This window comes from Acinonyx jubatus, chromosome E2, assembly GCF_027475565.1.
Source record: "Acinonyx jubatus isolate Ajub_Pintada_27869175 chromosome E2, VMU_Ajub_asm_v1.0, whole genome shotgun sequence".
Lineage (NCBI taxonomy): Eukaryota > Metazoa > Chordata > Mammalia > Carnivora > Felidae > Acinonyx > Acinonyx jubatus.
In genome coordinates, this window is record NC_069396.1 from 10,636,873 (window position 1) to 10,708,961 (window position 72,089).

The 72,089-nt window shown below is 40.6% G+C and overlaps 1 long non-coding RNA gene across 2 annotated transcripts; it reads right to left on the bottom strand.

Moving 5' to 3' along the window:
- Positions 1-1,128: 1,128 nt before the first annotated feature.
- On the bottom strand, positions 1,129-21,172 carry LOC113604425 (uncharacterized). Of its 2 annotated transcripts, none has more exons than XR_008293496.1 (6): positions 20,845-21,172; positions 14,678-14,798; positions 13,975-14,107; positions 4,570-9,163; positions 3,924-3,999; positions 1,129-2,821 (listed from the first exon to the last, which is right to left on the bottom strand). It is a non-coding gene; the product is annotated as an uncharacterized LOC113604425 (long non-coding RNA). The 2 variants fall into 2 exon arrangements; XR_003426371.2 differs by lacking the exon at positions 20,845-21,172 and adding an exon at positions 15,076-15,911.
- Between the last annotated feature and the right edge of the window lie 50,917 nt (positions 21,173-72,089).

Consider the following 72,089-nt stretch of genomic DNA (forward strand, 5'->3'; position numbering starts at 1 on the left):
GAGATGATCCAGTTGGAAAACTATTTTCGAAAAGGTTGAAATGACCATTAGGTAGTATTTCATATTTCTGAACTAGAATTTTCTACATTACAGAAGAGATTATTTGACAACCCGGAGAGATGAATCTCTAACTGCTAAAGTGGCATCTGAAATATTTTTAGACAAAGGGGAGGGAGGTCATCAGCCTCTGGAGTAAAGTCAATGGAGGCAGCCAGATACTTCTAGCAATAATAATAAAAGGCTCATCTTTGTTCAACACCTACCATGTGCCAGGAACTGTGCAAAGCACTTTATATTGGTAAATTTACTTAATATTCACAACAATCGTGAAGTAATGCATATTAAATCTGTTTTACAGAAAAGTATACAGAGGTCCAGAGTTTAATTAATTTGCTCAAGGTCATATAATCAGGAAAATGTGATTTAAAAAATGTATATAGACTGCACAGAACTAACAATATGGTGCTTGATGTCAGCATCGTTAGGGCCTTATGAATCCAGATGAAAAGTAATTGTCCCTTTGGGCCTGGGACTCATGTACGAAGAACATCTCATTACTGGAACACTGGAAAAAGTGGATCTGGAAAACAGTTTTAGCTGTGTTACTCTGAGTAAGGATGAGCAGAAGTTCTTAAGGGAGCATTGTAATATACCTAGGCTGCCGTTAGCAGAGTGTTTTAGACTAGGACCAGCCTGCTGGCTCCAGGTCGCATGGCCTTCTGCACAGCGGAGTAGTCAAGTCACACATCTTGGCTTCTTGGAGCAGCCAGCTTAATCTGTCTTCGATTTCCTCCACCGGCAAAGCACATCCAGCCTGACGTACTTCTCTGGTGTGTAACTTGATGTTCAGGAATTTTGTGGAACACGTCAGCACCCGTGGGACAGAGTAAGCTTTGTCGGGGGTGTGGCGTCCTGTGCCTAGAAAACCACCTCTCGGCTCACTTGGCCATGTCCTGACACTCACTGCGGTTGTTAGGATTCTTGGTACAAAGTAAAAGAACCCAGCTCCAGACAGCTCATTAAAAAGGTGGCTATGGAATAAATTTAAATATACCTCATAGTACATAGAATGGAAAGCGGCTAGACTTCAGGTTGAGATTAGAAACTGGAAAGATCCTGAGATCCTGTCCCCACCTATACTTCTCTGTACATCTTCATTATTCTTGGTTTTAGCCCTGAACTTTTCCTGCTGCTTAGTAAAAATCCTGGCCATCCACGGCTCTGAAATCCCCATGGTATGTGTTCTGCCACACAAGAAAATCTGACTTCCAAGTTTCTCACAAAAATATATGATTCTGAGACATTCTGGGACAATATTGTGCAAAGACCTTAATTCTTCTGGCTCAGGCCGTAACAGGCTTTAGAAGCTTTTTGCTTTGCTTTTCCATCATGATGGGGGCTGTTCTTGCTCACTTTCAGATAAGGCTGTATCAGCTCTGCTCATATAACCTGTTAATTTCAAAGGACTTTGTAAATTGGCTGTGATTCAGATTCTCAGAATTGGGAAAATCTGTGTCTTTTGAGATAGGAGAGTTCTTTTCTTTCTGCTTTTAACTTTTGTTTTTTCCCCTAAAATATCAGAATGCAATTTTTCCAGGTGCCACGTGGCTCCTCCACAACATACAGACTGCGGTAGTTGTTTTTAACGAACGTTATCACCAGCCGTTCAGCCGTGGCAACTTTTGTTTCAGTGTTGTTGTTGTTGTTGCTTTTAACTTTGGGAGGTGACAGAGAACTCCTTGTAAGATGCACACACCGAATGTCACCGTCTGCATCACTGATATTCTCCCTGGTACCAGGAACTCGGCACTGCAGAGGGCGCCAGCACTCATCCTGACTCTAAGTGTGCACACACAGGGAAAGCCTTAGGTAAGACTGGCAAGTGTCAACAGGCGTCACTATGTTTGGACCCCAGTTCTCTCCTGTGTTGTCCCCTTTCCCTGGCAAGACCACCGTGGTGTGATGAGATGTGGGTATGTGGAACTTGTCTGGTTGCCTAAGAATTGCTAAATGGGATCCAAAGCTGAAGGAAGAGGCATCAGAGCTCAAACAACTAGGGGCCGATCCCAGATCCCAAGAGAAGTCTCCAAGCTGTCTTTGCTGCCTCAGTGTCATCCCTCACCCTTTCCTGCCAAGCTTATACAAACAGAAGATTTGGAAGAGGAGGGTGGGCTGTACTGTGGCTCTTCCCACCATGATTTTCCACCTATGTTCTAGCCTTTTAGAGATTCTCCAAGACCATCCTTTATGAAGGACACAGGCCTTGGGAAGACAGATAAGCATTCTTTTTCCCCAGCTCGGTATGTCTGCACATACAGGAAGATGGCCTGTGTCAACAGGGAGCAGGAAGGAAAGAAGACAGAGTGCAGTGGAACCCAGTTATCTTGGAGGGTCAAGGTCATGAGAGTGACCCAGGGGTCAAGAAGAGTCTACTAAAGGTCTTGACCTTAAAACCAATAGTTATTATGAATTCTTTCTCATGCCACAGGCAAAAGTCAGTTTCAGGTAGATTACAGATCTAAATATGAGAGAGAAAACAATGATGATTCCCATCTATGATTTACAACATCCCCATGACCCCGTGGCCGGCAACAATTTCTTCCACCGGACACACTCACATGTACTGTAGCAATGCTATTTAGTGCCACGTGTTTTATAAAGTTTATGTTCTACTCACACAATTCTGTGAGGTAGGAGTAACTTTCCACTTCTGTCTGGGAAAACACAATTCCACATCTGACTGGTTGCAAACTTGACAGGCATGTGTTGAGAAGTCTGCTTGGAGTTCTCATCTGAGCGCTCATCTCAGCCCACAAGTTGGCTGCAATGACATTTCTAGTTAAATCAGGACTCCTTTTCATACAGAAGTGTTAGATATTGCAAATTGAGAGAAAAAAAATCTAATATTCATTAAACACCTATCATGTCAAGGACTAAACTAGCTCATTTATATGCTTATTTTGCTCAATCCTTACAACAGCCCTCTGAGGCAAATATAATTATGCCCATTTTTATAGTTAATAGAACTGATTGAGAAGTCAAACATCCTCCCCCCAGGTCACAAAGCTAGAAACCTGGATAGGAGCCAGGACTGGATCAAGATAGTCATCTACATTTACTACCCATGAAATGAAAAGGGTAGGGGTTATCTGGCTTAGAAACTTTTCAGAGCATATGCTATTCACCTTTGGCCTCCACTATGGGATACTCTTCGTTTTCTTTCCATGGAACCAAAGGGATTCCATGTTCTTCCTTTTCAACAGCCAGTCAAGGGGTTATTTTCCAATTATACTGAAAGATCTTTGGGGCTAGATTCACTTGGATTTTGGAAATTTGTCCTTAATGATTTTAAATGGCAAGTTCAGTTATATAGGACCATGGATGTTCTATGCTTGATATTTCAGGGCAGTGATCCATGCTTCCTTTAAAAACTTAAAGAGATTTAAATTTTCAATTTTATCAGATTCATAGAATGGGAAAAAATATATGGAAAGGTACTATGGGGCACAGAATTTTGTTGTTGTTGTTGTTGTTGTTTCAGGAAAGTTTTCTTTATTGTCCAAAAGTTCGTTTTTAAATAAAAGTTCAGAAGCAGAGACACTATCACTGATGAAGATCATTTATCTCACTCTTTGATTCAAACCTTTGTATTTCTGGCCTTCCCCTATTTTTCTCCAAGATTATAAGCTTTTCCTGTGAAATCTGTTTTCCACTCAGCTCTCCTCCAACCTCCCCACACTCCCTACCCGGTAAGCACTGGAGACTCAAGAAACAGATGGTAAACTTGGCCTGAAGATGGAGGGGGCCGTGTGAAAGTTGCGAGAAGGAAATGCGTTTGTCCCTTCTCGCCCTCCTGTCATCAGGAATTGGGCAGTGACTGCCATGTCTGTGGAAAAGTCTCACATATGGTATCACAAACTAACCTCAGCATGATGCTGGAACAGTAGGTGGAACCAGAAATGCCCATCCTTCGAGGTGATAAAGCCGTCCGTGACTTTCCTAGGAAATAATCATATGTGATAGTTGGATAAACCCATCCTTGACATTTTTAGGAAATAACCATATAACCTTATCTTGTATTTCAAATTACTTTAGGTATTTGGTAAAAAAATCATGAGTTTGTGCCACTCCTGTGAGAAGCGGGTTTATCCTGGTTGGAGAGTCAGAGAATAATAAGGTTACGTAGTTGCCAAAATAATTTACTTAGAAGGACAGCATCTGGTCATGAGAAGTTTAGAAACTTGGATTGAAGGTTTGGGGATGGCGGTAACCTGTAGAAGGAGTAAGGTTCTTTCAACTTTAGCTTAGCTCAGGGAGAAACACGGCAGGACAGACCTAGCAGCAAAGTTATGTTCAGATCGTACTTGGAAGGAAGGCAGCTGGTGACTGACAGAATGCCTGAAGGGGACAGTGGCCCTGGATGGAGAAACTCCACAGAGCAGGACCAGGCAGAATATGCCAAGTCTGTGGTGTCTGTACCATAGAGGACAATGGCTTCCTAACACCAGACACTTTATTCTGATGAGTTGAGAACTGGAGTTAAATTTTAAAAAGTAGTACCTAACATACCACTTGTTGATTTAGGGTACGTCTCCTTGAGGAAGGGTCTGTCTCTTTAACTCTTGTTTCATGTTATTTAAGGGTTAACCTAAAAACAAAGTTATGTTTGGTTAAACAGCTTTACTTTTTAACTAAACTGCATTTTATTAAATGGCAAAAACAACAGCAAAGAAACGGGAAGATGTGGGGAGCCTGGGTGGCTCAGGTGGTTAAACATCTGACTCTTGGTTTTGGCTCAGGTCATGATCTCACAGTTCGTGAGTTTGAGCCCAAGTCGGGCTCTGCGCTGACAGCGCGGAGCCTGCTTGAGACTCTCTCTTTCTCTGCCCCTCCCCCACTCACAAGCGCACACTGTCCCTCTCAGAATAAACATAAAACAAAAGCAAAAAAAGAAACAGGAAGATCTGATGGAATTAACTATGGTTTGAAGTCAGACATTGCTGGTCTTCGAAATCTTGACCTGCCACTTCTTAGCTGGGTGACTGTAGTTAGAGCACCTACTTAGTTTTCAGCATTCTTGTTTTTTAAACCTGGGATAATGGTATCTAACTTTTAGGGTTGCTGCGAAAAACAAGTCAAATAATAAATGCAAAACCCTAGTTTAGTGCTTGAAACTTAGTATGCAACTGATAAACAATTCTGGTAAAAGAACATTATGTCAGTCTCTTCGTTACACACACCAAAGGAGCTATATTTACCCCTAAACCCTTCTTCCCTAGCTGGCACCAACCTTTCTAACAAAAATGGAAAATACAGGTATAGGGTTTACAAAGAAACAATTTCTTGACAACTTATTTTGCAAATGCAAGGTATTTTAGTAATGGCAAATCCAGGGCTCACAGCTGCAAAACTTACATGAAGTTTCTCCTCTTCCCATCATAAAATGCTCCAGAGATTTGCACTGGGTGACTTAGAATTAAGGAAAGACCATGACCAAGTCTTTAAAACCCCCAAATAAGAGGACAATTGGGTACACTTTGGGAAGAAAGGAAGCATTCCTTTACCCTGGTTAAGTAGATGAAGCCACCAGTACTCTACCTGAATGACAAACATAGTTGAAGTCGCACATGCAGGTCATGAGGAAATAGTTGCTCCCCAGCGGTTAAAATCTAGCAGGTATTTAAAGAACATTTGGAGATGTGTAGCTTTCGGCCCAACTTCAAAATGGTTTCACAGGGGACAGCTTGAGCCAGAAGTGACGATAGTAGTGTTTAAAAAGTGAAAGGATCGGGGAGATCCAGGCCTTCTCATTCCTTTCAACTCCCATTTCCCAGAGCTCAGCAGCCCCCAGCATGAAGGTGAGGTCTGCAAGAACTAGTGGGAATCAGCTTCATGATCAACGGAGCCAGCCAAGGAACAGCACAATGGTGGTTTTGTACGAAGACAAAGCGGATGGCTGTGTTTCAACCAATTTACCTCTTTATTCCATCCTATTAATATTTGCAGCCAGGGATAAAGGTTCTCAAATACTTTTTGCAGCATTTCACTGTTTTGCTGAATTAGAATAACAACATAGAGGGCTGTGGCTGCAAGGAATGGAAAATGATTCTGCGCAGCTTAAATGCAAAAGGAAGTTATTTCAAGTCTTATTGGGTAGCTCATCAGATTGACAGAAGAATTGAAAATCAATCAGCACAGTATCAAGGTAGGTCTAAGAACCCCGTAACAGGAGTGATCAGTCAGTCTCTGTGGAGACTGATATACAAATGGCTTAGATCTACCTCCACTCCCATGGTAGGTCATTCTTCTTGAGACTCAAGTCCTGGGAAAGGGAGTTGAATTATCCTGAATGTCCAGTGGGGAGGGGAAGAGTACAGGGCACTGTGATTGATACAACCAAAGATGTTGATCAGTTTTGCAAAGAAAAACCAAAATAGTATTACTTAAAGAACTCTGGAAGTATTCTGGGCAGGCAAAGCCTGTCTCTACAAGACACATCATTCTGGCAGGTAATGATTTTACCTGGAGTAAAGCTTTCCCAGTAAATCAGGTGCTAATGATGAGTGAAGTATAACAGGAGCTAATTATCTGACCGACACCTCACTCCTATTAGAGCTCAGGAATGGCAGGCACTTTGGCATAGATGATTTTACAATAAGTAAGAGGGAAGAGAAAGAAAGAAGAGGAAGGGGGGGAAGGGAAGAAGGAGAAAGACCCAGTGGCTCACATCAAAGCCATGATAACCCAATGAGGGCTTGGGGGTGGTGGTGGAATAAATATCTTCAGCCCTTCCATCTTCCCTGTGTGCAACATGCTTCACATAGTTCTGTCATCATGTCACAAGGCACCTGAAGAAAGGGCAGGTAGAGCCTATTCCCAGAAAGAAAATCTTTCTCCTAGATCAGCACTGCCTACAAGAAATATGCCAAGCACGTAAGTAATTTTAAATTTTTTAGTAAGGCACACTACAGGTAAAAATTAACAGGTGAAATTACTTTTAATAATATATTTTGATTCATTATATACAAAATATTATCATGCCAACATATAATCAATGAAAAAAATGAATGAGATATGTGACCTTCTTTTCACACTAAATCTTTGAAATCCAGGGTGTAGTTTATTTATGCTGACAGCACATCTCAGCTGGGACTGGCCACCCTCCAACAGCCACATGTGGTCAGTGGCTACCATATTGGACAATGGATGCTTAGAAAATTCTGGCATTCTGGCTTTGCTTTGCAACATCGAAGTAACTGAACAATTATTGTATGATTATACAATTGTATCTGGGGTATGTGTGAGGGTGGGGTGTTTTGGTTTTCTTTCATTTTAAGCAAAAGTAAAGGGAAACACACTTTATTTCCATTCCATGTTTCCCAAGCTAGGACATTGTTTCTGTTCAGATTCACAGTTGCCATTTTTTTTCCTAATCCTGTTCTGGGAGGAAGCCAATGTTCTGTGAAACTTCAACAACGGTTTCTTGGGAGACAAAAGAGAAGACTCCCATACAGATGAGGAACATGAGGCCAAGGGAGACCAAATAACTTGCCCAAAGATTGCAGGCTGCATGGTTGCAGAGCTGGGATCGGAGCCCCCATGCACGGTGCTCCCATCCGTGGGTGCAGAGCTGCCTCCTCCGCGGTGTGTCCCTGACCTTTGTCCTGCATCAGACCCACTGGTGTCTGGCCCAGCAACTTCTCCAAGTCCTCATTCCTGTGCTATCGCCTTTGGTGTGTGGCTTACTGCTCCCTGATTTTCCAGGTGAGGATGGAGGTGGTCAGAAGGATAAGTGCCCTGCTCTGTGAGGGTGAGGAATGGACTACGGGGAAGAGAAAGCCGCTGAGTCCTTCCTGTTCAGAACACTTATTCTACGCTCTACAAAGGCAGACTCAGTGGTCTAATGGCTCCGTGTATGATGATGCACACTTTTAAAGCTTCATTCTTTTGGGTACAGGGAGGCCATTTGAAGGGCACAGGAGGGCTTGGAGAATGACTGTTGTCACTGGACTCACTTGGCTCCATTAGTAGCACTCTTCCAAGTCATAGGCTGGTGTGGGTCACTTGTAGTTTTTTTAAATTGTAGCTTTTTTCTGATTACGACAATAGTACATGATTAGTGGAGAAAATGTGGGGAAAAATAGGTCTGCATCAAAACACAAGTAAATAAAAATCACCTGTATTCCTAGAAGGCGGGGAAAGAAAGGCTCAAAATGTTGAATTCTGATGTTTCCTTCTGATATTTTTCAAAAATATGAATATGACATGTATACAGTTTGCAGTTTTAGCGAGATTGCACCGTACGATTTGTTTTTTAACCTAGTTTTGCCCTTTGCTTCACTGAGGCCTGTGGGTAGATTGCGGTTTCTAGTCATTTTCCTGGGCTGCCACAATTGCTTTATACAAGTCCTTTCTCACTGGCCTTATGACCTAGCTGAGGCAGGACCCAGTTCCCCAGGTCTCTATGGATGGAAAGCTTTGATCAGCTACTCTGACTCCTGCTGGATTCCAAGGACTGAGGATTCCAATAGGTTAATTTCTCAAAATATACAAAAACTTGCTTTGGCCTGCTGGACAGCTCCAAATATAGCTGGAAGTGTGTCGAAGACTTCCGTGGGTTTGGAAGAAGGGTGTTTACCAGCTTGGGGCTTGGAAAGGTGTGTGGAAAGGGATACAATACAATAAGTAGAACACAGGGGAATAAATGTGAATTCTCAGCCCGGTCTGTGATGGGCAGGCATGGTTACATGAAACCTAGGAGGCTGCCACGTGGCCAGCTCATGCTTGGTTCCCTCCACCCCAACACACACCTGAGCAGTCCCAAGGGAAGGCTTAGCTTTTCCCTATTTGGGGATGTAGGACCTAGATGGGCCCTGAGAAGAGGAGATGGTTGTCTAGGTGGTACGTGTGAAGGCAGGGGACCAGCGATGCTGATGTGTGTCTGCCCCATGACTTCATGTTCCCGTTCATCAGGTACATTTGGCTAGAACGATGGGCTCCTCTTCCGTTGAGGGAGTGAATTTTTGTTTCCTTTTCCTAAGAATCAGGAAGCAATCGATTATCTTTTTCACAGTAACAAGCAGCAAGAAGCAGTCAAAATTTCTTTTCCTAGTTTTTTCATGGATACATTTGTTGATCAACTCCCTGAATTCATCATAACGTGCTGATAACTGCATGAGAAAAGCAAGGAGAGAGAGATTTTTCCACCTGTGAACATATGAATAATGGCATTTGTTTTTCCTTTACTTAAAAAAATAAAACGTACTGTCTACAAATACTGAAGATGACAGGAGTATATGCACAGATAATTATATGAATTTAGCGATCCATTTGTCTAGGGAAATCAGCTTTGTTTCAAAGAAGATTAAAGAACAGTGCTCTCTCAGAGTACTTTTCTCTGCTGATCACCTTCTGATTGTTGACAGGGAGGTTTGCCAATTTCTTTTTCCCAGAAACTTTGTGCTCATGTCAGGATTCTCTCCAGCAGTGTTCCTGCAGAGGTATTGATTGTTCTTTCCCTGAGTAAAAGAACAGCCAAGCCCACCTTCAGCGAGGCCACTCTGGCTCTAGAATGATCAAACATTCTGCCATTTACACACTATGTAGCTCTGGGCAAGTCACACCAGCTTCAGGAGCCAGGCTCCTCACCTGCGAGACAGGGATGAGGCTGTCTCCCTCACTGGGGTGTGGTGTGGACACAAGGAGGCGTGACTGAATGCTGAGAAAATGCACGGCTGATAAAAGCAACAGTGTTATTGTCCTCCTCTCCCTCAGAACCGAAGGACAATGCCAATCCCTGCCATTTACTGAGCACGTGAGTGTAGCGGGTATCTAACCCGTATGTTCTTGTTTAATCCTTGGGACATCGAAACAATGTGATGAAGTGAGTATTACAAACTCACTTTGCAGATGAGAAAAATGATTGATTTAGGGATTCTTTTCATTATAAAGGAAAGAGCCAGAATGTGAGGCCAGAGGAGTGAAACTTCAGAAGGGATCATCGCCAGCACTTACCAGGGTTCTTCCTTACAGGGATCTTGCTGCCTGATACATCCCCAACAAGCTGGCGTGTGTGTGTTTGTGTGTGTGCGTATCTTACCACGTGGGAATAAACTAGGAGTAAATGTTAGGCACTCAAAAATACTCTTTCCCCAGAAGGAGACACTGCCCGTTTCTCTCATGTCTGGACTCCTGAGTGGGTGGAAACCAAGCACTGTCCCAGGTCCCTTTGGCATGGGGGAAGGCTCCCGTTCAGAGCACCCTTGGCCACGCAGAGGCAACCGACCACTCAGTCCCTCGATACAGACTCGGAAGCTTTACTGGAGAGGCTGCGTCACCCCTGCAAGCAGCATCTACCCCTGTGCGCACCTAGAGGGGCGGTGAGCTAGGCCTGGGAGACAGTCCTTCTCCACCTTCCCAACATATGCTACCAGTCAGCTGCCCTGCTTCTGAAAAGAGCCTATTTATTTTCATTACTAATATATGGCTCTCCCCCCTGCCACAACATTGCTCTGTGAACCTTCCCTCTGAATCCCCGAATTCCTTCTTGGGCTATGTTCTGTGCTAGAAGCTTGGCAATTCAGCGGTGACCGGGACAGGCTATGTGAGGAGTGTCATACTCTCTGATCAGGACAACAGACATCAGGCAAAATATCCTGAATTAGTATTTGCAGGAGATCCATGTGCAGGTACAAGAAGTACAGAATGCTTTGCAAACATAAGACTGGGGGCCTCTGAAATCCTCAGTCTCAGGTCCTCATCATTAAAATTGGTAGTAAAATTTCTTCTCATGCTGATAATAGCAGATTTTCTGAGAGTCGAATTATAAAGTACTTTGTAACTTTTAAACGTCTTATGTTATTTTTCTGCTTTTTAATAGGAATGATTATGAGGATACCTAAATTATGAGGAAGCATATTACCATTACTGATTATAAAATAATCTTCATCACATTTGATATTTTTCCTACCTTCTCTACAGACGAAGTAATTCCACTTCCCAAACCTTCTTTGAGATAACATATTCTCATCCTTTGTACAGATGTGGATAGAGCCCTTCCTGGACAAAATTGCTAGCTGTGGGGGTCATAGGCAATGAGGGCCAAAGGGGATAGGAGATCGCTCAAGAGAACATGCCTTGAATGTCTACCATCTGTGAGCATCTCACAACTGCTTTACAAGATGGGTGTTCTTTTTCCAGTTTTCTGAGAAGGAAGCAGTTTTTAGGGTTTTCATTGAACTTGTCAAGGCCACTCAGCAGGTGGGTGGTGCAGTCATCAGCATCTGAAGCCTGTGCTCTCCCATCAAGCCAACAAGCATCCCAGGAACATTAACTTTGTAGCCTTTTTGCCCCCTTGGAGGTGCTTACTGAGCCGGCGCTTTTCTGGTTTAAAAAAAGGAAGTGGATGGACATTCACTGAAAGTGTTTTTGACTTAGCTGTGAGCTCCCCATCCCAGTGCTGAGTTCCTGGAAAATGGAAACTCCTTTTGTGTTTGGTTTTTGATACTCTGAAGCTTCTAGAAGGTATGCAATACAAAAATTTAAACTGAACCAAATGACCCCTTTCAATGTCATTTCTATTATAAAAAATGACTCAGAAATGGCACTGGCTCCCTTTGGCAGTAGTTCAGATGGAGCGAAAAGTCTAGAGAAGCAATTAATGGTGTGCATTCTCCAGTCTATGGGGGCACCCTCAGATCTGGCTCCCCACTCCACTGACTCATAATTCTTGCTGAGGCTTGAGTTCTTTTCTGGAAGGCACTTCTCCAAGTTCTACATCTGGCCCTGCTCTAATTCTTGGTGAGCACAATGAGGCCCGTGCTCTGTAGCCTGCCAGGGTACAGGGTAATATTTCCCATTTGCTTTCTCTCCTCAGAAAAACTATTCAATGCAGAGAATTAAAACATGTGGCAGACACAAGCATTTTTTTTTTTTTCTTAGCAGCAAAGTCTGGGATATATGCCCTTCAACAGCAATTAGGTTTCTTGTTCACTTCAATCTCCTGTATTATCTTACACCTTGGCATGATTTCTGATGTGACATTTTCCTGTATAGACGCAAGGTAAGACACTGACACTCACTTTGCATTTGACAGGAAGTTGTTGAGGCAGCACTCACAGTTTGGAAGATATAGGAAAATAAGTCATCTTTGCATGACTTATTCCCAAAGCCCATTATAACAAAAAGCCCCTGATAATTCCAGTTCATATTAAATTTTTGCCATTCAGAGAAAGAACAATTTGGGCAAATAAGTGCTCATTAAAATTTATTTAGAGGGAATATTTTCCATTAGGGTATTTCATTATTTAAGAAGAAAATAGAAGTCTACGTAGTAATGCATAACTCTCACACCAACATGGCATTTCAGATAAATTACATTTGGATAAAGATGAACGTGTTTGGGTTTGGAAGGCTGATTGATTCTAGCAGGTACTGTAGTTGCATAATTATAAGCCATGTTGAAAGAAGTTACTAAAAAACAAGGATGAACCCAAAGAAATCCACCAACAAGCCAATACAAAATTATTCCATGCTGGCCTAATTTTTGTTCCTTTGGGAACTGAGGTTTGGGGCCCCCATACAGAAGGAGCAGGCCCGTGTGCATTCCTGAGACTGGGTGGTTAAAGGGATAGAGAGGCAGTTTAAGGAGTCAACAGGGAATAGTAGGCCGTCTCAAGAATACAGACCCTACCTCATGGCATCACATTTCATTTTTTTTTAAGGCGAAGGAAAGATGACTTGGCCAGATCTGGGGTTGGGCTCACCAGGGAGCAACCGTGAAATTTAGGTAATCACATATCTGTCTTAAAGAGCTGCATTTTCCATTCATAACTGGCTTAGTAACTTTTTTAACACAGACTCACAGCAAGTTCTCAGGATGCCACTTTTTGCCTCAAGGCCCTCTGCCCAGACACCTCGGATGATTAAGCTTTCTCTCTAAATAGGTTCTAGTACCAATTCCAATGTGTGTATGTGGTGGGGGCGGGGGGGCGCTTCCCACACCAACAAGAAATTCTCAGGATACCAGCAGATTGTCCTACAATTCAACTCAATTCCGACACCATCTACCTGGAGACGGCATCAGATTCCACAGGTTAGAGGCTCAGTCCTACAAGACTGTCCCCAGCCCCCACCCCAGCCCCCACCCCAGCCCCATTTAGATGCCAGTTGCAAGCCCAGGCTATTATTTGTACTTCTCACTGATTGGCTATACACTGGAAGTTCCCAAGAACCTCTACAGTTGATTAATTTGTTAGAGTGGCTCAAAGAACTCAGGAGAAACATTTTACTTCCTGGATTACTGGTTTATTATAAAAATATAGAGCTAATAAGGAATAGCCAGACAGAAGACATGCAGAGGGTGAGGGGTGGGAACCGGGTAGGGAGCTGCAATGCCCTTTCCAGGGGCGCCACCCTCCAGCACCTCCACGTATTCACCCCCCTGGAAGCAACGTGAACCCTGTTGTGCTGGGTTTTTATGGAGGCTTCATTCCATAGGCATGACAGATTAAAATCGCTGGCCAATGGCGATTGATTCAAACCCTGGCCCCTCTCTTCGCCTTGGAGGTTGGGGGCGCCAGGTCCTGAAAGTTTCAACCCTCAAATCATGTGGTTGGTTCTCCTGGCAACCAGCTCCCCATCCTCAGGTTACCTAAGGACATTCCAAAAGTCACCTTGGTAACAAAATGAAAGACACCTCTGTCACCCTCTGCACAAGAAATTCCAAGGGTTTTAACAGCTGTGAGCCAGGAATAGGCTGATAACCAAATATATTTCTTACTGTCCATCACAATATCACACTCTCCATCTCCTACCCAGGTTTTCTTCAATGAGCCCCCTTTCTGCCTCCACATCTTCCTCAAGTGGCATCCTCTGCACATAGTTGCCATGGTTACTTGTCTTTCTGTTGTTCCCACTACTGGAATCCAACAAGTTTCACAAACCCTCACCTCACCTCTCAGAGGGTACATTTACTTTACTTACCAGTTCCAACTTGTACCCCTTCCTCACTCCTCAGCCTGAATGACTACATCCTGCTGAGCCAGAAGAGTGAGCGAGCACAGCACAGGTACAGAGAGCTCCGCATGATCACCCACGGCTTTGGTACCTGGGCCAAGGAAGGCCATTACCTACTTTAAGCCTCAATTTCAACATTTAAGAAATGGGCATAAAACATCCATTTCAGGGAAATTCTGGAGATAAAATGAGATAATGTATAGGAAAAGGCAAGCAGGTTGTTACTGATTCAACAAACATTCATTAATCAAGCAACATTTTATGTGCTGTGAGCTACACAGCGTTTCCTGGTCCTTGTTTTCATGATCCTCATCGTCTGCTGTCTGGAATGTGGTTGGCAGTCAATTAATAACTGAGAGTAACACTACCAAAAAAACAAACATTTTCTTTATTCTAGGTTATTAAATTAAATGCTTAACTTCTGCTTTACTCAGCCCTGTATATGATCAACATTTATTTAATATTCTAAGCAGGTTGCCTGCCACAGCTTAGAACTTTTGAATGCCAAGGGCCAAATCAGATTCTTATCTCATACAAAGAAGCACTTGGTAAATCTTCTGATGGATTTCAACCTTCTGTCATTTAGCATATATTAGGAGTCTCATACATCCCATTCATCAAGTGATGTCCAACATGATTAAGATGTGAAATATGTGCTTACCCAACTGAAAGAGACAGTTGCTAGTAAGTTAAAAATCGGTATCATTCTTCTCCATGTTTCCCAAACTCAGTAATTGCTGGCTAACTTGAACTTCAAGGATAATTGCCAGGAATTAGAAGACCTGTAAGGTAAAATGAATTTTAGTTCTAGACAGACCACCAGTATCTTCCTTTTTCTTGTCCTACATTTTAAAAAATATCATTTATCATGTTTACTTGAGCAGCTCTGATTCCTCAGGGAAACAAAACTGATAGTAAGCTATAGAGATACAGTTTCCAGAAGTATCAAAATAAAGCAGGAAAGAGGAAATCAAGATATTTAATTTTTCCCAAGATATTTCTGGAAAACCTGGAGCTCTAAATCCCATGCTCTTAGTTGATTATTCTTCGTATACGTACATTGCCATCCTAGCGAGGGCCCACTTTGCATTCTCATGTTCTTTCACTGGTGTCAGACTCGAGTGGGGATAGTGGGGATAATGCAGGACCTGTCTGGCAGTGAAGGTCAGGGACATGTTTTCAGTCATGGAACTAAGAAATGCTCGGACTTGCTGACATCTATATCTTCACGTACCTAAACTCTCCTAACCAATATATGTTTAGTTTTAATTTTAAAGCCTTAACTTCAGAACTCAGAGTTTTTAAAAATTTTTAAATTTACATATTTATTTTGAGAGAGAGAGTGCCTGCACGAGTCGGGGAGGGGCATAAAGACAGGGAGAGAGAGAATCTCAAGCAGACTCTGTGCTGTCAGTGCACGACCCGACATGGAGATCAATCCCACAAACTGTGAGATGAGAACCTGAGCTGAAATCAAAAGACACTTAACTAACTGAGCCACCCAGGTGTCCCTCAGACTGAGTTTTAGTCTCACATGAGATGCTCATTAAAGTCAAGAGTTATTTATTTATTTTATCCTTATGCAATGGTTATTATCAATTAAACGGCAGTGGTCAAGTTAAACAGCATTGTTCCCCTACCAACAATCGTGTATGCTTCAAGTTCGTTTACATAATGAATACAAAATTTAACTGTTTATAGTTTATAGGGGCCAGATAAAGAAAGAATATTATGATTACTATTTTTAAAGTACATGATCAACCAGGACATTCAGTTGAGATCCCATAAAGTCAATGCCATGTGGGCAAAGACATTATGCGTTAGGACAAAACTGTTGTACATCCAACCTAACGAAACCTAAAAGTGGGCCTCACCAGAAACAAAGTGATCTGTTGGTATTTTAACTGCGCTTAGGACAAAAGCCAACACTCTTTAGGAGAAGATAACATAATATGCAGTCTCAGTCACAGTGTCCAGCATGCAATAAAAAAGTAACCACACATGGTAAGAAGTGTCCAGTTATAAATAGAATAGTCAATAGAAACAGACCTAGAGGTGATCCCAAGTTGGCAGGCAAGGGCTTTAAAAAAGTGGGTAATGTATAAAAAATAAAATGAATGTAACATTGAATATTTCAATCAAAAATTGTGATCTATAAAAGTAATCAATGTCCTAGAAATGATAAAATACAGTATTTGAAGTAAGGAACTCTTTGAATGGATTTAACAGTAAAATGAACACAACAGAAGACGGGATTAATAAATCTGAAGAAATATCAAAGCAGAGGAAAATGTACATGAAGCATGAAGAATGAAGAAAAACAACAAAAAACACAGAAATAAACAAAATGTAGGACACTGTCAACAAGTCTAAAATATGTGTCATTGGAAAACCAGAAAGAGAGAAGATGTACAGAAATTATATTTCAATAAATAAGAGAGCCAAGACTTCCAAACCTGATGACAGACACTACTCCATTGACCAAGAACTTCAATTAACACTAAGCCAAAGAGCTACAGAGAACACCACACTCAGGTACACTACATTTAAACTGCCAAACACCAAAGATAAAGAGAAAACCTTAACGGTAGTTGAGCTATGTGTGCATTTTGTTGTTGCCATGGTAACCTTTAATAGCAGAGCTAGGTGTACATTTTTTTGTTGCTATGGTTACGTTTGTCCCATAGGGGAAGAGGAAATGGGTAGGGATTTATGCCTTTTGTACCACCCCATCCTCCATCTTTCTTGTAAGCACCCAGTGATGTCCACGAAGAATAACCTGTGAGTTGGTACAAAATCTCTTTGTGTCTGAGAACCGCAGGAGTTCTATACTCTCACACTTGCCCATGCTTGGTCTTTAGCAACTCATTAACATTTTTTTTGCTGAAATATGACCCAGTTGTGTGGCTTGGTGAAGAAATTAGGATGGTCTCCTTATTCGAGGCATAGTTGTATTTGTGTCAAGTTTTCTCTGACTGTGGGAAGCCCAACCTACGACGGGGGAAGGAATATTTGGTCAACCTTGTCCCTGGATTTAGTTCTATTGGTCTAAATTCACTTTCTGCATCCAGCCCAATGCATGGTAACTACTGCATTTGGATGGTTCCTTTTCTGGGAGCAAAGGGCTGTGGGTCCAAGCTGTTGATACATTTCTAAAACTATGTATTTATTTTGTGATTTATCAAATCTTATAGTCTTTGAGATCAAGTGTGATAATCTATTAATTCCCTTTGGAACTTCATAATCTGTGGATACATGAAGAGCAGAAGGAATATTCCTAGACCCTTGACAGACACGTGCTTTCAGCATGAACTGCTCACAACTACAACTCACACTGGCTGACGCATGACAACTGGACTTTCTGGTGGAAGTGCACTTGTAAGATTTGAGGTCCAAACTTTAGAATCATTAATTTAAAAAGATCGAAAAGGGGAAGGCACTGATTATGGGGGAGGAGGGATCCCTTTTACCATGATACTAGACTTGCTGGTGTCTTATTTAATAGCCATTACCCCCCATAGCTTTTTTTCCTTTTACGGTGAGGTTCTTCCTTAAGCCTGTCATGATACTAATTCCCTTGGTCAAGGGCTGGTTTAGGAAGAGACATGGGAAAAATTATGACCAGGTGATGTGTGTTTATGGGTATGGATGAGAAGAGTGCTTGGTGGTTTGCTAATTTTGTTGTTGTTGTTTGTTTGTTTTTGTGGAGACACTGTGAAAGTAGACCTTCTTCTTTCATTGGATTTTTTTTTTTTTATGACACCTGGGGTGGCAGCATCTAACTTATGTCCTAGTAGAGTAGAAAGAGAGAAAGAACATAACTCCTTGACAATGATGGTGAGACACTGAAATACAAATTAAGCAGTCATATAAAAATCTAAGCAATATACATAGATCGTGGAATGACAGTATTGATAACTTGAGAAGTATATACCAGCACTATAATTTTAATAAGTACCTTATTTTCTCTAATAACAAAATGAAAATACCTCCTTAGTGAAAAAAATAAATGTAATACAAAAGGGTATCAACTTAAACATGGACCTTTCTCTGTACCACATTCTCCCTCTCGGGGGCCGTCCAGCTCCTCAGAAGTAACCATGGCCTTTGTTCAATATCCTTCTCATTCCTTTACCTTGCATTTGAGCCCTAACAAAAGGCTTAGACATACACATACAGTTTCATTTCACAAAATGGAATCAAAGCACATGCATGTATCTTTATAGTGATTGTTTACTTATTAGGCTATATTTCTGATTCACCACATACATTGTATATTTATGTACATAAAAAAGCAATTCAGTAAGACTCTGGGAAGAGGATTTGCTGCACCAGTGGCTATGCCTATTTAAATTTTGGCTGATGCTACCGCACTGCTATCTAAACCAGTGTTAGCAGGTTACGCTCTCACCAGAAGCGTGGGAGAGAAAGCAATTTTATATTTTATGGAAAACTTTGGAGAACAGATGACAATCAAACAGAGAAGTTGTTTTCTGATAGGTATCAGATTTTTATTTTCTACACCCAATTCCCCTTCTAGAAATTAATCTTACAGAAATAATTACACAACAAGATCTGTCATAAGGATGGCAAATACAGTGATGCTTACATCTTGAATTGGAGACCACTAAATGTCTGGCAATAGGCAATTTGTTAAATAAATTATGATACGCAAGACTGTGTGCCTGAGAGATTTAATATGTCCCATAACCATCCAGCTCAGGGAATATTTTTTCTAAGAACATAAGCCCTAAAATCTAATGCTCTTAGTTCCAGCTGTCTGTGGACGCTTCCATGAACATTTAACCCACAGGTAAGGGTTAAGATCTAGCAAATGAAGCAGCAGAAAACAGGATTTCAAATTTATATTCCCAAATGTTTCCTCATATATTGTTTTAAAAAGACAAAAACCCTAAAAACTATTTGACCTCAGGATTTAAAAGGTGAGTATCAAAATCAACCAATAAAAACGAGGAAGATAAATGAACTCAGATCAAAGATATGAAAAGTTTTAGTAGAAGTGAAAGCAGAAATGTTTGGTAGTATATGTGACACTGTAACACACTTCCAGTTCTACTCAATATTCATTCCTGTCCTCTCATGCAGGGATAGAACTTTGTTGTTTTTTTTTTTGTTTGTTTGTTTGTTTGTTTTTTTATGAAAATCTACAAAGGCTGCATTCATAGCACTCCTTGCATCATGCCGTGGCTCTATGAAGAAGTTCTGGCAGACATATACACAAAAGTATGGTCAGCAACCTCTGGGAAGGCGAAGAAAGGGGGCTGAATCATTGGCAAAGTGATCCTCTTATCTGCCTGTCTTCTACTTGCTAATGTCCAGAAACGTGACTCTGATCATTAGAGCTCCAACAGTTATCGTGAATAATAAGGATCATAAGGATGGAAGCCAGGTGTTGGGAATGTGAGCATGAAGACAAGTCTGGGTCCTTGATGATACCAAGGTTCTGACACAATGGATCTCTTTTCCATGAAAGGAGAGTGAACTTTTAAGATACTGTTCCTTAACTTGTTGTAATATGCTACACGTTCTATGTTGCATGATACAAAATACACATTTTGTTCTTTAAGAATACAATAAAAAGGGGAATCCCTGGCAATCCTAACAGACAGACATAGAAAATGAATATACAAGGTTAAAAATAAGATACAGTCTTCAAATACAGTAAAGCTTAAAGATGTATATTAAAGCATTGGTACAAACTTACCATAATAAATACGGACAACCAAAGAGAAACAGGTAACTTGTTACCAAAACATAAAATGCCTCATTTGACCCAAAATGGGACAGAAAATTTGAACAGTCCAGGGGTGCCTGGGTTGCTCAGTCAGTTGAGCACTGGACTCCTGACTTCAGGTTTGGTTCAAGTCATGATCCAAAGATTGTGGGATTGCACGCCATGTCAATCCACTCCCAGTGTGGAGCCTGCTTGAGATTCTCTCTCTCTCTCTCTCTCTCTCTCACTTCCTCTCACCTCTCACTCCCTCTCTTTCTCAAAAATAAAAAAAAGATAATTTGAATAGTCCAATAATCCTAGCCAAATCTGGTGGCAAATCTAGGTGGTTTTACTGCCGAGTTGAATCTAAATTCACACATGATGTAATTCCTACGTTATTCTAAACAATTGTAGTCCACAGAGAAAGATTAAAGATCCCTAATTCATAGTTATCAAGTATTGTAAAGATAGCACACAAGAGAAAATAAGATGAATTCCAATTACAAACATAGAAGCAACTATTTCAAATAAATTATTAGAAGTCTGAATCCAGCTATTCATTTATAAAATTATGATATAAACAAATGGGATTAATTTCAGTAATGTAAGAACTTCAGAAATAGGAACTTTATCAACGTATTTCATTACAACAAACTAAAGGGTAACAATAGATGTTGAAAGCTATTTGATAAATTATAGAGCTACTGTGAATAACTACAGGGAGAGTAGAAGGAAACCACTTAAACAAATGCTATTTATTGAAAAGAGCAAACAATATTTTGAAGGGTATAATATTAAGACCACTTACCATTAAAAACTGGAATTAGTACTGACCACTTCTCGTATTCACTCACTGAATCTTCCCATTGGCCCTCTGAGGAGGACCATTAATGTCCCCAGTTTAAAGACAGACAAAGCGAGGCGTAAAGTGGTTAAGGTAACTTACTCAAGCCAGCTAGCAGTGAGGCAGGATCTGTACTCACGCATCTGGTTCCACAGTCCCCCCCCCCCCCCGCATTCAAGATGGTTTATTCCTTTTCCTGCCCACTCAGGCCCGCCTCCCCGGCCGCCGGCCATGGCTTCTGCGCCAGCACCTTCACTCCGGAGCCCGAGGAGTCACTGTGCCACCCACTGCACCACTACGTGGCGGCGGGTCTGCAGGCTTCTCCTCATTCCCGGCGTCCACGTGTCCTTCCGAATCAGCTTCCGCCCGCGCTCCAGGGTGAACCCTAGGCCCACTGCATTCTGCATGACGTCGGAGCACGCCGTCCCGCGCTACAGCTCTCAAGCGCTGACGGGCCACCGGCGCATGCGCAGCTCTCACAGCTCAGTGAGCCCTGCGTGGTGCATGGAGCCATTGAGCGGCGTGCGGAGCATGCACGTCAGGTCTGACATGCGCAGTGGTTTTCCTCCTTTACTCCTCCGCAGTCTGCGGAGGCTTCTCAGGCTCGAGGGCTGATGTGTTTGGGGGAGCAGTGACGGGACTCTGAAGCTGGGAAACGCGTTGTTCTTGTCCTTGCTTGGGGGTTGAGCATCATCTGGGCAGCTCCTGCAGGCGGGCTTCTGCAGGAAGGGGTTGGACGAAGGCTACCTCCCATCAGGGAAGCCGGCGCCTGCTCCCGTGTCGCAGGCCGTGCGGCAGCCCTTTCTGTTGCTCACAACGGGTTCCCCGCTGCTCTCGTGGGCCTGCAGCTGCCAGCGATCTCCTCCGGGCTGGTGCAGAATGTGCTCCAGGATAGCCTCGCGCTCGTGCAGGCAGCATTTGGCTCGACAACAGGGTCGTGGCAAGGTCGCAGAGTTGCAGCCGCAGTCGAAATTGTAGACTTCAGTCTGGCTCTGTTAGAAGGTCTGGGTCCCGAGGCTTGAGGCCGATGTGTCCCTCTCAAGGTAAGTATAGACGGGGCCTGCAAGGCCGTTTTTGCTGTGCGGGGCCATCCTCACGATTCCTTGTTTTTTTTTTCCCCCGGCTTCTTCACCTGTTCCCCTACAACGGAAAGGCACCAGAGAATTTTGTCTCCTATTAATTTAGCTAGCTTTCTTTGGATTGGCGTTTTCATACTGCATCTTGTTGCATCTTTTTACTTTTAACTTATCTGTTCTTTATACTGAAAGGTGGTATTTTGTGGATGACAAATAGTTCTTGCTTTTTCTCCTGTTTGACCATCTCTGTCTTTTGCTTGCAGTGCTTAGACAATTAACAGTTAATGTTACTATTAGTATGGGGGGATTTAAATTTCCCATCTTGCTACAAGTTTTCTGTTAGTTCCATCTGTTCTTGGATCCTTTCTCTCCGCCTTTTCTGCCTGCCTTTGGGCTAGTACAGTTGTTTTTTATTTTTATTTTTATTTATTTATTCATGTATTTATTTTTATCCCTGTGTTCTGATAAGCTCACCATGTATCCAGATGAGCAAAGCCTTGTCCTTATAAAATAATTGTTTTTCTATACATGCAAACTGTTTGCCTGGATAGAATGAATTGCAAGAATTTCCTAAAGATAATAGTGAAATATTGTTATTATTAATATAATTAATATGTTACTGTTAGGCTGCAGTCCTTTTGCGTGGGCCTCTCCTGGAGCAAATAGTTACATTTTGTTGACTCAGGTCACCTTCGGCTCTCAGCCCAAATAGCTAAGTTTAACATACCCACAGGGTAGGCAAATGGATAAAGTATGACATTGTTACACACTTGAGTATTATACAGGAGTGAAAATTAATGTAGCCTTATGAATTAACATGAAAATGATGAATCTCAAAAGCTGAAAAAAGCAAGTTGGTAATGAATCCATACAGTAAGAAATCACTGATGTGAATTCAAGAACACATAAGTGACAGAACTACAAATATAAACAGAGGAATGGTGAAAACAAAATTCAGAATAGTCCCTCACCCTTTCTTTTACAAGAGGAAGATGGCATCCGGAAGTGTCACAGTGAAAGCTTAAATATTATTGCCGTTTGTTGACATGAGAGGACTATTCATGGTTCTTCAATTAAAACTTGTTTAAACAAGTATAAAGTATATTTTTTTAATTTAAAAAATATAAACATAGGGGTTCCTTGTTGGCTAAGTCGGCTAAGCGTCCAACTTGAGCTCCGGTGATGATCTCATGGCTCGAGAGTTCGAGTCCTGCATCGGGCTCTGTGCTGACAGCTCAGAGCCTGGAGCCTGCTTCAGATTCTGTGTCTCCATCTCTCTCTGCCCCTCTCCTGCTGGCAATCTGTCTCTCTCTTTCTCAAAAATAAACATTAAAAAATTTAAAAATAAAAATATTCATTAATGTAAAAAGGCAAAATGCTAAATGTGTAAAGTGCTCAAAACATACTTCATTACCCTCTTCCCTTTTCCAATCAAGTATCACCTGGCATTCAGTCACCAGTAAATCAGGGCATTTCCAAATTGCCTTCACACCCAGTTTTGTCTCTGCAAAATAAGGAGAAACATTTTTTGATCACTAAAGTTCCTTACAGATTTTATAACTACATTTGTACCTGCCAAGAAAGTCCCCAAAACCAAAAAGCAAAAGTAGAGTCTATCAGTTACTTATTTTGATCTTTTTTTTTTTTTTTGAGCAGCAGTTAATGCAATACGAACAAGAAATATTTATGATAAACATTGGAGAAAAGAGTCATGATTATAAAATTTAAAAAAAAAACATGAAACTTAAGAAAAGAATTTGATAAAGTAATGAACAAAATATAGGAAGTATTAAGTGCTAAGAAGAAAAATGAGTAAGAGGTGTGTTAGAGATTGTCTGTGAAGAGGTTGCATAGTTTCAAGGTAATCAAAGAAGGTGTGTTTGAAGATATATTTTTGCAAGACCTTGAATGATTAATTCTGTCTTGAACCAGCGTTGGAGGATGAGTGTAGGATCCAAACTCCGAGGTACCCTTCTGGCCAGCTGTGCGTGGGTGCAGAGAAGGAGATGTTCGGTTTAAAGGACCTCAGAGACACGTAACTGTTGTCAGGGGAAGGTTAGAAAAACTGGCTTTCTCAGCTTCCAGCCGTTCTCCTGATGACGGTGCACTGACTGATGGTGAGCCAGGACAGGAGACGGGAATGGTCTTTGCAAATCTCAGATTTATCTTTAGTTTTGGAGAAGAACAAAGCCCCCTACATAAGCCTGCTGGTTTTGGATATGTCGGAAACGTCCTTTTCCTGCAAGTAAGATGAAACATTCCAACAGCCAGTGACCACAGGGGGCAAACGTTTTGTCCAGAAAAGTAGGTTTATTGACTTCATGCAATGAGGGAGGGTGTGCTAGGTGAGTCCTGAAGTGTGTCTTAGTAAGAAGGAGCAGGGAGAGAGTTTTATTTATTTATTTTTTATGAGGCTTGTGCTTGTGTGAAATGATTTTCAGGAAGGGTTAGCCCAAGCAGGAATCATCTCTGAATTGTTTGCTATTATAGAAGCTGCAAAGCTGGGCTGAGGACATCTTTTGTAAAAGAAAAAAAAAACCCAAAAACTTAGTAGCCCTCAAAGAAGAGGGTCATTATGATATTCTACAGCTGCAGCATGACCTTTGGAGAAATATTCTTTAATGTTAACTTTGCAGTTGGCTTTATTGTGTCTGTTATCACAATCTGTTTAATGGCAGGCCTGATATTTAGTGCCTTAGAGAAAAAGTGTAAAATGTCCCTGACATTTTTAGGAAATCAGGGCCGTGATCAATAGTGTTTTTTAGCCCCATTGTGCTTGAAGTCAGCAGAAGGAACCTACAGAATAGCCATAGGCTGGCTTAAGTTAGATTGACTGTCTTCCATCCAAGTCAGACTGACTCTAGAGTCTGACTTGGAATGGCCTGTTTTGCTGAACTGCAAATGGAATCTAAATACTTTTTTTTTTTTTAATTGAACTAAAATTTTTTTTTCAAAAACATTACCCAATGAAAAACAACAAATTAGTTCAAATGAAAATTTAACCAATCTAACTTCAAAAAATTTTTAATTTTTAGTTATTGTAAAAACATAACATTAAATTTACCATCTGAACCATTTTTAAGTGTGTAGTTCAGTCGTGTTAAGTGTATGTAGATTCACATCATAGTCCCAAAAAGTCTTTAGAACTTTTTCATTTTTCCACATTGAAACTTAATGTCCACTGAACGCTACCTCCCATTCCCTCTCTCCTCAGCCCTTGGTAACCACCTTTCAATTTTCTTTTTCTGTGATTTTGGCTATTTCGGGTATTCACATGCATAGAATTATATAGTGTTTGTCCTTGTGCCCTTGACTTACTTCATTTAGCATGAATGTTCTCAAGGTTAATCCATGTTCAAGTCTGACCAGATTTCCTTCCTTTTTAAGGCTGCATAGTACTCGCTTGTATGTAAAAACCACATGTTCTTTGTCTGTTTACCTGTCTCTGGATATTTGGGTTGCTGCCACCTCTTGGCTATTGTGCATAATACTGTGATGAATACGGCTGTATAGATATCTCTTCAAGATTCTGCTTTGAGTTCATTTGGGTATATACTAAGAGGTAGAATTTCTGGGTCAGATGGTAATTCCAGTTTTAATTTTCTGAGGCACCTTCATATTTTCCATAATGGCACACCATTCTGCATTCCCACCGACAGTGTACAAGGGTTCTAACTTCTCTGCATCCTGGCAAATACTTGTTTTCTGCTTTTTAGAAACTGGCACTCTTGATGGATGTCATTGTGGTTTTGATTCACATTCCCTAATATTAGTTACATTGAGCATCTTGTCATGTGCTTATTGATCATTTGCTTGTCTTTGGAGAAATATCTGTTCAAGTTCTTTGCCCATTTTTAATTAGGTTATTAACTTTTGTTGTTGAGTTGTAGAAGCTCCTTACATATTCAGTATATTAACCTCTATCAAATATATGACTAGCAATTATTTTCTCTCATAACACTCTGTTAATTGCTTATTTTGATATGAAGAAGTTTCTGAATTTGGTGTAGTCCAATTTGTCTAGTTTTTCTTTTGCTGCTTGTGCTTTTGGTATCATATCCAAGAAGTCATTACCCAATTCGATGTCCCGAAGCTCTTTTCCTGTGTTTTTCTTCTAGGAATTTAATAGTTTCAGGCCTTACATTTAGGTTTTTAATCCATTTGGAATAAATTTTTGTGTGTTATGTTATTGGTGACACAAATTACTTCTTTCTATATTGCATATATATTAACACAGATTTATAATGACTTCTTATGCTTTTAAAAAATACTCTGTACATATTGATGAAGGATTTACTCATCTACCCTACAACACCACAGGCTTCTCTATTTGTCTGTATGTTTATCCCTACAGGACCCTGACGAGAGAGTGGAAGGAGAGTGTTGTGAATTACCTACCTGCTGGGTTTTGATGTGGTCGGCTTCATGCTCACCTATGGTGCAGGAGCCTTTTAATTAGTTTCTGCATTTCACACTGAGGTATTTTGTTGGTTCGTTGCTGTTAAATCCGTGTTTCTGGATAAAGGAGAGTGGAGGGCTTCCTATTCCACCATCTTGCTGATGTTACTCCCCCCAAATCTGCTTTTTAAAACCAAAACCTACAAACACACTCCACTCGGTTTAGTTGAAGATCTTTAGCACAGAGTTTGTAGAAAATCTCTGGTTGGAAATGTCTGGAAGAGACTTAAAGAATGTATACCAAAATACATCCAAGTTTTTTAAGCAGACACAGAATGCTTGGTTCCTCCCTTCCTCCTTGTCGTCATAAATATAATGGAAGATATTTTCCAATTTCATGCCAAGTGCTGGGTAGAGGAAGAGGAATGGCACGATCCATATCCATACTTTACAGAATTATAAACCGAAATTCAAAAAATTTAAAGAAATTAACCGAGAAATACATCTGGTAATTGACCAAGCTAGAATTTCGATTCTTGCCTCTCCTTCAAGAAAACCTTTGTTGGAGAGAAACCAACACTTTTACCCAACTATTTAGGTATTTCCTGGGTTTTTTCCCCTCAGGCAATCCTCTTTCCTCTTTAAAGTTTGTTTTTTTCCTCTTTCTCTCCTCTGCACCTCTGTCTGATGGCCCATTCTCCGTTGTCACCCTCCTTCAGTTAGAAGCCCAACATGGATATGTATGAAGGAATGATGGATACAAGAAAGCTGTCCTTGGCTTGCTCTGGATTCTAAGGGAAAATTAGGCTTCAGGAAAGAACAGAGCATTGACTGAGCTGATGTATGATTTCCAGGAAAGTAGCTTATGTATTTTCTTGGTTCTGGACTTATATTCATGTTTATAAAGTGAAGGCTAGTGAGACTCCCCTCCCACTGAGAACATCTACCCTTGAGATTGATAAAAACCCAGTTGAGGCAGCACAATTTCAAAGAGCAGCATCATTGAGCATCCCTGCAGTTTTCAATTAGAAGGTTACTGGGAATGTAGCTATCACTGTAGAAAACAATCTTTGAACGTCCACTTGAGTACAGATGGCTAGCCTGGGAGACTAGTAGGGTATCGGGTAGTTATTATTGGAAGAAACGCCACCTATTATTTTCCTCTCCTAATAAGGTGTTTGAGCAGATAGATGAAATGAGAACTAGGTTCAGAGTGCTGCTTTTGAGGACCATCAACCAAGAAAAGGATAATCCTGTGTTTGCATCCAAACTGGAGAAAACAGTAATGTGGCAGGAAGCTTTTTTCTTTGCTTGCTTATTTTGTTTTTGTTTTGGTTCTGAGGTAAAATCTAATGAGGGAATAAAATGCAGGGGAGTGAAAAAATACTTGATTGAATATTTCCTTTTCCTCTTCCTTCCTGTAAGTGGCTGCTCACAGAGAGAGCACTTAATGAACTATGGCAACAGATGCCTGCTCTGTTATGCATTTCTCCAGTTTATAAAGATGAGCACACATGAGGAATGGATAATGTTTTTCTCTAGCCAATCCAGAATCGAGAGGACTTCAGCTGCCTTGAAGGAAGGGTGATTCTCTCTGGACAGGGATGATAGTCTGTGGGCAGATGAAGAAGATTTGGTATCAGAGAGGGTTGGCTTAAATTGGAGTGCACCTTGGAGAAAGAGAATGTCCTCGGGCATTGTTGGAAATAGAAATGAACAAGGAAGACCAATGCAACAGGTAGTCCGATGTTGTAATCCTGGATGGGGAAGGCAGTGGGAAGTGGATGAGCCAGAAATTTAAGAGGGAAATGTGGAAGTGAAAGGGCCCTGTGGACAACGATAAGCTCCACGTGTTCCTCGAAGTTTATACAGTTGTGTACATGCATAAGGCTGTGTATGCTTAGGGTTCACCAGGGAGGGTCCTAGCATTTTACTTGTTTCTGGCTGAACCCAATGCCTTGCGCGTGTGCAAAGGTGATATAGTAAGGCTCAGTACTTATAAATTACTTGAATTATTACTATATTTCTCAACCCAGGTACAGATGCATTGGCAAAGAGTAGAAGCTTTTACTGGCTCCATGTGTTTGAGCACAACCTGTAATGAATCATTGGCTGACTCCTAAGCACTGCTGACCCAGACATCTCTGGAAAGCCATTAAGAATAAAAACTGAAACCAATATTAGAAAAAAAAAAGTGAGCAGAGAACATTGTCCACACACTGCAGGTCAGACAGACTCTATGGGGTTAATCCTAAACAAAGACAAACAACAAACAACAAAAAAATCCATATCAGGACATCATAATCCAGATTTGTTATACAATATTATCTAAAAGTTACAGTTCTCAACAAAATTTGTGACACGTACAAATAAATAGGACAGTGTGACCTATACACAGGGAAGACAATTAGTCAGTAGAGTCTGTTTTTGAGGGATCCTGACATTGGACTTAGAAGCCAGACTTCAAAGTAGCTATTATAAATAAGCTCATAGAACTAATGGAAAGCATGTTTTAGTACATAAAGTAAAGTATAAGCACACTGATTCATCTGATAAATGATCCTAATGAGAAGACAGAAGTTATTTTAAAAGGAACCAAATGGATATTCTGAAATTGAAAAATACAGTAACTAAATGAAAAATTCACAGAAGGTGCTCGACAGCAGACCTAAGACAGCAGAAGAAAGAATAAGAAAACGTGAAGATACAGCAATAGAATTCATCCAAAGGGTGCCTAGTGGCTCAGTCAGTTGAGTGTCTGACTCTAGATTTCAGCTCAGGTCATGATGTCATGGGTCGTGGGCTCAAGCCCCACATTGGGCTTTGTGCTGACAGCACAGAGTCTGCTTGCGATCCTCTCTCTCTCTCTCTGCCCCTCTCCTGCTTGTGTGCTCTCTCAAGATAAATAAATAAACTTTAAAAAAGAGCTCCTTATGGGAAAAGATATTTGCAAATGACATATTGGACAAAGGGCTAGTATCTGCAAAGAGCTCACCAAACTCCACACCCGAAAAACAAATAATCCAGTGAAGAAATGGGCAGAAAACATGAATAGACACTTCTCTAAAGAAGACATCCGAATGGCCAACAGGCACATGAAAAGATGCTCAACGTCGCTCCTTATCAGGGAAATACAAATCAAAACCACACTCAGATATCACCTCACGCCAGTCAGAGTGGCCAAAATGAACAAATCAGGAGACTATAGATGCTGGAGAGGATGTGGAGAAACGGGAACCCTCTTGCACTGTTGGTGGGAATGCAAACTGGTGCAGCCGCGCTGGAAAACAGTGTGGAGGTTCCTCAAAAAATTAAAAATAGACCTACCCTATGATCCAGCAGTAGCACTACTAGGAATTTACCCAAGGGATACAGGAGTGCTGATGCATAGGGGCACTTGGACCCCAATGTTTATAGCAGCACTCTCAACAATAGCCAAATTATGGAAAGAGCCTAAATGTCCATCAACTGATGAATGGATAAAGAAATTGTGGTTTATATACACAATGGAGTACTACAGGGCAATGAGAAAGAATGAAATATGGCCATTTGTAGCACCATGGATGGAACTGGAGAGTGTTATGCTAAGTGAAATAAGTCATACGGAGAAAGACAGATACCATATGTTTTCACTCATATGTAGATTCTGAGAAACTTAACAGAAGTCCATGGGGGAGGAGAAGAAAAGAAAAAGAGGTTAGAGAGGGAGGGAGCCAAAGCATAAGAGACTCTTAAAAACTGAGAACAAACTGAGGGCTGATGGGAGGTGGGAGGGAGAGGAGGGTGGATGATGGGGATTGAGGAGGGCACCTTTTGGGATGAGCACTGGGTGTTGTATGGAAACCAATTTGACAATAAATTTCATATTAAAAAAAAGATAGAGGAAAAAAAATCCGCTGATCCCATAGTATAATAAATAAATGTGATTTCTTCAGAAAAAAAATAAAAATAAAAAAAAGAGCTCCTTAAAAAAATAGAATCCATCCAATCTGAATAAAGGAAAGAAAAAAATGCACAAGACCTGTGAGGCATGGCATCATCAGGCAACCAGTGTATGCATAAGGGGAATTCCAGAAAGAGAAAAAGGAGAGAGAGAGAAATGAGTCAAACATGTATTTGAATAAATAATGGCTGATATCTTCCCACCTTTGCTGAAAAAAAAAAAAATTACACCTACTTAGTAAACACTCGACAGGCTCTTAGAATCTTCACATGGAAATTACAAGATGGTCCAGTCATTTCATCTGTAGGAATCTACCCTAGAGAAGATGTATGTCCACACAAGGACTTTTATACCTTATTCATAAAAGCCTATGATGACTGTGGTGGAGAAACCCTGAGTTGTGCATGGCACAGTTTTCACATGAGGCTTTACCTCTGACAAGCAGTGGCTGTGGCAGAACCACAGAGGGGTTCCCTCCCAGCTCCTGCCTCAGACCCAACCATGGTGGGGGTTGGCGGGGGGAGACCTCAGGATCACCAGAGCAGATTTCAAATTAACACTTTTTATAGTGCTAACTTCCTCATCTTACGTGATAGAACAGATATTTGTACACCAGTGTTCACAGCAGCATTATTCGCTCTAGCCAAAAGGTGAAAACATTACTGAAATGTTTGTTGACAGGTGAATTGATAAAACAGAATGTGGTGTGTGTGTGTGCGCGTGTGCATGTGTATCCATCCTTTAAAGGGCATGAAGTTTTGACACATGCTATCATGTAGATGAACCTTGAGAACATTATGCTAAGTGAAATAAGCTAGACGCAAAAGGACAAATATTGTATGCTTCCACTTACTGAGACTCCTAGAAACAGAAAATAAGAGTGGTGGTGGTTGGTAGAGGCTGGAGGAAGAAAGGAAGGAATGGGGAGTTATTGTTTCATGGTTACACAGTTTCAGTTTGGGAAGATGAAAAAGTTCTGGAGATAGAAGGTGATGATGTTTGCACAACATGTAAAGGTACCTCAAGCATAGACTGTAGTTTACGCTTAAAAATAAAATGATACATTTTATGTATATTTTACCACAATAAAAAAAACCCCTAAAAAGTAAAAAGAAAGAAGGCAGTCCTTTCTCCCACCGTAATAAATTGCACGCAAAACCAACCCGCCCCACAAAAACAACAAAGTAATCACAAGGAGAAACTTGGTTTTGTTAGTATTGTGGACAAGTGTGGCCGAATAGTGTACTAGTGTTTTGAGGGATAAAAAGTTGCCAGGTGAAAAAAAAGTAACCAAATAATTTTGAGGAATCTGGAAATGTTTTGGGGGCAATAAGCATTGTAGGGATGAGGCAAAAATACATGTATGCTGTAAACACTAAAATAAGCAGCTATATATTTCCAGTGCTTTCTTTCCCTTCCTCACCCACGTGAGTTTTCAAGTGTCCATTAGCCACTGTGGGTCTGCATAAGGTTAGCCATCATCAAGGAGTGTTTAGAGCGACAAGTAGGGAGTGCTTTTGTCGATCCATTCCATTTACAACCCAAGAAAGGACAGGGAACTAACAAGAATATTTGTTACATAAAATATGTTACCTTGGAGTTGAATTTTACAGTTTTATTCCAGACACTCTACATGTTTCTCTTCTGTTTTAAAGTTTATTTATTTTTGAGAGAGAGAGAAAGAGGGAGGCAGGCATGAAGAGAGAGAGAGAGTAGGAGAGGGGCATAAAGAGAGTCCCAAACGGGAATTCTGTCAGCACGGAGCCCAATGCTGGCTTGAACTCATGAACTGTGAGATCGTGACCTGAGCTGAAATCAAGAGTCAGAGTCGGACGCTTAACAGACCAAGCCACCCAGGCACCCCTTCCCTTCCCTTTTAAAGGAATCAGATTTGTATGGTGGAAAGAACATGGATTTAAGAGCCATATAGTTGCCTCTCTATTAATGTGGTAATCTTGAACTTCTCAGTATCAGTTTCTTCATTTGTAAGTTGGTGGAAAGGACACTGACCTTTCAGGGTTTCTTTGAGGAGTAAATGAGATAAGGAAATTGCCGAACCCACGAGCCTGACACACAGCAACTATTGAGTAAATGCTAGTTTGTCTCCCGTCCTCTCCCTTCCCCTCTTCACGGTTGATCAAGATGTCAGGGGTGTGGGTGTTACTCTGGAAGGCGTAATGTGGAGTGCTGGGTAAAAATGTGAGTAATAATGAATGCCAGCTGTCAGAAATGGAGCCCCAGCTCAGCAATCTGCCAGCTGTGTAACCTCAGGCATGTTTCTCTAATCTCTCATTTTTCTCAGGAATATAATGCAGCGTATAAAATTATAAATGTACTCTACATTTTTTATGGAAACAGTGTGAACCAGAATTTATCAGAATTTCTGTGTTTGTAAGGCACTCTTCTGTAGTAGTGCTGCAAACAGAAGGTACATCTATAAGTGAAGTCGCATGTCTTATGAATACAAACTATCAAAACTAAACAAAAAAAATTCAGCCAGCCGTGCTAGAGGAAAGACTAAATTAACATTCTCTTCTCTCTAGAGAAAGTGAAATTACAAAATTGTTGCCATGTAAGAAAGCAATCAGAGTATACAGGTTACAAAAAGAGAAACAAGCCAAAAAATATTTTCTGGATGCGTTTTAGGCGCCCAATGAATACAAGTGTCATGTGTCTGCATGTTGTAATAACAGTGGTGTTTTTCAGATTTTTATAGATAATTTCTCTGTAATTTCTCATTCTAAATAAGCACACGCATTTGTCCACAGTTCCTTATTTGTCATCTTATATTCTTTTTCTTAAATTGGGCACCGTAATTTGCTCCTGGGATTGCCTCTTACCAGATTCTCATTCAAGCAAGTTGATGGAGTCAGAGCCCATACGAAAGCAGGTGGTTTGGGGCCATCCAAGGCGAGGAGAATCCTACCCACAGAATTCTCTTTTTCTAGAACTATCCCCAAAACCTCAGGTGATGAAAATAAACAAAAGAAAAATAATTCCATAACTGTTCTTTGAAGTTTTATTATTATTTTCACATTTTGAGACTTTTTTTTTATGCCTGGCACTGTGACCACTCCACATGCATTATCTCACCTAATAACCACAGCTCTATGGGGTACATGCTGTTATTATCTCAACATAATAAGTGAAGAAAATGAGGTTTTGGAAAGATAAGCCCCTGTGCACCGTCTCCAGGCTAGAGACCCCATTATCAGGTGTTTGGGAAGCAGGACAAGAGCAGAGATTATGACAAGTCAGGAGGGCGGTAGGCATTCCTGCCTGTTGAAGACACGTGTGGCCACTACTCGGCGAGTGGCTGCGTGCTGTTTTCCGCTTGTACTTGTGCTGTTGGTTGATGAGTGAGGAGATGTGGAGGCCGCTACTGAGACTTGGGAAGCGTAAATTTTTCTAATTGCTAAATAGGGATGTGGCACTTCCACAAGCTTCCATTTTTCGCAACTAAAGAGGGCTTGTTGGGGGAAGGGTTCAGGGTTTTTTAATGGTTTGTGATTTTAATATGAAAAAGTGCTTTCTGAAACTAGCATGTTTTTGTCGTGATTAAAATGATCTTTCTACCTTATTTAATTTTTTAAAAACTTTAAATGCAAAGGCTCAACTTCCTTGACATTTCTATTTGATTAAAATGATTTACAAACTAAATAAACAAAAAAGTGAATTAATCACACTGACTGCAATAATATTACCATTTTGTGACCCAGATTGAGGTCATTATATGTAAATGATGCAAAATGAAGAGAAGGGGGGTGCTGGTCCTCACATTTCTTTGGACAGTGAAAAATTATGTCACAAACCAGGCACTTTATTTTCTAAATTAATTTTTAGATTGTTTAGTCTTTGCATAATTTATATACACGGACACACTTTTATGATGGAGAGTCAATAGGAACTTTTGTATAAGTTAAATGGTATATTAAAAATGAAAGCATATATGTATAAAAGAGGTGTATTTGGTTGTATAAATAGTTTGGCGGAGTTCAAGACATGATTTACAGAGTGATAATTTTAAGTTTCAGAAATAGCATTTAGTAGTCTTAAACTCTTCACCGTTCCTTTTTCGGAACTCACACCAACTAGGGAAATAGTATTTTCAAAAATCCCCATACAATCAACATCCATATTCAGCAAGGATCAACCTTGCCTCCTTTTTTTTTTTTTTTTTTTTTGAAATCCCCTCATGTATTTTTACTGATGTATTTTAAAGTGGGTTCCATATATCCTGTCATTGGATCCATTATAAGTGGAGTTGATAACATGAAAGGCAAAGGTAATGCATTGATTCCTTAGATGACAGAGTTTAAAATCTGATTTAGGAGATTCTACTTTGTACCGCAGACCTTGAAGCCAGTATATGGTGCATCTTGGTTGATAGTCAATTTCCTAAAGCCCTGGCCTATGCTTTTCCTGGAAAGTAATAGAATAAAAACAATCACCATGGCTTGGAACATTGGAAGAAATGAATGGAGAAGTGTGTATGTGGGCAGGGAGGGTGCAGCAGCCCTGGATAGATTGGAGGGAGTTAAGAAGAGGACAGTGGATACACCTGAGACTTAGGAAAAGCTAATGGCATGGTGAAATGGTACCTAAGGAAGAGTAACGTGTATGTGTATGTATACGTGTATATATGTGTATGTGTATATATATGTATATATGCGTATGTGTACGTATATATATGTATATACATGTATGTGTATATATGTGTGTATATGTATACGTACGTATGTGTATATATATATGTATATATACGTATACATATATGATGAACCTGAGCGTAAATGGGATGATGGGGAACTTGGGTAGTCTTGCCGGTAGCGCAGGTGTGAGTTTATGCAAAATCAGAGTAGCAGTCGTGGGAATCAAGAGAAGGAGGAAAATCTTCAGCTATAATCAGTAAATACACATTTTTTTTCTGACCTGAAAATAAAGTCGTTCAATAAAATTCTAATAGTGGTTAATTGGACAATATAGAAAAGTATGGAAAAGAAAACCATGTTTTCATAGCCCAAAGATGATAATTCTTAACATTTTTCTTTGACTTTGTTTTTTTAATTAATAAGCCTTATTTTTAAGAGCAATTTTAGGTTCAAGGAAAAATTTAGCAGAAAGTAGAGAGTTGCCATACATGTATCCCTGTCCCCCCACCCTATAACGACCCCAGCGATCAACATCATATACCCGAGTGGTCCATGAGTCCAGGCATTGTCCATGAGGCTGCATTGATATATCATCATCTAAAGTCGATAGTTTACATTAGGCTTCCAGTCTTGATACACATTGTGGGTATATGTATAATGTATAACGTTTAATGACGTGTATCTACTACTTTAGTATCATATAGAATAGTATCACTGCCAGGAAGATCTTCTGTGTTCCACTTATTCATCCCTCCCTTCCCCTTAATTCCCGATTTAGTCATATATTTGGAATCATACTGTATGTATCCTTTTCACATTTTCTTCTTTCCTATAGTAATATGCATTTGTTTCTTCCATGTCTTTTTATGGCTTCATAGATCATTTTTTTTAACATTGAATAATATTCCATTGTCTGGATGTATCACAATTTATTTGCTCATTGACCTACTGAAAGACATCTTGGTTGCTTCCACGTTTTGGCATTTGTGAACGAAACCGCCGCAAATGTATGTGTGTAGACTTTTGTGTGGACAAAAGTTTTTAACTGCTTTGGGTAAATACTAAGGAGTATGATTTCTGGATTGTATGGTAGAGGTATGTTTAGTTTTCTAGGAAGCTATCAATTGTCTTCTAAAGTGTCTGTACTGTTTTACATTCCTGCTAGCAGTGGACGAGAGTTCCGGTTGCTCCACACCCTCGCAAACAGTTGGTTTTGTGTTCTGGATTTTAGCCATCCTGATAGATCTGCAGTGGTATCTTGTTTTCATTCCCATTTTGCTGATGACAAATGATGTGTGGAGCATCTTTTCACATGCTTATTTGCCATGTGGATTTCTTCTCTGGTGAGGTGTCCATTAAGACTTCTGCCCATTCCCCCCCCCCCCCAGCTTTATTGAGGTATGATTGACAGGTAAAAATTGTATATATTTAAGATATGCGGTATGAGTTTGATATATGTATACATTGTGAAATGATCATCACAATCAAGCTAATAAACCCATCACTTCATATAGTTGTGTGTGTGTGTGTGTGTGTGTGTGTGTATGTGTGTTGACAACACTTTAGATCTATACTCATAGCAAATTACAGGTATCCCATATGTCTTTATTAACTGTAGTCACCATGCTTTACGTTATATCTTTCAGAACTTATTCATCTTATAATTGAAAGTTTGTATCCTTTAACCACCATTCTTCCACTTTCCCTACTTCCCCAGACCCTGGCAACCACCATTCTGCTCTTTGTTTCTATGAGTTCATTTTATGGAGAGCAGGGATCATAGTTGGATAGGCAGCTAACATAGCCGATAGCAGACAAGAGGTCATGCTTTTGGACATTTTTTTTTTTAATATATGAAATTTATTGTCAAATTGGTTTCCATACAGCACCCAGTGCTCATCCCAACAGGTGCCCTCCTCAATGCCCATCACCCACTTTCCCTCCCTCCCGCCCCCCATCAACCCTCAGTTTATTCTCAGTTTTTAAGAGTCTCTTATGCTTTGGCTGTCTCCTACGCTAACCTCTCTCTTTTTTTTCCTTCCCCTCCCCCATGGGTTCCTGTTAAGTTTCTCAGGATCCACATGAGTGAACACATATGGTATCTGTCTTTCTCTGTATGGCTTCTTTCTTTTTTTTTTTTAATTTTTTAAATTTTTAAATTTTTTTAATGTTTTATTTATTTTTGAGACAGGGAGAGACAGAGCATGAACAGGGGAGGGTCAGAGAGAGGGAGACACAGAATCTGAAACAGGCTCCAGGCTCTGAGCTGTCAGCACAGAGCCCGACGCGGGGCTCGAACTCACGGACCACGAGATCATGACCTGAGCCGAAGTCGGCCGCTTAACCGACTGAGCCACCCAGGCACCCCTGTATGGCTTATTTCACTTAGCATAACACTGTCTAGTTCCATCCACATTGCTACAAAGGGCCATGTTTCCTTCTTTCTCATTGCCATGTAGTACTCCATTGTGTATATAAACCACAATTTCTTTATCCACTTATCAGTTGATGGACATTTAGGCTCTTTCCATAATTTGGCTATTGTTGAGAGTGCTGCTATAAACATTGGGGTCCAAGTGCCCCTATGCATCAGCACTCCTGTATCCCTTGGGTAAATTCCTAGCAGTGCTACTGCTGGGTCATAGGGTAGATCTATTTTTAATTTTTTGAGAAACCTCCACACTGTTTTCCAGAGCGGCTGCACCCGTTTGCATTCCCACCAACAGTGCAAGAGGGTTCCCGTTTCTCCACATCCTCTCCAGCATCTATAGTCTCCTGATTTGTTCATTTTGGCCACTCTGACTGGCGTGAGGTGGTATCTGAGTGTGGTATTGATTTGTATTTCCCTGATGAGGAGTGACGTTGAGCATCTTTTCATGTGCCTGTTGGCCATCATCCTTTTGGACATTTGATAACAGAACTACCTGTTATGTATCTTCCACTTAAACCTGCTCTTCAGCCATAGATTGAATATATAAATGAATGAATAAAATGCTTGGTCTTTGATAATTCATAGTATGGGCTGAAAATTAACTCAGTCCACTGATAGAAATAGAAAATCTGGAACTGTAGTGTGAGTACCTTGAAATTTTGTGTCCAGAGAAAATTTTCAGTTATAACTGAAGAGAATCTGAGGTATAGTATTAACCAGAGTTTCTAGCTGTTACACAAGTGTGAAAGCTTTGGAAATATCAGAGATTTAGTATCCCTTAGTCATGCTTGGGCCTCAGAGGCACACACAGATGGGCTCTTTACCATCTTTCCACTTAACCATGAACACTAAGAAAGGGCATGTTTCAGGCTCCTTTCCTGAAAATGCTGCCGTAGCAAGATAAAAGCTTCAAGAATAAAAAGGTTTAATCAAGGGAGTGATTTGCTGTATTCTTATTGGTGCTATGTCCTAGAGCAAATCTTCCCCATAATGGTTCTTGGTGCATGTGGACATGGGTTGTTCTCATATGTGAATCTGAGCTTGGTATGTGTTACAGTTGATTTTGCATGACATATCCAGATAATGTACAGCGATTTTTTTCTGTTACATAAAATTTGGGATCTTCATGGATAAAAATTTGAAATTCTTTGAGAACTACAGGGGAATATATGTTCATTATCAGTAATGAGTTAGATATTAAATGTCAGTGTGAAACCCTTATAATCCCATAATCACAATACTGCTAACATTTTGGTAGATTTCTTTACTAGATCTAATTTGCTGTCATTTGAAAGTATAAAATTAATACATGTTCATTTGTAGGAAGTGAAAGTGGTACAGAAAGTAGATATCAGTTGCTTCCTCAAACCCCAAGACTTGCTCTCCAAGATTAGCTAGTGCTACTGGTTTATAGCCTATGTTTCCAGATATTTTAGCATGCTTATTTTTAAAGCTTAGAAAACATTCGACACCACCTGTCATATTGTTCCATGAGAAGAAGAGATGGATTTTACTTAACACAGAGAGACTGTTCTGAGGGTCATAATAGATAATGCGTTTGACTTAAATATGAAAATCTTCCAGTTCCGCCTGAGAACCACTTGTGCAGTTCACTTAAGTTCTTGGTACCATTTATCCCATTACAAAGAGATGATAATACCTTGAGAATGTGTAATTCAATTATTTCATGAATAGTTAAAGCACAGCTACAATATGCTTGGTATAGTGGTGGGTACTCCGAAGACTGTGGAAAAGATACTGAGCAAAGTTTGTGTGTTTAATGCAAAGGAAAGAGTGACAATTTGGTGACTGGTTGTATCACTTTTATATAACAGGTACCCGCAGTGCTTAATGGCAGTGCCCCTAGTAGTTAGATCACAGATATGCAATTTCAGCAGGGCTCTTATCTCTGCTTCATGCAGCATCACTGGGCAGGCTTGGCTGAGGGATTGAGGATACACTTAGATGATGGCTCCCATACCTGATTGGCAGTTTGGTCCTGGCTTTTGGCTGCGAGCTCTGCTGGGGATAGGGGCCTTTGACCTCGCTTCTTTTCCGCCTGGCCTTCCCCACAAACTTAGCTGTAGCCTTGTGGCCGGTTTCCAAGGGTGAGCATTTCAAGAGATACAGTAGCTGTCGGTTTCTTACTTCTTTGGCCTGGAAGCTGGACAGTATCACTTCCACCATACTCGATTCGTCAAGCTGGCATGAACCACGTTCAGGTTCAGGGGGTTTAGACCTACTTCTCAACGGTAGGTGTGTTAAAGGAATTTGAAGTTGTGTTGTGCTGTGTGTGTGTTCTTAATGTGGCACTGCCCTTCTTCCTCTGGTAAGACCACTTATCTTTCTCTGGGGAACTTCTTCACCTCTACCACCCATTCCACAGAATGCTGGTGGGGGCTTCCTCTCGGTTTTCTGTCCATTGACTGCAGAGTGAGTAGATGGTTTTAGTGTGGCCAACAGTAATAGTATATGCATAGGGCCAAAATGAATGGGCCTGCAGTGAGCACATGCTTCCAGGGGGTCTACCGTATTCTTTCTCTGGGACTATCATGACAGAACCAAGATGGAGCATCCTCCCCAATTCTTCTGCTATTGCTTGTGGCAGTGGTGAAAGCCTGTGGTCATGTCTTCAGTCTTCGCCCCATAAAAACAGCTCGTCTGCAGTAGGTTTGAATCTCACGTGCCATATAAATACATGACCTATCAGATCCCTGGGTGTCTGTTTCCTCCCTTGGTGGTAATATCTACCTTGCAAGATTGTTATAAGGACAAAATGGGACATGGTAGGCACTCAGTAGATGGATTATGAGTATCATAACATTATTGATGAACATAGGCATAAGTGGATGAGAAGTTTTATAAAACAAGTTACCAAATGTTTGAAGTTACATAGATCTTACCTTTTGGAGGGCATGAAAAGTTGATCAAAGGAATAGATGTTAATTATCTAGTTAGCAAAAGTGAACACACATAAAATATATGTATTGGTTTGCAATCAGAGATCCACATAATGAGAAGTCTCAACTTAGTTTTTAGAATAATTAGATATTACAGATGTAAGTGTGATATTGAATTGTATTTGATATGTTTTTCTTATCTAAAATATGAATTAAATGCATTTTTATGTGCACATGTGAAAACACTGGCAGTATTTACTTTCTTTAGGCAGCATCTCAGCAGATGTATCTGGAAGGCATGAACTGTTACAAGGATGAAAGAGGGAGTGTAATGTCAATATAAGGCAACAATACTCATTTCAGACATGATATCCTCACAAAAGTTTAAATATAAACATTTAACAAAAATGGAAATATACCTACAACTGTAGATACATCTGGAATTACATTATGACATATTTTTCTTATTTCTGCATTTTATAAATGAAACCTTACGGTTTCGTCAATGACTGAATATGTGTCTCATCTGTGATAAACTCTGTTTTTAGTTTTGATACCACATGTGGCTGAGTTTTGTATTCATATCTTCCCCCAAATGGTCTGAGTATACTTTCTTTCAAAGGAAGTATGTATCATGTGAAGTTGTCTCTAGACTAAATATTGCTGCTTTCCAGTGCTTATAGTATATACAACTCAGCATAAAGCATGGGATGATGGTTCATGCAGTTGTTCTCAATGGGTTATTCACTTACTGAAAAGCACACACCCATATGCCAACAACAGTAAATGAGGTATGCCTTCAGGAGGAACCAAAAGTAGAAGCTTAGAGAAAGGGAAAACATATGGTGCATACTCCCCAGATAATTTGTGGAGCAGCGAAAAGTGCTGTGGCCCATCGAATGTGTTCATTATGCTTTGTATCCAAGAGTTCTCACACAGGAAAGCTAGATCTCTAGATGTAGGAGAGGTTGAAGTGGTCTAGATGGGTAGATGGACGGAAATCCCTGCAGAGATGCATCTGATCACTGTGCTGTTCTAACTCACAGGAATGGCCTTCTCTGTCCCACACAGATATGTCATGCCATGATGGGTCTTTGAACTTGAAGCATTTTGGAAGTCCACTGGAGAGAAATCAGAATCTGTGGTCCATGATCATCTGGCTGCCCTGGCTTGTTGTTTTTAGCCTTTATCACTATTTTTATTTTGTTGCTATTCTCAGTGTTCCCATTAAGTAAAGACTTGCTGCCCATAGCATTTTGTGTACAAGAAAGCATAAGTTAATAAGGTCTTTTTTTCCTCTGTCTAAGCCTGAAGGGTTAGAGGGAAAATCAACAAAAATAACAACTCCAGATAACTGATGAAATGGCTCTGCATATGTTCAAATTTCAGGTGCTTCTGACTGACACCTCAGTGCTGAGATGAAAAAATGTGGGCAGGATAGCATTCTCTTAAGTGGGTTCATAGGCCCTTGAGAATTAATTTGTGCCAGGGAGGGGTGAATCAGCAGTGGAGTACTATCGGGTGTCTGTCTCTCCTTGGTCTGTTCTTCAACATGTGGATGAGGATATAAGTGGCATTTTTATGATTTTTTTAAAGTAAAAATGGTGTTGACAAGCTTGAATAATCCATAGGTTGCGTGTGAGAGTATAATAGAGGCACCTATGATGGTATCCTTCTCTTAGATCTTTGTGCTAACTGTACTATGTGGACAGAGAAAAAACATGTTATGTATAGTAGGCTCCCATTTTGTGAAAAAAAAAAAAAAAAAAAAAGGAGCTACATGTTTGTATAAACACACCTGTGTGCATGTGTATCTGGGACTGTTTCCGGGAGATTCAAATACGGTGGCAGCGGTTGCTATAAAGCAGGCCTGAGGGACTGGGGATCTGGACAGCAAGTGATACTTACCTTGTACTACATACATTTTTCTGTTGCTTGACTTTTTCTTTTTAACTATTTAATTTTTGAGAGAGAGATAGAGAGAGAGAGAGCACACATGCATGAGCAGGAGAGGGACAGAGGGTAAGGGAGAGAGAGAAGCTTAAACAGATTCCACTCCCAGCATGGAGCCCAGCACGGGACTCAAGATCATGACCTGCGCTGAAATCAAGACTTGGACGCTTACCCGAATGAGCTACCCAGGTACCCCTACCTATGTAATTTTTTTTAAATGTCCCTGTGTTAGTTTTTTTTAATGTACTTATTCCTCAGAAGGAGCAAGGGGGATGCAAGTAAGGAAGACGTGGATTAACAGGAGCCAAATTGGAAAACCCCTAGGGATATGGTAATCGGAAGTTCAAATTTGAATCGGCTGTCTGTTGCAGTTAGTTGACAACAAAGTGAATCCATTGGATTTCAGTTGTTTGCCTTCCTTATTGGGTCATGATGGTCTCTTGGAATGCAGAATATATGTTCTAGGAGATACCTAGGGTTCCATGAAGAACCGAGGTTAAAGTGCCCATTGCTCAAAGGATTTATGTGTGGAGAGTTGTGTCTGATCAGAAAGACCTGGCACCCTATTCTAATTACCTGGTTAAGGGAGTAGGTGTAATGGTCCAGGTGTTATGCTTATAGTAGTTTTTTTTTTAAAGGTTTTCAATGGCTCTTCCATTTCATAGGTGGACTCTACATTGTTACTCTATTAGGCTTCTAATTTTCCTCTAAAACCAGAAGTTACCATGCTAGATGCTTAGACTTGAGCCAAAAACAAAAATAAAACCAAACGTATCCAAAATGATGAATTAATTTTTTATTTGTAGGGAAGTTTGTCAATAAAGACTTCTCAGTATTAGCCTGAATTATGAAAGGTGGTGGTAAAGTCAACTTTCTTGACATCTTAGGATGTTTACAATAGTGTAATAGATGAGAGTATATAGTTCCAAAGATGTTTTCCATCTTATTTCCCCCTTCATACTTGCTGTTCTTATTAGCATATACACTTGTTTTTGCCTGGTGTTCAGTAATATCAGTTTCACTTTGAAAAAAGGTAGCAATACAACAGTGTTTGCTGGTGTAAAAACCGTTAAAGCTACTTAATGTATTTATATATAAGGATATAATGTGGTTAGAACATTTGATGGCATGTTCTAGGCTAAACATGTAACTTGATTTCCTATGTTAATCCATACTCTGAGTCATTAATTGCATCAGAGTATATTGGAATAGTATTTGCTATCTTTTAAAGCAGCGATAAATACCTACTTCCATTAGAAACTATTTTTTTTCTAACTTTTTTTCTTTTCTTTTTTTTTTTTTTTTTTTTGAGAGAGACACAGAGTGCGAACAGGGGAGGGGCAGAGAGAGAGGGAGATACAGAATCCGAAGCAGGCTCCGGGTTCTGAGCTGTCAGTACAGAGCCTGTCGCAGGGCTCAAACCCATGAACGTGAGATCATGACCTGAGCTGAAGTTGGACGCTCAACTGACTGAAGGTGCCCCAGGAACTGTATTTAAAAGTAGCTTTAAGGGGCGCCTGGGTGGTTGAGCATCCGACTTCAACTCAGGTCATGATCTCGCAGTTTGTGGGTTCGAGCCCGCATCAGGCTCTGTGCTGACAGCTCGGAGCCTGGAGCCTGCTTCAGATTCTGTGTCTCCCTCTCTCTCTGCCCCTCCTCCGCTCACATTCTGTCTCTGTCAACAATAAAGAAACATTAAAAAAATTTTAAAAGAAATAAAAGAAGCTTTAAGTTATAGAATATAAATATAGAGTATGTAGATATTTATTCTGTGTAAATATGTAGAATAAAATATTGTGCCTGGAAGATTTCTGACCACATCAGCCTCCGTGTGCTCTTCCCCTCTCCCTATAGCCTTTTTTGTTTTTGTTTTTGTTTTCCTAACTATGGGAGAACAGTCTGGATGCTAGGGAAGTTGGAGCCAGCCTGGCATTAAACAAATAGGCACAGATAATCTTCCCTAGCTACCTTCGAGCTTTCTCGCAGCGCTAAAGCTGAACCAACAATAGTCCCAAGCAGATCTCTTTTAACCATTATTTAAAGAGATTCCTAAAAGAAACGGCAGACCTTTCTCACAGGTGCAGATCATTTTGGCTTCATCTCTGCCTTCCGCGGAGCGGGTTGTTAGAATAGTTTCTGTTGCTCAGGGCAGCGCTGGAGGAGATAGTGGGTACCAGGAAGGGCTGTGTAGACACCTGCTGCAGTGGAACTCGCTCATTCCCACACCTGCCGCACAGCTGGTGCCCTGCTTGGGGACAGAGACACAAAGAGCCCATTTAAGTGAGTTACCTCTTCGGATTTGAGTTGGAAGGAAAGTTAGTATATTAGGGGGAAAACTTCAAAAAGATTGTAAGCACAACTGAAATGTGTACAGATGGAATGCAGCTAGACAGATCATACCAACTGTTATCTTTGGATGGGGACATGATGATTCTTTTAATGTTCGGTTTTCCTGGAGTTTTCACATTTTCTGTCATATGTATCAATACCTCTTAGAATCAGAAAAAAAGTTATTTAAAGGTTTTTTTTTGTTTGTTTGTTTGTTTTGCTTTATCCAGGCATCTCCTATCTAAAAGGATCGTAGGATAACAACTTAATAAGACATTTCAGGATTGAAGTATTTTGTGGCCATGATTTACTCCCTTGACTCTTGCTTCTGAAATAGAAGAAATTAAAAGTGTCTCCCAAAGCATTTCCTCTCCTCCAACTCTTATTCTTAAGGAGGAGACGATCTGCTTAAGCATCCCTCTTGCCAGATTATTCCCAGTTACGTAGTGATATTGATGGTTGGTTCCAAGGGGAGACCATTTCCAGAGCGCCATGGGGAGACTGGTGGTCAGTTGGAGCCACAGTCCTGGTGAAAGACACTGAAACCTTGCAGGAGAAAAAAGCAGATAATAAATCGTTCAACCTATCCAAACTGACTCAACTGGGTCTAAGAGTCATTGGTTACTTTGATCTATTATTCCTCAGCTGCTTAATTTACTCATGGGGCAGTTCTGGCTCTGTGGGTCTTGAAACTGGAAAACAGACTTCTTGATAGTAAATCCTTCTGAAAGATTAGGTAGAAAGTCGGTTGCTATGTTCACAGTGAAATGGTTCAGATACCTGGGAAAATGCGTAAGAAGCTGGCAATCATTGTTGCCTCTTGAGAGGAGACTTGGGCTTCTGGATTGGGGGGTGACCTGTCTTTCCTCATGTGCCCTTTGATACTGTTCACACTTACAACTTTGCATCTGTGCTGCTTTTTCAACTTAGCAACAAGTAATAATTGTGCCTGGCTCAGACTTTTATTTTCTGGCTTTTCCTGACATGATTTTCTATATGCTACCAGTGATGACCTCACTAAAAGTATGTGAAAAATTTTTTTCAGGAAAGTCAGGAAGATAAGCTGGTTCCTAAAATAAACTTTTATGAAATATAATTGGATGTGCTTGGCTCCCACCGTTTTTCCCCTCATGCAAAGGCTCTTCTGGAGTGTAGCACTGTCCTGAGGAACGACGTTTCTACCTTGTCAGGTGTCATGAGATGTTAGGTATACCTTTTTGTACTTTTAGAAGGGGAAGGGGCCTCATCTTTTCTTCTCCCAGGTTTGGTGTCACCATTTCCACTCTCATTACCTTTCGTGCTGTTTGGATATCACCTGGAAGTCACACAGACAACTCATACTCAAGTTCTTAAAAACATTTTTTTCTGCCAACACGTCCAAGTCATAAGGCCGAGAGTCGCTCCTGATTGTCTCTGCACTTCGCTCTGTAGCCCCCCCCCCCCCACAACCCTTCATAGCCCTCCATGCAGTCACCCACCAAGCCCTGAGGCAGCTGAGTCTTAGAAATCTCTCATGCCCCTCTCTCACTTCCCCACCATGGACTACTCTCGCTCATTTTCTCAGCTTATTTTTGCATGAGTGCAAAATCTTCACATAAATATCCTTGCTTCCGGTCTGGTCTGCGTCTCACTCATCCTTCAGTAGGCTGCCAGGTGGTTTCTCTAAAATGCATTTGTGATCTCGTTGCTTTTTAAATATAAAACCCTTTAATGACACACTTTTCTTTCTAGATTATTATTCTCAAGGTTATTCCTGACCTACTCTGATGGAAACTTCCAGCCTCTTTTCATAGTACTCTTCTACACGATAGCCATGCCCGATCTCTTAAAAGTCATCTTCGTGGGTCACGGTCTCTTTCTTCATGCCCTCGCACCTCCTATTTCCTTCGTCAGAAATGCCTTATCTTTCTTAGCACCTTCCACTTCTCCCTTACAAAATGCTTCTAGCCTTGCCTTCTCCAGTCCTACTCCTGCTTTCCTCTCATCGGCTCTCATTCCACAACTATGCATATATTGAATCCTGCTCTCTCTCTATAATTTTAATTTTTGGCTTGCTTATTGTTTTCATAGTAGATTATAAATTCAAATTTATAATTAGAGTGTAAGTCTTTGGAGGGAACAGTTTGGGGGGGCAAGAATTTTTAATAGGAATGGTAAGGGAATATATACTTATTTTGAATTCCTACTTCTTTATCTTCCTATAATAAGCAGTCTGACTCCATTTTTGATATTTGACTACTGTCAGCTTTTAATCCCCATCTTCTTCTTCCTTTGCCCCACATCTGGGAAGGGTGGTAGGAAAGCCCCGGTTCTTCCTCCTCAGCATGAAGTTCAAACAATGTAAGCCCTGTCCCACAGGTAGGAGGAACCCTCACACCGTCCCATAACCAACCCCAAGCCATTCTTTATTCTCTGTGTTCTCAAGGCACTCTTAGCCATGTTTGGGAGCTGACCCAGCTCTCTACAGAGAGCTTCATTTTGTGGGCAGTAACTCTGTCCATCCCATGTTGTTGAGTATGTGGCATCATCAGTCTTGGTATCTGAACCAAAGTTTGGTTGAGAACATCCATATGCTTCTAAGGAGTGAATATAGGCTTCCTCCCCAATCATGGGTCTCCAGACCCAATTAATATGATATTTTATGCACATAATATTCATATAGTATTTATTGCATTTGTAGAAGTAAAGATGGCATATTCAAAAGCATCCCAGTATGTAAGCTCCTCCCTTAAGACAAAGTTTGTTTCAGCTTTTTTTTTAATGCCTATTTGTTTCTTTTGAGAGAGAGAGCACGCACACATGCACGGTTGTGTGAGTACATGCACAAGCAGGGCAGGGAGAGGGGTAGAGAGAGAGGGAGAGTGAGAATCTCAAGCAGGTCCACACTCAGCATGGAGCCTGAGTTGGGGCTTGATCCCAAGATCCGTGAAATCACGACCTGAGCCCAAATCAAGAGTTGGATGCTTAACCGACTGAGATATCCAGGTGCCCCTGGTTTAGTTTTTTATCTGGAACATAAGAGCAGGTGAGAGAATGAACATTTGCATTTATAAACCACTAGGGGAATTTATAAATATGAACTGTTATTTATTACATCATAGCCACTTGCTTCTCCCAGAGTGTGTTATGGATGCTTGAAATGGGTGTTTATGCATTTCACAGAATATAAATGTGTTTTGGGGTATTCTTTTTGTCACAAAAAATCTTTTGACTAGTGGTATGTTTTCCATAAGCTGATTTTAATAAGGACACAACACTGCCTCAGAGCTTGTTTCCTGCACCTGCCAACTTCCGTGAGTAAATCCAGTGAGCCCGACTCCAGCCTAGTGTGTCACTCCTAAAAGCCAGCGTGGCTCATCACGCCAGTCTGTTTTGGGTCTTGTGCCCTCTCAGAGGGCTGATGATCCAAAGCCTCTTGTTTGAATGGTGATATCATTATAGTTTGTCTTCCTCCTGTGGACTTTTCAAGGTCACGGTGTCCCAGCCCTTAAAGGACTCAACAAAAGTGAGGAATTCTGCATTTCAGGCCATACAAAAATTGTGTTAGCGACTAAAAGAACAAGAAGCCTCTTACTAAGTAACTAATCCCAATTCAAGCACTTTGAAAATAGCTATAATGAAAATCACACCAGGAGAAGGACATCAGATGTCTGTTAGCAAAACAAAGCATAATGAAACCCTTTACTTTACTCTATTACAAGGATCCAAATCACAGGCTACTGAAGAGATTTTATAAAACACCATTTCTTTCTTCCTTTCTTTTTTAAAAATGTCTAACACATTGATGTAACAACACAAAGGAAGTGTCAAAAATAGAAAATGTGTCCTATAATTCAATTCTTTTCAATATGCATCATTACTGTTCAAGCCTTGTTCCAATGATTATATATTTTTCAGCAGGTATAAATCTTTTATGTTCTATTTCATTTTAATGGATCATATATTTTTTCTTTTGGAAGCATAGTTTTCAAAATGATCATTTAAAAATAAGTGCATGACAATACATGTTATTAATGAATCACCTTTTTCCAAAACTATATCCCTTTGGTTGGGAATTTAAAAGATTTTCAATGTTTTCTGTTGTAATTACACATAACAATGTTTTTTTCAAGTAAAGAATCCATTTGTAAGTTGAATCTTTTATAGAAACAGTGAGCATCTTTTAATTGGGTCTCTATGTTGGTTTTTTTTATAAATAGGAATAGGAAACAGTATTATTACTATGGTTGGAATTCTTTTACACCAAATAGTAAAGCTGGATTTACTTGTGTGATATTTCTTTCAACAAGCATATCAGAACTGTTATATGCTCTTTAGTGTTTGAGCGCATTGATATTAAACAATACAGCAAACTAGGTCATTACTTGCTACTATTGAAGACCTCATTTTTCAAGATAAAGACATACTTGGGAAAGAAATATTGTTAGCTTCCACAGTTCACAAATATTCTATCTGAGAGGAAAAACACATTATGATGGCTTTACTTGACCAAAATATTATCATAAAACAAAGAAAATATTAATTTATTGGAGTCAGAATTAACATTGAAAACAAAGACTGGTTTGGTCTTTTTCCTTGGGAAGTTGACATTTTAATGGAGGTGATGGACAAGTAAAGAGGCAATTAAAATGTACGGAGCTGCTAGGCCAATCCTAATGAGACCTGCCTTTTCTGTGATCAAGAATAATCTTTTAAATTATTATGATCATGGGAGGGAGGTTGTTAGGAAATGTGACAGGCTTTGAAATGAGCAAAAATGACAAATGGATGTCCTTTCTGGTACAGTATACCAGGTTATCTGTGTCTTTCGCTGGCTTTGAGCTATTTTACAACTCTGTAAATTGTAGAAAGCTGATAGTAATGCAAACGATTATTGTCTATAAAAATGTAAATAAATTGTGTCTGGTGCCATACAGTTGACTGTTGCCTTGTGGCTATTCACTGGTGTTATATCTACTTGTAAATTCACTTCAGTATTCCTGATTGCCTGTACAGGTATGTCTTCGCAGAATTCTTTGAGCAAATTTTAACTTTTTACTGGTTCCCTCATTAATTAATGAGTTAAAATCTCAAGTGTTCACTTAATATTTGTACGACAGTCATGATTCTAACTTTTTTTTTCCCCCAAAGAAATATCTTTTAACACTAGGGTACAATAGCTGCTTAGTAATCCTCTTCTACAACCTTCAGTAAAGGCCACCCTTGGTAATTCACAGGCTTTCTAACAAGACTGACTTTCAGTGACATAATTTTGCAATTATCCAGCCTAATTCAAGTCTACGAAGATTTATTGATCGCTTGCTCCATGCATGCAGATCAGAGATCAGTAAGATCCACTTGGGTCCCATAAAGTCCACATGGGTACAATTATAACTCCAAGCCTGACTATGTTATGTGTTATGCTATGTGTAATAATAGAATCCTATGCAAAATGCCTTGGGAGACTAAAGAGGAAGCAATGAATTCCAAGGAGATAGAATGTGCTGTGCTTTACCTGGAAGGCAGAATTTTATCTGAATCTTAGAGGATAAGTAAGGTTTTTACCAAAGGAAGGAATAGGAAAGGACAAATATTCTAGAAAGTCAGTGGGATATGGAAGGGTATCTTGTCTGGAGAATAATCTCTCAGGTAGGTGGGTATGGCTGATGTGGGGATACCCTGGGGGTAAATGTGAGATAGGAAATTTGGAGCAGGACCAATTACAAAAGCCTTGAGTGTCAAGTTTTGGAATCAGGACTTGATTCTAGAGCAGTTAATACCTTTCACAGTTTTTAGGGAGAGGGTAATGGCATCAGATCTTAATAGAGGGGAGATGGTTGGATTTGTGGTATCTTGAAATATCCCAGCCGCTAAACTACTAGAAGGGATTTGTGATGCAACCAGTATATATGGTTTATTTTCACACTCAGCTTGGAAGGGTATACTGGGCAAAATGTCCTCTTACCATATTTCTTTATTTCAGTCTTTCACATATATTCCTGACAGTCTCCCCCATCGTGATAATCTTCTCAGAATTATTCTTGATCACAGACGCCCAAAGGCTGATCTCACTCAATGTCACACTTCTTTTCTTGCCAGAGAGTGTTGGAAAGGTCACAGGGATTTGGGGAATCCAACTAAAGAGAAATTGATTCAGAAATATATTTGATTAAGGGTTAATACTATATTTTGTGCATTTGCAGTCACTTCCATGTAGAGATAAATTATTGCTAGTCAAACCAGTATAGGACTGTCTTCCAGGAATATTCTTATCACCCACTGTGCTGACCTGAAAGCAAGGGACCAGAAAGTCTCTGGTCATGTAACCACATCCTGTGGCTCTGGGCACTCTAAATGGTGGGAGAAAGGCATGAAATATCGAGAGCCAGATGCTATTATCTGGAAAATTACTATTGAAGGTGTGTCAGACAAATAATAAAATATTATAGCTTTGTGAATATTTTATCATTTTTTGATATTTGTGATTTTCTATTCTGACATAATTTTATATCAATAATTTTCTGTTCTTAAAGAGAGGGCCCCGCGTTATATAAGCTTCATGTTTCTTAAAACCTGGATCCACCTTTGGTCATGTGACAGTAGATTTATTACAGTAATAGGGGTGCCTGGGTGGCTCAGTCGGTTGAGCGACTGACTTTGGCACACGTCATGATCTCGCGGTTTGTGAGTTTGAGTCCCGCGTCAGACTCTGTGCTGACAGCTCAGAGCCTGGACCCTGCTTCGGATTCTGTGTCTCCCTCTCTCTCTGCCCCTCCCCCACTCATGCTCTGTCTCTCTCTGTCTCAGAAATAAATAAACATTAAAAAAATTAAAAAAAGATTTATTATAGTAACATTATAGGTTATAATAAAAATAATTAAAATGCAGCAACAAGGTTCGGAGGTGATCTCCTCATCACCCATTGTCTTCTGACCCCCACCACCACCCCCACCATTGAAGATCTCACCAAGTTAAAAAAATTTTAACTTGGAATTTTAATTTTAATCCTTGGAAGGATACACCTCCTTCCTTTTAGTATCATTAATATTGCATAGGATGGGGACACCATGAAGTTCTTGCCCACTACTTTATCGAAAGACACTTAGGTATTCGCTAATTATCTGCTAGTGCCAGTAACGTCTGTGGGCATCGTTGAATACATGACATTATGCAAAAGCATGTGCATTTCTGTAGGATAAACTTATAAAGGCAGAATTGCTCTTGAGATTAGAAAATAAGGGGTATGTGTGCCCATAAAATAGGTGGGAAGCATAAAAAGAAACGAGAAGTTGAGAAGACGGGAGTTAACTGGGGATTCGTCAACATGGAGAGGAAATTTATAGTGAAATACAGGCTCTCCTTTCAGATAGGTTTGCAGGATAATGAGGAGGGATTTGGGAATGTCATGGGATTTGTTCTGAATATTTGAATACCAGTTTGTCTCATGGACTCACAAGACTGTTTTCAGACAAGATCTGTGTGGGATATTATGTACCAGGACTTGGAGACTATGCTGACAATTCATGCGAGGTTTTGCACTGCAGTGGGGGCCTTGGGGACAGTGGCACTTGGCAGAATAGGACTTTCCTGGGAGGGAACCCATGCAGCAGGAGCCCTCTCCAGGACTATAGGACACTGGCGTAGGGGGACATCCCTGGAACCAGAGAAGGCAAAAGGTCAGACGCTGCTTGGTAGCTGGGAGGAGGTGTAAGCCACTTGTAACAGCGTTTTAGAAATAATTGCAAAGGAATGCCGAGTGAGGAGGAGCACGACAGCGTGCATTACCTGAATCAGTGAGATTTAGGGGAAAGGGTGAGCAGTAGCGTCTTCAGTGCTCACAGAGAGATGGTTCTTGAGCCTTGGTTGTACATTAGGATGGCCGGGACAGCTTTGACAAATCCTGATTCTCAGGCCCCTGTCCCGCCCAGTTAAATCGCAGTCTTCGAGAGGGGATGCTGGCATCGGTATTGCTGAAGCTCTCCAGGTGATTCCAAAGTGTCTTGAAGACCATCGGAATTAAAAATACCTAACAGTGAGTATTCATCAGTCACAAGGACTTCAAGAAAGCGGACTTTACCAAGTAAGGCTTAGATCTGGAATATGCCCTCAAGTTATATAGCGTTTAGGAAAGGCGCATTCTCTGTTTTATCCCTCCTACAACTTACTCTCTGATCTTAGAGGTTTTTACTTACTATTCACAAATAAGTGGATCTATGGGTATTAAATTGCAACTCGTTGCAGATGGAGTAACTAGCTCCTGTGAGTGGGTATTTGTCAGATGTGCTTTTCCTTGGGTTTAATTTTTTGGACTTGACATTTCCTTGCAGTGTCCTGGAGATGAAAGCATTAGTGGTTCGCACAGGGTGTCCTTGTCTCTCAGTATAATTTATCATCTGAAGTGGGGAACTGCCTTGTATCCACCTGCAATTATTTCTTGTAATTAGAGCTGCCCTCAAATGTAATAATGCTCTCCCGGTGAGATCCCAGAGGATACATTTAAGGGTAAGGATCACTTAATTCTTCCCTAGTGAACTGATCCTTCACCCAAGTGTTTCAGTTTGTATTGAAAAAATGCTGTGTGCGGTCAGCCCCTAGATGAGTTTATGTTGTTCTGTCATTTTGCCATGAAATATTTCTATAAAAATGTTCCCTCAGTTTAGGAAACATAGACCAGTGGCAGTTAAAGGATGAGAAAATACAGGAGTCGTCTCAGGTTGAGTTCTTTGGGAAGCAGACTCTGACCGAGATTAGTAAGCAGAATGCTTAATAAGGAGAAACCTTGGGGCCGACGCTTGTTGAAGGATGGGAAATGAGGAGTTGGAGAATTTGAGCTGCAGGCCCAACATCACCCTTGCCTGAACCCGTGTGGGGCTGTGGGGCTCAAATGACCATTCAGAATTGCCCCAAGTTGGGCCTAGAGGGCCAGAGCTTTAAACTCCTGCCTCTTTATAGGCCACCCAGCAAGGGGCAGAACCTTGGGTAAGGCAGCTCTGCAGCTGAGGCCCCCAGCACCCCCAGCGGCTGGGGCGGTCAGCCAGCCTTCCCTTGCAGTGATCTGGCCAGCACATCTCAGGGGCCATCACAATGATGTAAGAAGGCTGTTCCTGCATTTACAAGGCCCATGGGCTGGTGAGCTAGAAAAGGAAATATTTATGTCTTCAAATCTATCCCATGGGGCAGTGCTAGGACTGAGGAGTAGACAGGCCGCTAAGGATGCATGGTGTATGAGTGTGCACACACCGGAAGGAAGCCGGAGGGAGGCAGAGTGTCAAGCCATGGTCTCCTCTTCTGCAGCCAAAGCTGCTGACTCTGACGGATCAAGAGCAGTTATAATGAGGAAGAGACCAGAAACTCGGTACTGGGTCTGATATCTATTTGGTGTTCATCAAAAATACAGTCACCGGTCAACTTGAAACGGAACAAGATAAGTACTTCTTTTAAGCGAATGTGCATTCTTGCTAGATGGGCAGAGGCAAATTTGGTATGATTTTTCTTTTCTTCCACGTTCCCTAACAAACAAGAGCGTCTTCTGCAATACACAAACTGTGATTAGGCAAAAAGTAATAAATACCCAAGTCCCACAAACTCCCCTTCCTTACCTTCAACATCATTGATCTGAGCACAGCTGCCATGGAGAATTTGCAGCCCAATGGCTATGTCTGTCGATATAAAAGCCCGAGTCATTTTCCCGCTGACACATGTTCCACTTTTCCCCTTCCTTTGGCAAGGAGGAGGGGTAGATGAGAAAACTGACCATGGAGCAGCTGCTGATTTATACTTCTTTTCTGGACCAGGGAATTCATATTGATTAGTTGGATGAATGAGTCTGTCCCTTTGTTTCAAATGATTAGAGTGAGTGTCTGCCCTTGGAATATATCACAGCTCCACTGTGACACAAGGAATAAGATCCACTGTGTTTTTGTAAATCTCAGTGCCTTTCCCATACTTATGAAATATACCTGTCGATGATACTTAACCTGGTTATGGGGAAACAGGTCTTTAGGGAGTTGCGAAGAATGTATGTGCCAGCAAGGACATCAAGATGTGTCAACTTCTTCCTTTGGGCTCTTTGATGCTGCTTAATGTATTTACATTGAATTTGTCATCAAAGTGGTTGATGACATATTTGTTACTCATCTGAATTCAGTTTTCCTGTCACTGCTATGCTGTGGGATTTCATAATTGCTCAGTGCTTCTCCAGATAACTTTTGGCTGAGTTTCTCTTCTACAAGACCCACTTGCTTATTGGTGGGGGGGGGGGGGCGAGGAACCACTACCATAGACTATCCTTCTGTATTTTAGTGGGATATTTGTTTTTTACCATTTATAATGAACATGTTTACAAAAACAGATGTAGCGTTTTGTTTTCCAGGAATTTTCTAGGCAAGGTGGCTGTTGAAGGGAAAATATGCTTTTTATATTGGTCTCTCTGCTCCATGTTGATTTTTGAAGGAGAAGATGGACTTTTTAACCAAATGTCCTTCATTCCTAAATTGTTAGAAATGCATTTATTTTGTGGAGCTCAAGTGTGTTTCCTTGAATCCTTCCCTTGGTACCTCCTGGTTTTTCTCTCTGGAAGACCTCAATATAATACGTATCCTTCTCAACCTGGCAATCCTTCAGATATTGAAAGCAGTTCTTAGGTTTTCCATTAATTTTATCTTCTACTGATAGACTGTATCTCGTTCTTCAACCATCCAAAAATTAATTCAGTGGTTAATATTTTTAAAGTTTACTTATTTTGAGAGAGAGAGAGAGGGCATGGGAGGGGCAGAGAGAGGAGAGAAAGAGAATCCCAAGCAGGCTCTGCCCTGTCAGCACAAAGCCCAACACGAGTCTCAAACCCACGAACTATGAGATCGTGACCTGAGCTGAAATCAAGAGTTGGACGCTTAACTGAGCATCAGGCACCACTGTCCTTAATGATTTTTGATGCTTAGCTCTACCTGTTGATATCCTTCCGGGTGGTCAAGGTTCAGAGGAAGTGCCCCAGAGCCCTCCCTGCTCCACCAGCAGGAAGTTACCTCTTCCTTCTGTGTTCCGGTAGATTATGCACTTGAGTTGTAGCACTGATCCTGTGCTACCCAGGTGATTTATGAGTTTCTTAGCTCCCCGTCCAGCAGTGCTCTGAGCCCCTTTGTTTCCAAGTGACCTGGAGACATTTCTAATCAATTGGGCATCCCTATCTCAGTAAATTCATACATGGGCAGAGTGAGAGAATGAGGGATGTGGCGAAGGATGAGCAAAGAATGGTTGATGAAGAAAGTCTGGAAAGGGACCATCATCTTTCAGAGTCAGTGTCTCTGTTACAGAATTGGTCCTGAGTGAAAAAATACATGTTCTAGATGCAGTAGCTTCTAGTTGGAATTCAGTTTCACGTAATACTCTTCACAGTACTCAAGACTTGAGCTTTCAGTTATATTCTTGGCAACTCTTCTGGATATATATGGAATATCCCTAAATCTTCACAAATGTTCCCAGCTCAGACATAATCAATCATGTTGATGCTTCTAATTGTTCCTATCTAATGCATTTTTATAAACTCTATTCAGAGAACACCCTGTGCCATAACCCGCCATTCCCACACCCAGTGAGTAGATACTGGATCATTCTACCACCCCTCCAAATACCAAGGACCATTCACAAAGATTTTCATCCTCTTACTCTTAATTTTTGGCATGCAACTCTATCCTAGCCTTGATTTTGTATGTTTATAGTGTCTTAACTTTTGATTCAGGGCAAGGTTCATGCAATGAAGCATGCATATTGAGTTTTAAATATGTGGTATAGCCTTTAAAGATAACCATGAAGCTGTAGATCTCTTCATCTTATCTGATAAATTTCTCAAGAAGTGGGATTGCCAGGCTCCTCGTCCTCTGCTGCTCTTGGCAGCTGCATGCTGTAATGTCCCTGCTGGAGCATCCTCCTTTCCCTTATCTGCAGTATCATACTTAGTCAATAGCTGGAAATGGCGATTACTGGGAAGCAAAAACTAGTGGTGAATATCCAGTGGGTAAAATAAAACAAAAACAGGATTGAGAGCAGGGAAGCAGTGAGCGAAGCACAGATGACCGTGACTTGCTGAGCACTAAAAATCAAAGATACGAGGACAGATTACGTGAGGATTGGTGGAGCTGTCTCTCTTCTCTCCTGGTGTTCCAGTAGAACTTCTGAAAAAAGGAGCTCTGCCCAGAGGACGTCTCACCTACAGTGCCTGGAAGTTCCTACGTGTCCAGGTTCTCCAGGGCTCTTCCTGTCCCAGTTGTGACAATTGACTCTCAGGCTCTGTTTGCATCCTTAGTACTTTCTGCCGCCAGCTTCTGGGTTCTTGAAACAGGGAGACATCTCAGAGCCTGCCCTAAAAGATGGCAGTGATTCTTATCTACCTCTTTCTTTAGATACCTCCTAGGTTGTCGTACCAGATAATTGAAATTTCCAGACCTACCATTACCCTCTGCTGTGATTTATTTGGCTTTAAAGTCTTTCCGGCTCATGAAAGGGCTCTGATAGAGTCGCAGCAGTGTTGTTCCAGTGTGGTCCCAGGTATCCTGGTTTATGGCCGGGACAAGTTCTGGAGTTGGGGCGTCCCAGGTTTCCTTGTCTTTCTGAGGCTACGGTGCATGCTGGCGCACTCAGAAGTGAGCTGTCTTACATGTGTGGTGTCCATGCCTGAGCATTTTGAGGAGAAACCACGAGGAGTTCTGGTTTTGTAGCACTGTATGATATGAATTGGCGAAATAAATCCACACAGAAATTCAGCTCTGAGTGTAGGGATAGCCTGTGAAGTGCCAGGCCCATCCTAAAAGCATCTGGAGGAGTATGAGTCATGATGCTTGGCTATCGCTGTGCTTATAACCTATACAAGGAGATAAGCCATGAGTGAGAAAAGCAATAGCCATATATTAGAACAGTGGCAACAAGAAGGTACTAAGCAGGGAGAGAGACGAAGAGTTATGAGCCATCTTTACCAGTATGATTTAGCCCTGATTTATGAAAAACTGGTTATGTGTGGGAGTGAACTTTTGCAATCTGGCTGATGAATGACTGAGCTTTGTGATGTTATAAATGTGAGCTTTCAAAGAATCGGATCATTAATTGATTGCTTTAATGTGAAACACATTTTCCTAAAACAGATGCTAAAAATGGTGGTTGGGCCTCCAAAAGCCAATTTAACTCAAAATGTAACTGAAATATCGAGATGCTGTATTGTAGGTTTTCCATTCTATATTCAAGGACGAAGCGTTCCATATTCCAGGTCACCTAGCTGCGATCTTTTCTAGGCGCTCATCTGTGCATCATTAGTATCCAGCCTGATGTTTACCCTTCTTACTTCCCAACCCTGAAACAGTATACTTTCCTCCCTCCTACACCTAGGCCGTGAGAGGGTGTCTGCCTTCCCCTGTGTCTCTCCAGCATCTGGGCGCTGCAAATGGAATCCCCCTCCACCCCCTGCCCCAGCCTATCGAACACACATTCTTTGTTTCTAGAGGTAGCGATTCAGTGATCACTGGTGGAAACACTGGAAGAAGTTATTTTGATTCTAAAAGCATTGGGAAGTGTGTTTCAGAGAGAAGGTTGGGGGTGATACGGAAGGTTGAGGTTAGCTTAATGGTAAGACAGGATTGGTTGAAAAAGTAGGGCTGCACGTAATGGTCACATGTCTCAATGACAAATAGTTGTAAACTGTGGCTGCCTGTATTTTACTATCTGAATGTCTCTAAAAAAGTTGGGAAATTCTTGTTGACCTGTACATTTCTCCCATTTTTCTAAGTGGCTTAAAACAGTAACTGTGTTATTATCTCTCCCAGTTGTATGGGTTGATTGGGTTCAGCCTTGAGATTTCCCATGTTGTTGTGGTCACATGGCAGCTGAGGCTGGATTCGCTGGAGGGTTGACTGAGATGCTAGGATTACTAGGCTTCTTACCACCTTCATATAGTGTGTTGGCTTTTCCTCTCCATGGAGCATCTGTATGTGGTTTCTTCATTTGATGTCCCAGCAGAACATCTTGACTTCTTATATGATGGCTTGGGTTCCCGAGAGCACCAGGGAAAGCTGCAAGAACTTTTTAAGGCTTTGGATAGCTTCTGTTGCTATAGCTTCAAGTTCACTGATCTTTTTTCCCTCAGGTGTCTAATCTGCTATGAAATACATTGGGTGGAGCATTATTCATCTCTAAAAATTCCTCCTTAGTTGCGTGTTTAATTCACATATTTCTTTTTTCATTATTTTTATGTTTCTCTTTAAATCCTCAATCCTATTTAAGATACTTATATAAGGTGTTTTAATGTTCTCTGTCATTTTGGTCATTTCTGATCTGTTACTCTGGATCACATTTTGGTATGGATCACATTTCCCTTCTCTTTTCCTGTCTAGTATTTTTTTATTGGCTGTAGGACATTGTGAGGTTTTACCTTTTTTATTGCTTTTTTTTTTTCTTTAAAAACTTGGGTTTTGTTGGGGATGGGCAGGAAAGCTAAAGGATAAATGTGATCTTTTTTGAGAATTGCTTGTAATCTCTTTCATCATGAATCTGGAGTAGGATTACCAACTGCCCTGAGTTGTCTGGGAATGAGGGATTTTCAGAGATGCGTCACTGTAAGTGCTAACCTTGGGAAAATTGTGGGCAAACCACGGCAAGTAGGTTATCCTAAGACTTTAGAGTAGCTTTTAACAGGTTTGTGAAAAAGATATGGAAAGTAAAAGTTTTGAGACCATGTAGACTGAAAAATGCCTGTATTCTACTTAAAAAACATTTTATTTATGTTTTGGGAGAGTGCAAGCAAGAGAGGGGCATAGAGAGGGGGTCAGAGGATCTGAAGCCGGTCCTGCACTGACAGGCTGACAGCAGCGAGCTGATGTGGGGCTTGAACTTCTGAACTGGGAGATCATGACCTGAACCAAAGTCAGACACTCAACCAACTGGGCTACGCAGGTGCCCCTTCTGTATTCTGCTTTTAAAATTAACTCATAGCAAGTTGGGCATAAAAATAAGAGGGAATTTATCTGATAATTTTGAAGGCATTGTTTTAGTGGTTTTATCTTCCAGTGTTAAAACAGGTTGGAATTTGTTTGCATTCTTGAAACTTTATATGTGCCTAGTGTTATTTTGGAAAACCAGTATGTCTTTGTTTTTGTTTGTTTTTCCTTTCTGAAAACATGTAGATTCTTCCCTTTTTTTCTGTCTCAGTGTTCTGAAATTTTGCCGTAACATGCCTTGGTCTGGGTCTGTATTCTCATGTTATGGAACTTACATAGTTTTTTTTTTTTTTTAAGTTTATTTTTGAGAGAGAGAGAGAGTGGAGGAGGGACAGAGGGAGAATGAGAATCCCAAGCGGGCTCCGTGCTGTAGCACAAAGCCCTGTATGAGGTTTGAAACCACGAACTGTGAAATAATGACCTGAGCTGAAATCAAGAGTTGGACGCTTAACCAGCTGAGCCACCCGGTGCCCCATGTTACGCACTTTTAATTTGGCCACACATGCCTCTCAGTTCTAGGAGTTTCTCTTGTGTTTAGATGTGAACAAGTTACCTTATCTCTGGTCTCCCCCTTTTTCTGGCACTCCTGTTTGCATGTTACGCCTCCTGGACTCTTCCTCTGCTTTTCTAATTATTTGTCTCAATATTTTCCTATTGCTCTCATTTCTGGAAGATAACCTCAACTAAATTTCCAAGTTTTCTATTGAGTTTTTCATTTCTCAGTAGAAAACTCAATTTTTCCATCACATTTTTAAATCACATAAGCTTTTTTTTTTTTTTTTTTTTTTGGCAGGGAGTCTTCCACATACGAATGTTTCCTTTCTCATACCGTCTTGGCTCTGTTGTTTTCTCTGAGCTCTCTCAGGAGAATGATAGTTTTAATTTCAAGTCTTGCTCTTCCTGTGTAGCCTCTCGTTCTTCTCAGAGAGTGTAAAGTGCCAGTCTCTCTCTAAATGTGTGGTGAGGATCTGGGCATCTGTCTCCTTCTTTAACAGAGTTTCAGACCATATTCCTACCCTCAGCCCCATACTTTCATGTTCATGGCCTGGCAGTTGGGGGATTCTGGGTATAAATCCTCTTCATATTCTGGGTATAAATCCTCTTCCCATCCATTTCCCGATTTATGATTTGGCTTTTTCAAGTCTGCCAAGTCAGTGAACACTTGTTCTGTTTCTCAGCTTCCAAAATATGGTTGTTCTTTTTCCTTTGTTCTTATGTTTCAACATCTAAAAATGTCTTTACTCTCATTTTTATGGAATTTGGGAAGGCATCCAAGTTTTTCTGTGTGCTCAACCCATTATTTTTATGTAGTTTAACGTTATAATCTACATTTTTTCCCCTGGGAACCAAAATATTTACAACACAGTGTTTAGTGAATGCATCTTAGATATTTTATTTAAACAGTATTTAGGCTCACTCTGGATGAAAAAAAGTTAATTCCAAGGTTTTTTTTTTAATTTTTCAAAGTTTCCATAGAAACCTGAAAATAGCAATCATTATTTTTGACTTTTCAGAATTTAAATTTATAACCGTCTAAAATTATGAATCAGTATTTAATTGGAAATGTTATTACTGAGAAACAATATGTAGTTATCATAAAATGAAATTAATGCCAGATTAAATACCAGATGAAATTTATAATGCTAACAGTTGGATTGCAAGTATTGGTACATTTTGTAAATTCTATTTCTTCTTAAGAGCTTACACTCATTGCATGCTTTTTTGTGTTAAGTTCTTGGATAAGGGTAGGTGGTTTTAATTGTGCTAATTAAACTGATTAGCCATCGGGAAGTATACAGAGAGGCTGATATGTATTTTCCGATTTGTTCTTTCCCACTGTGGACACTGCTAGTAACATATTCATTTGGAGAGAATCCTCGCAATGTTATTTCGTAGTGATGAAAATCCAAGAGGCAGGAGACAGAGTTGAAGGCTAGAGCAGGATGCATTTTTAGATGGCCAGACTGCTGCGTAAAATAGCTTATTGCTTTTTAAATTGCCTTATATTTTTTCCAAATTCTTAAACAGGCTCTAGAGAACAATTCGTCCTATGTCTTTCAAAACTAGCTACTCTAAGAAATGCTGATTTAGTTTTTTAGTAGAAGTTGCGACAGTTGGGGAAGATGATGTAAGATTTTGGTCTTTCTATAGGTATGCACTTGGACAGTGGGCCTCTGGTTTGTTAAATGCAATGCCAAGAAGCTCTGAACAGGTGTAGAAAAGACAATTCACAGTTGATCATTCTGTTGGGTGCAATTCACTTGGTTCTTTTCTGGGTGCTTCCCCACATTTTTAGTGTTGTCATTTATTCTTTTGATGTTATTTGAGTCCCTTTCTCAGTCCAGTCCAGTCCAATCCAGTTAAGTTAAATAAACATTCACGGTGTCAACCTCACCTCCACTTTCCTTCCCAAAGAAAATCAAGTGGGATGGGAGCTCACATACCCATGGACGCCAAATATTCAAACTTACTTTCAATTGTGCTTCTTTTCTTCTCTCTCTTGGTAGGCTAAGGGACTTGACCACCCGTTTACACATCTGACACCAACCCCCCCCTTGTGCTGTGAGGTAACCTACCATTCCTGTTCTTGTTCACATATCCAACTCCTGCCACTCAGTTGGACCCTTCCCACTGGTGTCTAAACATGCCCAGATTTTAAAACAAAAATGGAGCATTCCTCTTCAATTCTACTCTTTTCTGGAGTTTTCCATGTTTTGATCCACTCGTCTCGAGAGAGTAGTTTGAATTCAGGGCTGCCACTTCCTCTGGAAGCGCGGGGTGCTCGACCTAGTCCAACATATCTTCTATGCTTATCATGGCATCCAAGCGCTGCTACCTGAGATTCCCAGTGATAGCAGTGTAGCAGAGTGCAGTGGCCTTTCTGAGTTCCATCTCACTTGACTTCTCAACAGTTTTGACACACTCTCTCCCTAAAGCGCTGCCTTACCTTGGGTATGGGTCTTCAAATAGTCCTCATGACTCCTACTTGGGCCTCTTTTCTTCTCACTCTGCACACTTCCGCTTTGGTCTCCATTGTGCCTGTGACTTTGATAAACTGCACACAGAGTACTTAAGTCTTTACCTGGAACCAAGGCCTTCTGTGCAATTCTGAGCTACATATCCAATTGCCCACTCCTCTTCCAGGGAATGTAAATCCCCCTGCCCACGCTGGAACTCTCAGTCTTCACCGATTAAGTGAAGTGCCCTCTTTCCAGTGCTCTCTCTCTCGGTAAAAGGCCTGTCCTTCCAGCCAGTTGCACAGATTAGGCTCCTGGGCGTCATCATCAACACCTCGTTCTCCGGTACCCTCATATCCAGTCACTCAGTGCTCCAAACTGTACTTGTGGATTATCTCCCAAATGTATGTGTGTCATCTCTCCTGTCACCCCACCCGTGCAGAAGCAGACATCTTCTCTGGCCTGATGGCAGCAGCAGTCTTAGGCCTCTTTCCCCAGATCATCCCTACCCACCTCTCATTGGGTCTCCCTCCTGGAGTCAGAGTAATCTTTTGAAACAGTCTTTTTGTCAGCCCGTACTTAAAATGGTTCAAAAGTTTCCCATTGTTCTTTGAATAAAGGTGACATCCTTATCTTCGCCTGAAGGCTCTGCATAATCTGGTCCCATTCTATCACACACCACTTTGCTTTCTGTGTCACTCACACTGGCTTTTTAAATTCCTCAATTTAAAGCCTCTTGATCAGTTCACAAGTTATTTGCACATGATGTTTCCTCTCCTTAGTAAGCCTCATCACTCTTCTTGCCTAGTTAAATCTCTCTCTTCCTTTAGATATACGATCTATGGGTACTTCTGGAGGAACTCCTTCCTTCGTCTCTTTGATTTGATTAATTTTCCACTTGATGACCCCAGGTAGGGGTGATGTTGTGGTGTACCCCTAAAATTACTCTTTCACCACCCGAGGACTTACTACTCCACCTGCCGGGAATGTTGGCCGCTGATGGCTCTTGGCTGTGTCTCTTGTTAAGCACTGCTTCAGCTGAAAGGTGCTGCCCCACTTGGGAGCGTACCCCATCGCTGGAGACAGCCCACACCCCGTGATGGGTCAGTGGAGGATGGAAGGTAGTAATCCTGGAGTCATTCCCTCAGTTCAGGACATCCTCAAAGGGTCATCCTGACTCTGGTGCTACCCATTGCATAGGCTAAGGCTCTGGTCTGACTGCCTAGCTGTTCAGTGTCTCCCTGTTCTCAGTCCTTTCCATGCTCCCTTACACATGTTGTTCCAAGAGCATTCTCCACAGAGCCTTCTACATGCGCCTCTCCACGTCAGTGTCCACAAAACACAACCCAAGGGCCCACATGCTCCCCTTCCCACTGTTTATCATGGTGGTAAACATATGCCTGCCTCTGAATCTGGGCTCTTCTACTTAATAGCTCTTTGACTTTGCACAACTGAGTTATGTTGCCTGTGGCTTGGTTTCCTTACCTATTTCTTTGGAGCATTAAGCTGGTTAGGATAGTGTCTTAGTTTGGGTTTTGCTGTAACAAATTACTGTAGACTGGGGGGATTAAAGAAGGGGCAGAGGGAAGGGAGGGAGAGGGAAGGGCATTAATCCCATCATGAGGGTTTACCCTCATGACCTAATCTAACCATAATTACCTCCAATGGCCCCACCTCCAAATATCACATTGCGGGTTAGGGTAACAGTATGTGAATTTGGAAGGGACATGAACATTCAGTTCCTAGCAGACAATGATATATATAACTGATTCTCAATGATAGCTGTAATTATTATTGTGTTATTATTATTATCCCAAAGGAGTGTTGCTGCTTTTATCTAGAGACAGTCTAAAATGTAAATACCTTTAGGAGGTGACACCTTAACCTAAAATTTCACTAGAGTTTTATTGCACGTGAGTTAATACACAGATGAAGAATTCTTTACTTCACTGTGAGAAGAGCTCACAAGTTTCACTTTTGGAGCCTCAGGGCATAAAGCCTAAGCACTTAAAGAAAAATAATCTGCTTCACCTTTAGGAATCCAGTGGTCCTGACCTCCCCTCTATGAGACATTTCCTCAATTAATACCTATCAAGCCTCACACAGAGAACTTTCATTTGCAAAGGAAAAGGAAAAGCATATTTCCTTTATACTAAGATGAAATACACAAATAGTCATTTTTGCATTTGTGTGGATAATCGAGATGAAGGAAAATGGAAGAATAGGAGAGAGGCCAAGGAGTATGGCTGGCCCTTGAACAGCAGTGAGTTTGAACTTGGATTCATACATGGATTTTTTACAATGCAGTACTGTAAATATTTTTGTTCCTATAACTTTCTTAATAACATCTTTTTTCAGATTATTTTGTTATAAGAATATAGTGTATAATACATATACAAAATACATGTTAATCAGCTGTCTATGTTATGGGTAAGGCTGTTGGTCAGCAGTAAGTAAAGGTTTTGGGGAGTCAAAATTTATATGTGGATTTTCAGCTGTACAGGGGAGTCCGGAACCTAACCTCCGTGTCTTCAGGGGTCATCTGTAATGAAATATGATGAGTGGATGCCTGAATTGCTAAATAGCCTCAGTTTTCCCAAAATGTTTGAGAGCAGAGTAAAAGGCCTTATGTATGTATGTTATTATGTTACATTATATATAGTAATGGTCTCTATTTTGTCCCCTCAGAATTCATGTGTTGAAACCCTAATTCCAATATGTATTAGGTGATAGGACCTTTGGGAGGTCATTAGGTCATGAAGGTGGAGCCCTCATGAACGCTGTATTAGTGCCATATAATAAGAGGCCAGAGAGATGGCCAGTTCTCTTTCTCCCATGTGAGGATACAGTGGGAAGATGGCCATCTACAAAGCAGGATTGGGACCCTCACCGACACTGGATACACTGGCACCTTGATCTTGGACTTCCCTCTCTTCAGAAGTATGAGAAATGTTTGTTGTTTAAGACACCCTGTCTATGAACATTTGTTGTAGTAACCTGAACTAAGACAGAATATATAATACACATATTTACAGGAACAGCAGTCAAACCTGTTTATCCATCCATGTGTCCCTGTGTTTATTCATCCATCCATCCGTCTACCATTCCATTCATTCCTTCAAGTAAATATGGATTGAAGTCAAAGCAAATAAAAATAAATTTTGTTTATATACCATTTTCAGTTATGAAACACTGAATTTCCAGATATCCTCCGTTAAGTACTAGGTAACTGAGAATCAATAGCTGGTGAAACATGCTAACTACAGATAATTCTCAGAGAAGGGAAGATCTGGGAATATTCTTTTTTTATTATTATTTAAATCCAAGTTAGTTAACGTATAGTATAATAATGATTTCAGGAATAGAATGTTAGTGATTCATCTCTTCCATATAATACCTGGTGCTCATTCCAACACGTGCCCTCATTAATGCCCATCACCCATTTAGCCCACCCCCCAACCTACCTCCTCTCCAGCAACCCTCAGTTTGTTCTCTATATTTAAGAGTCTCTTATGGTTCGTCTCCCTCTCTGTTTTTGTATTATTTTTGCTTCCCTCCCCTTATGTTCATCTGTTTTGTATCTTAAATTCCACATATGAAGGAAATCATATAATATTTATCTTTCTCTGAATGACTTATTTCACTTAGCATAATACGCTCTAATTCTATCCACATCGTTGCAAATGGCAAAGTCTCATTCTTTTTGATCACTGAGCAGTATTCCATTGTATGTATATTCCATTGTATGTATGCACACACACACACACACACACACACATACCAAAACTTCTTTATCCATTCATCAGTCAGTGGACATTTGGGCTCTTTCTATACTTTGGCTATTGTCGATAGTGCTGCTATAAACATTGGAGTGCATGTGCCCCTTCAAAATAGCACTCTGGTATTCTTTGCATAACTAGCTGGTAGTGTACACTCTGGTATTCTTTGCATAACTAGCTGGTAGTGTAATTGCTGGGTCAGAGGGTAGTTCTATTTTTAATTTTTTGAGGAACTTCCACACTGGTTTCCAGAGTGGCTGTACCAGTTTGCATTCTCACCAGCAGTGCAAAAGGGTTCCTCTTTCTCGGCATCCTTGTCAACATCTCTTGTTGCCTGAGTTGTTCACGTTAGCCATCCTGACATGTGTGAGGTGATATCTCAGTGTGGTTTTGATTTGTATTTCCCTGATGATGAGTGATGTTGAACCTCTTCTCGTGTGTCTGTTAGCCGTCTGGATGTCTTCTTTGGAAAAGTGTCTATTCATGTCTTTTGCCCATTTCTTCACTGGATTATTTGTTTTTTGGGTGTTGAGTTTGATAAGTTCTCTATAGATTTTGGGAACTAACCCTTTATCTGATATGTCATCTGCAGATATCTTCTCCCATTCTGTCAGTTTCCTTTTAGTTTTGCTGCTTGTTTCCTTCGCTGTGGAGAAGCTTTTTATCTTGAGGTCCCCATAGTTCGTTTTTGCTTTTGTTTCCCCTGCCTCTGGAGACATGTCACATAAGAAGTTGCTGCAGCCAAGGTCAGAGAGGTTGTTGCCTATTTTCTCCTCTAGGATTTTGATGGCTTCCTGTCTTATGTTTTGGTCTTTCATCTACTTTGAGTTTATTTTTGTGTATGGTGTGAGAAATTGGTCTAGGTTCATTCTCCTGCGTGTTGCTGTCCAATTTTCCCAACACTATTTGCTGAAGAGACTGTCTTTATTCCATTGGATATTCTTTCCTGCTTTGTCAAAGATTGCTTGGCCATATGTTTGTGGGTCTATTTCTGGATTCTCTATTCTGTTCCATTGATCTAAGTTTCTGTTTTTGTGCCAGTACCATACTGTCTTAATGATTACAGCTTTGTCATTCAGCTTGAAGTCCAGAGTTGTGATGCCTCCAGCTTTGCTTTTCTTTTTCAGGATTGCTTTGGCTATTCATGGTCTTTTCTGGTTCCATACAAGTTTAAAGATTGTTTCTTCTAGCTCTGTGAAAAGTGCTGGTGTTATTTTGATAAGGATTGCATTGAGTATGTAGATTGCTTTGGGTAGTATCAACATTTTAACAGTATTTGTTCTTCTGATCCGCAAGCATGGAATGTTTTTCCATTGTTTTGGTCTTCCTCAGTTTCTTTCATAAGCTTTCTATAACTTCCACTGTATAGATTTTTCACCTCTTTGGTTAGGTTTACTCCTAGATATCTTACGGATTTTGGTGCAATTGTAAATGGGATCAATTCCTTGATTTCTCTTTCTGTTGCTTCATTCTTGGTGTATAGAAATGCAACTGATTTCTATACATTGATTTTATATTCTGTGACTTTTCTCAATTCATGGATCAGTTCTAGCAGTTTTTTGGTGGGGTCTTTTGGGTTTCCCACATAGAATATCATGTCTTCTATGAAGAGTGAAAGTTTGACTTCTTCCTTGCCAATTTGGATGCTTTTTATTTTTTTGTGTTGTCTGAGTGCTGAGGCCAGGACCTCTAACACTCTGTTGACTAACAATGGTGAGAGTGGATATCCTTGTCATGTTCCTGACTTTAGGGGGAAAGCTGCCAGTTTTCTCCATTGAGGATGCTATTAGCGGTGGGTCTTTGATATATGGATTTTGTGATCTTGAGGTATGATCCTCCTATCCCTGCTTTCTTGAGGGTTTTCATCAAGAAAGGATGCTGTACTTTGTTAAATGCTTTCTCTGCGTTACTGAGAGGATCATGTGGTTCTTATCCTTTCTTTTATTAATGTGATGTGTCACATTGTTTGATTTGCAGATGATGCACCAGCCCTGCATCTCAGGAATAAATTCTACTTGATCGTGGTAAACAATTCTTTTCGTGTATTGTTGTATCCAGTTTGCTACTATGTTGTTGAGAATTTTTGCATCCTTTCTTATCAGGGAAATTAGTTTATAGTTTCCTTTTTAGTGGGGCTCTGTCTGGTTTTGGAATCAAGGTAATGGTGGCCTTATAGAATGAGTTTGGAAGTTTTCCTTCCATTTCTATGTTTTGGAACAGCTTCAAAAGAATAGGCATTAACTCTTCTTTAAATGTTTGTTAGAATTCCCTTGGAAAGCCATCCATCCCTAGACTCTTGTTTGTTGGGAGATTTTTGATTACTGATTCAATTTCTTTACTGGTTATTCAATTTCTATACTGTTCAAATTTTCTATTTCTTCCTGTTTCAGTTTTGGTAGTTTATATGTTTCTAGGAACTTTTCCATTTCTTCCAGAGTGCCTAATTTGTTGGCATATATTTGCTCATAATATAATCTTATTATTTTTGTATTTCTGCATTGTTGGTTGTGATCTCTCCTCATTCATGATTTTATTTATTTGGGTCCTTTCCTTTCCTTTCCTTTTTTTTTTTCTTGGATCACTCTGGCTAGGGGTTTATCACTCTTTTTAATTCTTTCAAAGAACTAGCTCCTGGTTTCAGTGATCTGTTTTACTGTTTTTTTGATTTTGGTATCATTGATCTCCGCTCTAATCTTTATTATTTCCTTTCTTTGGCTGTTTTTGGGCTTTATTTGCTGTTCTTTTTCCAGCTCTTTTACAGTTAGGTGTAAGAAAGGTATCTGAGACCTTTCTTTCTGATTTAGGAAGGCTATATACTTCCCTCTTATGACCACCTTTGCTGCATCCCAGAGGTTTTGGGTTCTGTTTTCATTTTCATTGGCTTCCATGTACTTTTTAATTTCTTCTTTAATTTCTTGGTTAACCCGTTCTTTCTTTAGTAGGATGTTCTTTAATCTCCAAGTATTCATGGTCTCTCCAAATATTTTCTTGTGATTGATTTCGAGTTTCATAGTGTTGTGGTCTGAAAATATGCAAGGTATGATCTTGATCTTTTTGTACTTGTTGAGGGTTGATTTGTGTCCCAGGATGTGATCTATTCTGGGGAATGTTCCTTATGCAGTTGAGAAGAATGTGAAATGTCTTGAATTTATCTGTTAAGTCCATCTGGTCCAGTGTGTCATTCAAAAGTGTTTCTTCATTGATTTTCTGCTCAGATGATCTGTCCGTTGCTGTAAGTGAGGTATTGAAGTCCCCTACTGTTATGGTATTATTATCAATGAGTTTCTTTATGTTTGTCATTAATTGATTTATACATTTGGGTGTTTCACATTGGGGGCATAAATATTTACAATTGTTAGATTTTGGTGGATAAACCCCTAAATTAAGATATAATGCCCTTAATCTCTTGTTATAGTCTTTATTTTAAAATCTAGTTTTTCTGATATAAATATGGCTACTCCAACTTTCTTTTGATGACCATTAGCATGATAGATGGTTCTCCATCCCCTTACCCCATCCCCTTACTTTGAAGTCTAAAATGGGTCTCTTGTAAGCAACATACAGATGGGTCTTGTTTTCTTATCCATTCCAATACCTTGTGTCTTTTGAGTGGAACATTTAGTCCATTCACATTAGAGTGAGTACTGGAGTGCCTGGGTGGTTCAGGCAGTTAAGTGTCCAACTTTGGCTCAGGTCATGATCTTGTAGTTTGTGGGTTCAAGCCCCACGTCGGGCTCCATGCTGACAACTCACAGCCTGGATCCTGCCTCAGATTCTGTTTCTTCTCTCTCTGCCCCTTCCCCACTTACACTATGTTCTCTCTCTCTCTCTCTCTCAAAAATAAATAAACATTAAAAAATTTTAGAGTGCATACTGAAAGATATGAATTTAGTGCCATTTTGTTGCCTGTAGATTTGGTGTTTCTTGTGATATTCTCTAGTGTTTGTTGCTTTTTGTCTTTTTTGTTTTGTTTCATCTTTGTCCACCTTAAAGAGTCCCCCTTAAAATTTCTTGCAGGGCTGGTTTAGTGGTCATGAACTCCTTTAGTTTTTGTTCTTCTGGGAAACTCTTTATCTCTCCTCTATTTTGAATGACAGCCTTGCTGTATAAAGAATTCTTGGCTGCATATTTTTTCAATTCAGCATGTTGACTGTATCCTGCCACCCTTTCTGGCCTGCCAGGTTTCTGTGGATAGGTCTGCCGCAAACCTGATCTGGCTTCCTTTGTAGGTTAAGGACTTTTTTTCCCTTGCTGCTTTCATGATTTTCTCCTTGGCTGAGTATTTTGTGAATTTGACTATGATATGCGTTGGTGATGGTTAGTTTTTGTTGAATCTAGTGGGAGTTGTATGTGCTTATAGATTTTGATATCTCCATCCTTCCCCAGATTAGGAAAGTTTTCTGTTACAATTTGCTCACATAAACCTGTCCCTTTTTTTCTCTCTTCATCTTCTGGAACTCCTAGGATTCACATATTATTCCTTTTTAATAGGTCACTGAGTTATCTAATTCTTGTATCATGCTCGTTTGTCTTTGTTTCCCTCGTTTTTTCTGCTTCATTATTCTCCGTAATTTTGTCTTCTATATTTGCTGCTCTGCTTTGTCCATCCTTGCCATTGTGACTTCTTAGTTATAACATTTTAATTTCATCCTGACTAGATTTTACTTATTTTATCTCTGCAGAAAGGGATTCTGTGCTTTTTTCCACCCCAGCTAGTGTTGTCATTGTCATGGTTCTAAATTCTAGTTCATACATCTTGCTTATATCTGTGTTGATGGCTCCCGGCTGTCATTTCTTCCTGTTCTTTCTTTTGGGGTGAGTTCCTTTGTTTGGTCATTCTGGAGGAAGAAAAAAATAAAACTAAAAAATTAAAATTAAAAAAAAAGCAAAAAATGAAATGAAGCTAGATCCTAGGTGTGTTTTGGTCTGCTTGTTGGAAGAAGCTTGTTAGAATAGAGAAAAAGGGGAAAGAAAAGAAAAATGAAAGGTAAGGACAATTTTTTAAAAAGTTATGTAATAGAATAAAATGAAATAGAAGAAAAGAATTTAAAAAACAAAGTAAAAATAACAAAATCTTAAAAATAATAAAAAGAAAAATAAAATTTTCACTGTATCCAAGAAAAAGAAAAGAAAGGAAAAGAAAAACAACAAAAACAGTTTAAACAAAAACAGAAGCAAAAAAAATGAACCAGAAAACAGAATGAAACCTGAATGAATTTATATCCAGTTTCCCCTAGAAGTCAAACTTTGAAGCACTCTATAGTTCTTTTCCTAAGCAGGTGGAGGAACTCGTGCTGGTTTTCTAGGGAATGTGCTTGGAGGGAACAGTTGGGCGGGTCTTGGTGTAATGGCTCCATTCTCCCCCAGGCGGCGCTGCTTAGCTTACTGGGGTTGATCAGTGTGGTGTGCATGTGTGTGCACAGGAGAGGGGGAAATGGCTTCACCCAGCTCCCTAGTCTCTGGCACGGGCACTTTGTGCTCTCAGTGACTCATGATCAAGTACCCCTCCTTTGTCTCAGGCCTCTGTCCACTCCCTGCCTCTACCCTGTATATGTCCAAGCTGTCTGCCTGCCAGGTGGCACCTCCCTCCAGAGTTTTAGCTCAGATGGGGTTTTGTTTCAAAACTGCACACTTAAGAGACCTCTGCAGCTTTGGACCTAGGCCGACACTCTGGGGGTGGGTCTCTCTGAGCAATAGTCGGGTGCTGGCTTGCCCCAGAAAAAGTTTGTGTGATCATGCTGTGGTAGAGGTTCAGTGATTGTGGTCAGCCGCTGGCTTGCCCCAGAAAGTGTTGTGTGATCGCACAGCATCAGAGGTTTGGAGATTGTGGCAAAACACAACACACAAATGGCACCAGGTTATACCACACTCTGGCGTCTTTGTCCCAACATCAGCGCATGTGGCTGTTCTCTGCGGTCCGCTGCGACCTTGGCCTGTGGGGAGGCCATATGGCCTCTTCCAAATGCACTTTTAGCAAGGGAACTGCTTTTCCTGTGGGCACATGGACCCCTCAAACCCCACTGCCTGCTCCTGGGCATTGATTGCTTCCTCCCCAGAGCACCACCAGGCACTGAGCTCTGGAACTTCAGGCTCTGTTCTCCAGTGTTTATAGAATCCTGGT